The sequence below is a fragment of the Oryx dammah genome, unplaced genomic scaffold, assembly GCF_014754425.2.
Source record: "Oryx dammah isolate SB20612 unplaced genomic scaffold, SCBI_Odam_1.1 HiC_scaffold_5, whole genome shotgun sequence".
Taxonomy (NCBI): Eukaryota; Metazoa; Chordata; class Mammalia; order Artiodactyla; family Bovidae; genus Oryx; species Oryx dammah.
In genome coordinates this window covers 92,171,676-92,242,893 of record NW_024070189.1, presented here as the reverse complement: position 1 = coordinate 92,242,893, position 71,218 = coordinate 92,171,676, and the positions used below count along the sequence as shown (strand labels likewise).

General features: G+C 47.7%; 3 protein-coding genes across 3 annotated transcripts; 2 read left to right on the top strand and 1 right to left on the bottom strand.

Annotated features, from left to right (window-relative positions):
• The first annotated feature begins 32,072 nt into the window (after positions 1 to 32,072).
• NFILZ (NFIL3 like basic leucine zipper) lies at positions 32,073 to 32,930 on the top strand. Its single transcript, XM_040239353.1, has one exon. It carries the CDS (start codon positions 32,073 to 32,075, stop codon positions 32,928 to 32,930), a length of 858 nt encoding a protein of 285 aa, XP_040095287.1.
• Positions 32,931 to 53,914: 20,984 nt separating this feature from the next.
• Positions 53,915 to 57,470, bottom strand: ACTL9 (actin like 9). Its single transcript, XM_040241541.1, has one exon. The coding sequence runs from the start codon at positions 56,567 to 56,569 to the stop codon at positions 55,319 to 55,321; it is 1,251 nt and encodes a 416-aa protein (XP_040097475.1). The 5' UTR covers positions 56,570 to 57,470; the 3' UTR covers positions 53,915 to 55,318.
• Positions 57,471 to 68,214: 10,744 nt separating this feature from the next.
• Positions 68,215 to 69,156, top strand: LOC120864375 (olfactory receptor 2Z1). The gene has a single exon (XM_040241425.1). The coding sequence runs from the start codon at positions 68,215 to 68,217 to the stop codon at positions 69,154 to 69,156; it is 942 nt and encodes a 313-aa protein (XP_040097359.1).
• The last annotated feature ends 2,062 nt before the right edge of the window (positions 69,157 to 71,218 follow it).

The window sequence follows — 71,218 nt, the reverse complement described above, 5'->3', positions numbered from 1 at the left end:
AAATTAACCCCGAATATTCGTTGGAAGGACTGTTGCTGAAGCTGAAGCTCCAATACTTTGGCCACCTGATACGAAGAGCTGACTCACTGGAAAAGACTCTGATGCTGGGAAAGATTGAGGGCAGGAGGAGAAGGGGGTGGCAGAGGATGAGATGGTTGGATAGCAGCCTTGACTCAATGGACATGAATTTGTGCAAACTCTGGGAGATAGTGAAGGACAGGGGAGCCTGGCGTGCTGAAGTCCATGCGGTAGCAAAGAGTTGGACATAGCTTAGAAGCAGAACAACAGTTGCAAAAACACCACCTCAGTCAAGATGCAGAATACGGCCCCATACACAGCCTCTGGCAACCACTGGTCTGAGCTCTGTTACTACAGTTTGCCTTTTCCAGAATACTGTACACACAGAATCATACAATACACAGCCTTTTGAGTCTGGCTTGGTTTCCTTGGCAGAACGCATTGGAGATTCACTGCTGGTCTTGGTGTATCATCATTTCATTCCTTCTTATTTTATTTTAAAGGAAGCTCCTTTAGCTGTTTATTTTTCTAGTGTTTGGTTGCACTGGGCCTTCGTTGCTGCATGCTGGCTTTCTCTAGTTGCGCTGGTCTGGCTTCTCACTGTGGTGGCTTCTCTTGTGGAATACAAGCTCTAGGGCGTGTGCGCTCAGTAATTGTGGGGCGTGGTCCTAGTTGCCCCCACCCTCCCACTCCCCCTAGACCCGTCTCAACCTCCTGCCCCCTTCCTGTGGGATCTTAGTTCCCCCACCAGGGATTGAACCTGTGTCCTCTGCATTGACAGGCGGATTCTTAGCCACTGGACCACCAGGGAAGGCCCACCTCTGGCTTTTTAAACTGTGAGCTCTACCATCCTCAGAGAAGATGACACTGGGCTACAGCCACCTGTCTTCCTTTGCACTGATCCTTGTTTCTTTCTTTGGTGGTGCCTACCTTAACCTGTCATTATGATTTTTGTCTCTTCCATGTTCATTGCACTCCTGTCCCTCCCCTGGAGTGTTATCTTCAAGAGGGCAGAGACTATGATTGCTTCTTCATCCCCTATCCTCGACACCTGGTCTAAAACACAAGAACTCAACAGTTTGATGTATGACCAGGGCACCCAAAGCTGGTGCTCTGTGACACCTGGAGGGAGGGGGCAGGGAATAGGGGTGGAAGGGGAGTTCAGAGGCGAGAGGACACTTGTATGCCTATTGCCAATTCATGTTGATGTATGCAAAAAGCATCACAATATTGTAAAGTAATTACCCACCAATTAAGATTTTTTTAAAAAAGGGAAAATCAAAAAAGAATTCAACATGCATTCATCTAAGGAATGAATGGCTCCAGGGAGTGGGGTGTGGGGACCAGTGGAGGCATCTAGGCCCTCCTCTCTCCTCCAGGGGATCTTTCCGGCCAGGGATCAAATTCATGTCTCTTGCATTGGCTGATGAATTCTTTACCCACTGGAAAGCCCCTCGGCAGAGGGAGAAGCATGTGTAATGGACCTGAGGCAGGAGTTAGCTCTGTGACAAGGGAAGTGCGAGGAGGTGAGGGCAGGGAGGGGACTTGGCAGGTCATGCCAGTCTCTACGGGTAAGGAAGAGGGGCCTGGGCTTTCACCCTGGAAGCATGTGGAAGCAAGTCCCCTGCCTGCTATGGGGATGATGACAGCATTGACTCTAAGGAGTTGTTATAAAAATTATGTGAATTAGAATCTTCCCTGGTGTTCAGTGGTTCAGAATCTCCTGCCATTGCAGGGGACATGGGTTCGAACCCTGGTCTGGGAGGGTTCCACGTGCCGTGGAGCAACTAAGCCAGCAAGCTATGGGCCTGTGTGCTGCAGCTGCTGAAGCTGGTGCACCTGAGCCCATGTGTGTAGGGTCAGTCGTGTCCGACTCTTTTGCAACCGTGTGGACCGTAGCCCACCAGGCTCCTCTGTCTGTGGGATTCTCCAGGCAAGAATACTGGAGTGGGTTGCCATGACCTTCTCCAGGGGATCTTCCCAACCCAGGGACTGAACCCGTGTCTTTTGCATTGCAGGTGGATTCTTTACCCACTGAGCCACATGGGAAGCCCAGAGCCCATGCTCTGCAGCAAGAAAATCCACTGCAATGTGAAGTCTGCACACTGCAAGCAAGAGTAGCCCTCACCCTTCACCCCAACTAGAGAGAGTCCGTGTCCAGCAATGAAGGTCCAGCACAGCCCAAAGTAATAAAATTAAGAAAAAACTAAAATATTAAAGAAAGAATTGCATGAATGAAGGACTTCCCTGATGAGCCAGTGGCAGCTAAGACTCCTTGCTCCCAATGTAGGGGACTCTGAGTCTGATTGCTGGTCAGGGAACTGGATCCCAACTGCTGTAACTAAGACTTTGCATGCCCCAGTGAAGACTGAAGACCCCAGGTGCTGCAACGAAGACCCGGCTCAGTCAAATAAAGAAACATATTTAAAAAAATGGTTCCTTAAAAAAAAAAAAAGAATTGCATAAATTACTAATTGTAAAGAGATAGTGCAGAATCTGATGCATGCGGCCCACATGTGAAACATTAGATTATCGTTATATGTGGTGGACATGTGTGTCTCGGGGTGTGTCTACCCTGCAGCTGAGCTGAATGGCTCCTAGTGAGTTTGTAGTTGTGAAAGAATCTCTCTAAACCTATAAAAAACAAAACAAAAAAAACACACACACCGTACTGGGTGTTTGAAAGCCCTGCTGGGGTTATTGCTCTCTGGCTGGGACCGGCTCTCTTGTATAACAGCTGTTACCCAGATGTCAGCCAGGGTTACTCAGGCCTCAGAGATTTGGTGCCTGCTTCAGTCCCACAACCTGCGGGGAGCCTGCCCGTAGATTTCTGCAAATTCTCAGGGCCTGTGTTCTCCTGCTTGCTTCTTGGCCCGAGTTTCTGCCCCATGGAACCCACCTTCCCAGGGGCCAACACTTTAGGGGAACCAGTTCTGTTTTCATGATTTCTCACAGACCACCCACGTGGGATCTCTGCATACTTACCTGATTGCCTGTGGGTGCCCCACCCCTTCCCCTGCAAGATGGGATGCTCTCCCTGGGATCCTGCCATCCCAAAGACTTTTGCAGGGTTTGAGTTTCTGGTAAGACACTGCTCGGCAAAAATTCCACCGCCCAGAGGAAAAGTCTGCACGCTTCTCGCACCACACAGCTGAGTTTGTGAGCAACTTACAGTGAACTGGGCTGTCATGGCAGAGGGGGAATCTCGCGGAGGACACCTAAGGCCAGCGGCTGTGAACAGCTGTAGGTGCTTTTGATGTCAGGTTGGTGTAAAGATCCTGAGGCAGGTAGGAAGACCAAAGTTGGCTGTCGGAAGTCAAGGCAGGGGCAGATAGGAGCAGGCACAGAACAGAGAGGAGGCTGGTGGAGGTGGGGGTGAGGGTGGGCGGTGAGCAGCTGTGAGAGATAGCAGCTTATTCCGGGGAAACATCAAGCCACCAGAAACATTTACAATGAGTCAGACTCCAGGACTGCTAGCTCAGTTGGTAAAGAATCCACCTGCAATGCAGGAGATCCTGGTTTGATTCCTGGGTCGGGAAGATCTGTTGGAGAAGGGATAGGCTACCCACTCCAGTATTCTTGTGGCTCAGCTGGTAAAGAATCTGCCTGCGAGGCGGGAGACCTGGGTTTGATCCCTGGGTTGGGAAGATCCCCTGGAGAAGGGAAAGGCTATCCACTCCAGTATTCTGGACTGGAGAATTCCGTGGACGGTATAGTCCATGGCGGAGAAGGCAATGGCAACCCACTCCAGTACTCTTGCCTGGAAAATCCCATGGACGGAGAAGCCTGGCAGGTTGCAGTCCGTGGGGTCGAGAAGAGTTGGACACGACTGAGCGACTTCACTTCCACTTTTCACTTCATGCATTGGAGAAGGAAATGGCAACCCACTCCAGTGTGCTTGCCTGGAGAATCCCAGGGACGGGCGAGCCTGGTGGGCTGCCGTCTATGGGGTCGCACAGGGTCGGACATGACTGAGTGACTTTCACTTTACTTCACTTCAGACTCCTGGAAGATTAGGCAAGGGCTGCTTCAGACGGAATCTGCTGTAGGCTCTTTGGTGGTAGCTCTTGTGATCGTCGCTGGGGCTTGCTGGATGGCGCTAGTGGTGAAGAGCCCGCCTGCCAGTGCAGGAGATGTGAGAGCTGTGGACTCCACCCCTGGGTCAGGAAGATCCCCTGGGGGAGGGCATGGCAACCCACTCCGGTATTCCTGCCTGGAGAAGCCCATGGACGGAGGAGCCTGGTGGCCTACAGCGACTCTGCGTGCACCACGGGGTCATCACTAACGGCTCGTTCTGGGTGTGGGTACGGACGTAGGGCTCAGAGGCTAAAGCTGTAGCAACAGAACCTTGCATGGGGCAGGGTGAGAACAAACCCCCTCGCTGAACCCCTGCCCCCATCATGACACAGGGGACAAGCCCAGAACTGGTTAAGGTCCAAGATAAGAATAGAGGGTGTGTTAGAAAGAAGCGTCTACTCAGGGCTGAAATTAAGACCAGGGTCATGCCTGGCCGTGACCACCGCTCAGAGCTGCTGTGTCGTGGGCCAGACCACATTGTCCCTGAGAGTGCCCTCTGTAAGGTTTGCTTGGTTTCTGCACAGTTGTAATTGTAGCATTTGGTATCAACTCGAATAGGAAGCTGACACCTGGAATAAGAATTGAAGAGGATATCATGCGGTGTTTCTGAACCTTCTCTGGATCACAGACGTATTTGGAAATCTAATTGAATTGAAAGACCACCTCCATTCCATTGACCCTCAGCTCCCCCCACCTCCAAATATATTTACTTCAAAATTAAAAAAAATTTTTAATTGGAGTATAGTTGCTTTATTTTTTAGTTTTTAAAATATATATTTTTTAAACACCAAAAACATTTTGTATTGGGATACAACTGATTAACAATATTGTGATAATTTCAGGTGAATAATGAAGAGACTTGGCCATACATATATGGAGTATAGTTGCCTTTCAGTGTTGTGTTAGTTTCCGTGTGTGTGCCCTCAGTCGCATCAGGCATGTCCAACTCTTTGCGACTCTATGAACTGTAGCCCTCCAGGATCCTTTGTCCATGGGATTTTCCAGGCAAGAATATTGGAGTGGGTCGCCACTCTACTCCCAGAGGTGGAGCCCACCTCTCACGTCTCCTGCACTGGCAGGCAGGTACTTTGCCTCTAGTACCACCTGTGAGGTCCATATTAGGTCCCACTATATAGCAAAGTGAATCAACTCTATGCATACATATATCCCCTTGTTTTTGGATTCTCTTCCCATTTTGGTTACTGCAGAGCACTGGGTAGAGTTGCCTGAGCTATGCAGTAGGTTCTCATTAGTTATCTATTTTATACACAGTATCAGCAATGCATGTATGTCAAGCCCAGTCTCCCAACCCATATCACCCCCATTTTTCCCCCTTGGCATCCACATCTGTGTCTCTTGGACAGTTGTATGTCATCATGATTGTTCATTCCAGGTTGGGAACTTTTGATTTTAGTTTGGTTCTCTCATTTTACATGAAATGAACCAGAGGCACAAGAGATAGCAACCTTACTCAGGGTTACACAGAAAGTCTGATAGAGCTCGGTGTGTCAGTCCAATGTAATTATTAATTGCAGAGTCCGCCTGGATGCAAGCCCTGGCTCCATCCCTTATCAGCAAGAGATGTAATTTCCTTAGGCCTTGGTTTTCTCATCTGCAAAATTGAGATAATGATTTGCAAGATAAAGATAATAGTATTTTTCATTTTGAAGTAAATGTACAAATTGATTCCTCAGCCTGTACTTCTAGTTTAAGTGAAGTTTGGGTCAGATAAAGAATTCCTGCCACCTAGTGGTTAAATTGAAGTAAGTAGGGAAAACCACTAAACCATTCAGGTATGACCTAAATCAAATCCCTTATGATTATACAGTGGAAGTGAGAAATAGATTCAAGGGATTAGATCTGATAGACAGAGTGCCTGATGAACTATGGATGGAGGTTCATGATAATTGCACAGGAAACAAGGATCAAAACCATCGCCAAGAAAAAAATGCAAAAAGGCAAAATGGTTGTCTGAGGAGGCCTTACAAATAGCTGTGAATAGAACAGAAGCAAAAGGCAAAGGAGAAAAGGAAAGATATATGCATTTGAATGCAGAGTTCCAAAGAATAGCAAGCCTTCCTCAGTGATCAGTGCAAAGAATTAGAGGAAAACAATAGAATAGGAAAGTCTAGCGATCTCTTCAAGAAAATTAGAGATACCAAGGGAACATTTCATGCAAAGATGGGCACAATAAAGGATAGAAATTGTATAGACCTAATAGAAGCAGAAAATATTAAGAAGAGGTGGCAAGAATACACAGAAGAACTGTACAAAAAGATCTTCATGACCCAGATAATCATGATGGTGTGATCACTCACCTTGAGCCAGACATCCTGGAATGCAAAGTCAAGTGGGCCTTAGGAGGCATCACTATGAACAAAGCTAGTGGAGGTGATGGAATTCCAGCTGAACTATTTCAAGAATGATGATGATGATGCTGTGAAAGTGCTGCACTCAATATGCCAGCAAATTTGGAAAACTCAGCAGTGGCCACAGGACTGGAAAAGGTCAGTTTTCATTCCAATCCCAAAGAAAGGCAATGCCAAAGAATGCTCAAACTACCATACAATTGCACTCATCTCACATGCTAGTAAATCAATGCTCAAAATTCTCCAAGCCAGGCTTCAATAGTATGTGAATCGTGCACTTCCAGATGTTTAAGCTGGTTTTAGAAAAGGCAGAGGAACCAGAGAGATCAAACTGCCAACATCTGCTGGGTTATTGAAAAAGCAAGAGAGTTCCAGAAAAACATCTATTTCTGCTTTATTGACTATGCCAAAGCCTTTGACTGTGTGGATCACCACAAACTGCGGAAAATTCTTAAAGAAAAGGAAATACCAGACCACTCAACCTGCCTCTTGAGAAACCTGTACCCAGGTCAGGAAGCAACAGTTAGAACTGGACATGGAACAACAAACTGGTTCCAAGTAGGGAAACGAGTACGTCAAGGCTGTATATTGTCACCCTGCTTATTTAACTTATATGCAGAGTACATCATGAGAAACGCTGGGCTGGAGGAAGCATAAGCTGGAATCAAGATTGCTGGGAGAAATATCAATAACCTCAGATATGCAGATGACACCACCCTGATGGCAGAAAGCGAAGAGGAGCTAAAGGGCCTCTTGATGAAAATGAAAGAGGAGAGTGAAAAAGTTGGCTTAAAGCTCAACATTCAGAAAACTAAGATCATGGCATCTGGTCCCATCACTTCATGGCAAACAGATGGGGAAACAATGGAAACAGTGACAGACTTTATTTTTGAGGGGGTCCAAAATCACTGCAGATGGTGACTGTAGCCATGAAATTAAACGACACTTACTCCTTGGAAGAAAAGTTATGACTAACCTAGACAGCATATTAAAAAGCAGAGACATTACTTTGGCAACAAAGGTCTGTCTAGTCAAAGTTATGGTTTTTCCACTAGTCATGTATGGATGTGAGAGTTGGACTATAAAGAAAGCTGAGCACTGAAGAATTGATGCTTTTGAACTGGGTGTTGGAGGAGACTCTTGAGAGTCTCTTGGACTGCAAGGAGATCCAACCAGTCCATCCTAAAGGAAATCAGTCCTGAATATTCACTGGAAGGACTGATGTTGAAGCTGAAACTCTAATACTTTGGTCACTTGATGCGAAGAATTGATTCATTTGAAAAGACCCTGGTGCTGGGAAAGATTGAAGGTGGGAGGAGAAGGGGACGACAGAGGATGAGATGGTTGGATGGCATCACTGACTCAATGGACATGAGTTTGATTAAACTCCAGGAGTTGGTGATGGACAGGGAGGCCTGGCATGCTGCAGTCCATGGGGTTGCAGAGAGTCAGACATGACTAAGCGACTGACCTGAATAGAACTGAATGGTTATATGAAGGAAGAAGTAGATTTTCTGGCACTGAAACTTAACCTGTTGACAACACTGAAGTCTTTGTGTGGTCATTATAAGACAGTCAGTGGTTGCACTTTCAGGAGCTTGTGTGTTTCCTTCCAAAGAGAGTCTGTTTGAACATTATATCATTTAGCTTCACTTACTGAACAACAATATTTATAACAATTCATAACTTTGAAAAAAAATTAATACACAAGGAAGACTGCTGTTGTTGTTCAGTTGCTAAGTTGTGTCTGACCCTTTTTGACCCCATGGACTGCAACATGTCAGACTTGCCTGTCCTTCTCTATCTCCCTGCTGCTGCTGCTGCTGCTAAGTCACTTCAGTCATGTCCGACTCTGTGCGACCCCAGAGATGGCAGCCCACTAGGCTCCCCCGTCCTTGGGATTCTCCAGGCAAGAACACTGGAGTGGGTTACCATTTCCTTCTCCAATGCGTGAAAGTGAAAAGTAAAAGTGAAGTCGCTCAGTTGGGTCCGACCCTCAGCGACCCCATGGACTACAGCCTTCCAGGCTCCTCTGTCCATGGGATTTTCCAGGCAAGAGTACTGGAGTGGGGTGCCATTGCCTTCTCCGCTATCTCCCTGAGTTTGCTCAAACCCATGTCCATCGAGTCAATGACGCTATCCAACCATCTTATCCTCTGTCGTCCCCTTCTCCTCCTACCTTCAGTCTTTCCCAGCATCAGGGTCTTTTCTGATGAGTCAGTTCTTCGCATCAGGTGGCCAAAGTATTGGAGCCTCAGCTTCAGCAACAGTCATTCCAATGAATATTCAGGGTTGATTTCCTTTGGGATTGACTGGTTTGATCTCCTTGCTGCTCAAGGGACTCTCAAGAGTCTTCTCCAGTGCCACAGTTTGAAAGCATTAATTCTTTGATGCTCAGCCTTCTTTATGGTTGAATTCTTGCATCTGTACATGACTACAGGAAAACAACATAGCTTGACTATACAGACCTTTGTCAGCAAAGTGATGTCTCTACTTTTTATTATGCTATCTAGGTTTGTCACAGTTTTTCTTCCAAGGATCAAGCAGCTTTTAATTTCATGGTTGCAGTCACCATCCACAGTAATTTTAGAGCCCAAGAAAATAATATCTGTCACTGTTTTCCCCAATCTATTTGCCATGAAGTGATGGGACCAGGTGCCATGATCTTTGTTTTTCGAATATTGAGTTTTAAGCCAGCTTTTTCACTCTCCTTTTTCACCCTTATGAGGAGGCTCTTTAGTTCTTTACTTTTTGCCATTAAAGTGGTATCATCTGCATATCTGAGGGATTCCCTGGTGGCTCAGATGGTAAATAGTCTGTCCACAATGTGGGAGACCTGAGTTTGATCCCTGGGTTGGGAAGATCCCCTGCAGAAGGAAATGGCAATCCACTCCAGTATTCTTGCCTGGAAAATCCCATGGATTGAGGAGCCTGGCGGGCTATAGTCACTACGGTTGCAGAGTTGACACGATTGAGCAACTTCACTTTCACTTTCACTTTCACTTCATCTGCATATCTGAGGTTGTTGATATTTCTCTTGGGCAACCTTGATTCCAGCTTGGGCTTCATCCAGCCTGGTATTTCGCATGATGTACTCTGCATAGAAGTTAAATAAACAAGGTGACAATATACACCCTTGATATACTCCTTTCCCAGTTTTGAACCAGTCTTGTTTCATCTCCAGTTCTAAATGTTGCTTCTTGTTCTGTATATAGGTTTCTCAGGAGACAGGTAAGGTGGTCTGGTATTTCCATCTCTTTTCAGTATGAAAAAGCAAAAAGATATGACACTGAAAGATGAGCCCCCTAGGTTGGTAGGTGTCCAATATACTACTGGGGAAGAGCAAAGAAACAGCTCCTGAATGAGTGAAGAGCCTGAGCCAAAGTGGAAATGATGCCCAGCTGTGGATATGTCTGGTGGTGAAAGTAAAGTCCGATGCTGTAAAGAACAATATTGCATAGGAACCTGGAATGTTAGGTCCATGAATCAACGTAAATTGGATGTGGTCAAGCAAGAGATAGCAAGAGTGAACATCAACACTTTAGGAATCAGTGAACTAAAATGGATGGGAGTAGGCAAATTTAGTACAGATAGCCATTATATCTACTACTGTGGGCAAGAATCCCTTAGAAGAAATGGAACAGCCCTCATTGTCATCTCAAAAACAACAGGATGATCTCTGTTTCCAAGGCAAACCATTCAACATCACAGTAATCCTAGTCTATGCCCCAACCTCTAATGCTGAAGAAGCTAAAGTTAAATAATTCTGTGAAGACCTAAAAGACCTCCTGGAACTAATACCCCAAATAAAAGATGTCCTTTTCATCACAGGAAATGACAACCCACTCCAGTATTCTTGCCTGGAGAATCCCATAGACGGAGGAGCCTGGTAGGCTATACTCCATGGGGTTGCAAAGAGTCAGACATGGCTAAGAGACTTCACTTTTTTAATTTCGCTCACTTTCATCATAGGGGACTGGAATTCAAAAGTAGGAAGTCAAGAGCTACCTGGAGTAACAGGCAAGTTTGGCTTTGGAGTACAGAATGAAGCAGGGCAAAGGCTAACAGAGAACACAGTGGTCATAGCAAACACCCTCTTCCAACAACACAAGAAATGACTCTAAGCATGGACATCGCCAGATGGTCAATACTGAAATAAGACTGATTATATTCTTTGCAGCCAAAGATGGAAAAGCTCTATACAGTCAGCAAGAACAAGACCTGAAGCTGACTGTTGCTCAGATCATCAGCTCGTTTTTGCAAAATTCAGGCTTAAATTGAAGAAAGTAGGGAAAACTACTAGGCCATTCAGGTATGATCTAAATCAAATCCCTTATGATTATACACTGGAAGTGACTAATAGATTCAAGGGACTAGATCTGGTAGACGGTGTGCTTGAAGAACTATGGATGGGGGTTCATAACATTTACAGAAGGTGGTGACCAAAACTACCCCTAAGAAAAAGAAATGCTAGAAGGCAAAGTGGTTGTCTGAGGAGGCCTTACAAATAGCTGAGAAAAGAAGAGAAGTGAAAGGCAGAGGAGAAAGGAAAAGATTTATCCATTTGAATGCAGATTTCCAAAGAATAGCAAGGAGATGTAAAAAAAGCCTTCTTAAGTGACCAATGCAAAGAAAAAGAGGAAAACAATAGAATGGGAAAGACTAGAGACCTCTTCAATAAAATTGGAGGTACCAAGGGCAAAGATGGGCACAATAAAGGACAGGAAGGACCTAACAGAAGCGGAAGAGATTAAGAAGAGGTGGCAAGAATACACAGAAGAACTGAACGGAAAATATCTTAATGACTTGGAAAATTACAAAGGTGTGGACACTCACCTAGAGCCAGACATCCTGGAGTGCAAAGCCAAGTAGGTCTTAGGAAGCATTACTATGAACAAAGCTAGTGGAATTTCAGCTGAGCTTCCTCAAATCCTAAAAGATGCTGCTGCTAAAGTGCTACACCCCATATGCCAGCAAATTTGGGAAAATCAGCAGTGGCCACAGGACTGGAAAATGTCAGTTTTCATTCCAAGGCCTCTGGGCTTGCAATAAACGTCTGTGAAGGAACTCATGAATAAGGGTGCAGTTTCACACTTCTCCCACCAGGCGTCGCTGTTTTCAAATCAAGGCTTGCTCAATTCCACAGCAGAATGATTCTGCCTTACCACGCCGGGTTTGGGGCTCCTACAGAGGGTGGAGAGGGGCTTCACTGGTAGCTCAGATGGTAAACAATGCGTCTGCAATATAAGAGACCCGGGTTCGATCCCTGGGTAGGGAAGATGCCCTGGAGTAGGGCATGGCAACCCACTCCAGTATTCTTGCCTGGAGAATCCCAAGGATGGAGAAACCTGGCGGGCTACAGTCCTTGGGGTGTCAGAGTTGGACGTGACTGAGCGACTAACACACACACGCACACACAGGGAATGCAGAGGAAGCCTCAGATTCTTCGCCCCCTCCAGGTCCCCATCCTGCCTCTTCAGTCTGTTCATGCCCCTCCAGAGGCCACGTACGAGATCTTTCCCACAAGCAATTCTGGGATTGATTCAGAGAGTCAAGCAACTGACTCTCTGAATGTATAGTTGCTGATCCTTACCTCTGAGCCTTTGCTCAGCTATTTCCCCTTCCTGGAATGTTTTTTTATTCTTGCTTATTGATGCTCACTCAGAAAACTCATACTGAAAAGATTAGACCTACTTTCTATCTTTTTAAAAATTAATTAATTAATTAATTGGGGGCTTCCTGGGTGGTTCAGATGGTAAAGAATCTGCCTGCAATGCAGGAGACCCAGGTTCCATCCTTGGGTCAGGAAGATCCCCTGGAGAAGGGAATGGGAACCCATTCTAGTATTTTTGCCTGGAGAATTCCATAGAGAGAGGAGTCTGGTGGGCTACAGTCCATGGGGTCGCAAAGAGTTGGGCATGACTGAGCGACTAAGCACACAATTAATGAATTAGGTTACATCGGGTCCTAGTTGTGGCACCCAGGCTCAGTTGCTCTGTGGCATGTGGGATCTTAGTTCCCCGACCACGGATTGAACCCACATCCCCTGCACTTCAAGGTGGATTCTTAATCACTGGACTACCACCTGGGAAGGCCCCCTCCCACTCCCTTAAAAGAAAAAATTTTTTTTAATGTGGACCATTTTCAATGCAGAACAATACTGCTTCCGTTGTTTATATTCTCTCTCTCTCTCTCTTTTTGGGGCTGTGAGTCATGTGGGATCTTAGCTCCCCAACCAGGCATTGAACCTGCATCCCCTTCATTTGAAGCAATGTGTTACCAACTGGACTGCCAGGGAAGTCTCTAGACCCACTTTCTCCTGGTGTTCCGTGCCTCAGTTTCTTCTGATGGGAAGCCTGGATAGATAAATTACGTCCAAAGGGAGGAATCAGGAGATCTGCAGGCACTGGGGAGCCACAGAAGGTGCTTGAGCAGGAGAGTGTCCCTACGGGTAGATCAAGTGCCCCTTGATCTAACTTAGAAGAGTCTTCAGGGCTGAAAGTGAGAGGCCATAACTTTGCTTAGCCCGATACTCTCCCCAGCCTTGGTGCCCAGCGGCTAGATCAGCGGGTGCCTCTTCCCCATGTGCCCTTCTGGTGGGGCTGTTGCTCCCTGCTGATACCCCTGCCCCCAACCCCAGCCTGAGCCAGCCCACAGCACCTGCTCTCTGGGCAAACACCAGGTGTGTGGGGGAGCACAGCCCTGCAGGGAAAGCCACGAACTACAGGCGGGGGCCGGGTGTCGCCTCTACGGAAGCCCTGGTTGACTCCTCCGCGGAGGAGTCTGAGGCCCCACGCGGCCGATGTGGCTCACGGGAGACTCGCCGCGGATGCTGCGACCCGGAGGTGATCCTCGCAGGCAGGTAGCGGCCTAGCCAGGCTGGTGAACGTCCCGGGACCGGGTTGGTGGCGGGGGCGGGGCCGGGGGGCTCGGGAACCCACACCGGGACCACCTCCCCCTGGCATCTCAGCCCCTCTCTCGACAAGGTCCTTTCTTGCTGAGATTTCTCCCTCTGACAGCTTTCCTACCTGGAGCCGGCACGTCATGTGTCTCTCTCCCCGTCTTAGCACGCTCTCTCTTTCTCTTTCTGGGTCTCTGGATCTGAGGGTCTGTGGCTTTTCGCGTTTCTCTCTGAGTGACCCTGCCCTGCTTGTCTCTCTCTCTGCCTCTGTCCCTTCTGTCCCATCCAATCCCCACTCTCCAGCGGTGGGGGCGGGGAAGAACAGGCTTCCCCCCATCTTAGGGTCCCCTTCCTCTCCCTTCTTAGTTTCTGCCTCCTCTGCCCATGTTGCCCATGATGGGGAGCAAAGGTGGAGGGTGCTGTCCTGGTGAACGGGCTGGGAGGGCTGCCTGGTGCAGGTGGCGCCAGGACCAGGCCCCTTGAGCTGGGTGTGGGGGCATCAGGCTTCAGACCCTGAATGAGGCTGACATTCGTTTTGGGGGCCACTTTGCAGCCGTCTTTCCCCGAAGCCCACCTTTCTCCTCGCTTCTTGCCGCTTCTCCCATCACAGGGCTCCTGACCTCCTGTTGTGTGTCTCTGCTCCTTCGGTGGGTGTTGCCGACGCCCCAAAACCCAGTCTCTGTCCCCCACATGGTGCAACTGCTGATGGCTGACGTCTGGCTAGCTGTAGCCTGGTCAGCTCTAACGGGATGAAAAAACACAGGCTCGGTGCATATCTATAAAGGACCCAAGAACGTGGTCCTTAAGGGAGGCTGCAGCCCCCTGGGGATGGGGGTGGGTGGCCGGGAGACTGGGTGGGGGGGTTGAGGTCTCAGAAGAGGCTGCTTCAGGGACCAGGGAGGGTCTGCTGTTGGGTGGTCTTGTAAGGGGTCTAGCTGTAGGGGAGCGTCAGTTGTGTTTCTGGGACCTGGTGTAAGCGGCTCCAGCTTCAGTGCAGACCTGTGGGTATTTGTGCTCAGGGTTGGTGTGCTGTGGGGTCTGACTAGGTAATAACCGTGGGGAGCCAGTTATTGTAAGGATTTGAGGGTCTCTGGGCTCTGGCCTGTTGGCGATGAGGTTCAGGAGGCCGTGGAGGATGGATATGGGAGGCTTGCAGATATGGGTGGCTGTTTGCTGGGGTCTGTGGAGTGTGGGTGTGTGGAGTGTGGGTTGGTGGCCATCAGCTCTGACTTGCCCTGTCTCTCCTTCCCTCTCTGCTTCCTCTGTCCATCTCTTTCTCCTCTTCTTTCTGTGTCCCACCGCAGTCCACACTGATCCACACACTTGATGATGTGGCTACCACCTGGCCACAGTGGGTGCCTGGGGGCTAATGGTGGACACAGAGTGTGGAGTCACATGTTCATCTGGAGCAAATGGGCTGGAGGTTTATGTCTCAGAGACCTTCTTCCGCCCCGGGGCAAGCTTTGTCCCATAAACTTCATCCATCTTCAGAACTCTTTTCACCATATAAAAGGTCTCCTCCCCCAGCCCCTGTCTCCAGTCCACTTTCCGTCTCTATGAATCTGACTCTTTTAGGCACCTCCTGTAAATGGAATCAGACCATCTGTCCTTCTGTGTCTGTCTTCTTTCACTGAGCATCATGTCCTCAAGGTTTATCCACGTTTTGCAGGTGTTAGAATCTCCTTCCTTTTTCAAGGCTGAATAATATTCCATTGTATGTATGGATCCCATTTCACGCTTTCATTCATCTATCAGTAGACACTTGGGTAGTTCCTACCTTTTAGATATTGTGAATAATGGTGCTATGGGCATGGTGTACAACTATCTCTTCCAGACTCTGCTTTCAATTCTGTTTGATATATACCCGGAGGTGGAATTGCTGGATCATATGGTAATTCTACGTTTAATTTTTTGAGGAACTGCCAGACTGTTTTCCACAATGGCTGCACCATTTTGCATTCCCACCGACAAGGTACAAGGGTTCCAGTTTCTCCACACCCTAGCCAACTTATTATTTTCTGACTTTTGAAAGAAGCCTAATGGGTATGAAGTGGTATCTCATTGTGGTTTCTCCTGTTTTAAATTTTATTGGTGTATAGTTGATTTCCAAAGTTGTGTTAGTTTCAGGACTTCATTGTGGTTTTACTGTGCATTTCCCTAACAATGATTGATGTTGAGAATCTTTTCCTGTGCTTATTGAACATTCATGTATCTTTTTTGGGAGAAATGTCTTTTCAAGCTCTTTGTTCATTTTTTAAATCGAGTGTTGTTGAATCATAGCTCTCTATATATTCTGGATATTAATCCTTCATCAGATATATGATTTGCACATGTTTTTTCCCATTTGTGAGTCGCCTGTTTACTCTGTGGATAGTGTCTTTTGATACACAAAGCTGGCTGCATGTGCATGCTGTTGTATGCTCACGCTAAGCCACTTTAGTTGTGTCTGACTCTGTGCGACGCTAGAGACTGCAGCCTGCCAGGTTCCTCTGTCCATGGGATTCTCCAGGCAAGAATACTGGAGTGGGTTGCCATTTCCTCCTCTAGGGGATCTTCCCGAGCCAGGGATCGAACCTCTGTCTTTTACGTCTAACCTGCATTAGCAGGTGGGTTCTTTATCACTAGCTCCACTGTGATGTGTTCAGCTGTAGCCAACTGTTTGCGACCCCCATGGACTGTAGGCTGCAAGGCTCCTCTGTTCATGGGATGTTTCAGGCAAGAATACTGGAGTGGGTTGCCACTTCCTCCTCCAGGGGATCTTCCTGACCCAGGGATTGAACCTGTGTCTCTTGCATCGGCAGGTAGATTCTTTATCACTTGAGCCACCTGGGAAGCTGGGGCCAGGTGAGCTCTAGCTTGGGGACCTAGGCTTCCCAGGTGGTGCTAGTGGAAAAGAACCCATTGGAGAAGGAAATGGCAACCCACTCCAGTGTTATTGCCTGGAGAACCCCAGGGACGGGGGAGCCTGGTGGGCTGCCGTCTATGGGGTCACACAGAGTCGGACATGACTGAAGTGACTTAGCAGCAGCAGCAGCTAATGCAGAAGACAGTAAGAACCATGGGTTTGATCCCTGGGTTGGGAAGATCCCCTGGAGGAGGGCGCAGCAACCCACTCCAGTATTCTTGCTCAGAGAATCCCATGGACAGAGGAGCCTGGTGGGCTACAGTCCAGAGGGTCGCAGAGTTGGATACAACTGAAGCGACTTAGCACAGCACGGGGTTCCAACCAGACCAGTGCCACTTCTGACCCAATAAAATAGCCCCTGGGACCAGACCTGGTCTTTTTTTAAAATTAACTAGTTAACTTCTGGTTGCCTTGGGCCCTTGTTGCTGTGTGCGGGCTTTCTCTAGTTGTGGCGAGCAAGGGCTGCTCTTCACTGTGGTGTGCAGACTTCTCCTTGTGGCGGCTTCTCTTGTTGTAGAGCACGGGCTCCAGATGCCTGGGCTTCAGTAGTTGTGGCTTCTAACGCACGTGGGATCTTCTCACACCAGGAGTTGAACCTGTGTCCCCTGAGTTGGCAGGTGGATTCTCAACCACTGGACCACCAGGGAAGTCCCAGACCTACCTGGTCTTAATAAATCAGGCTTGGATGTGGGCACCTCCCTTAAAGCAGGGTTTCTCCACACACACTATTGACACTGGTGCTGGAGAGTCTTCTGTCCTGTGTATTACAGTACGTTCAGCATCTCTGGCTTCTACCCTTAGATGCCAGAGACACCCTCCCCTTGTGATGACAACCACAAATGTCTGCAGACATTGACAAACATTCCCTGGGTTTAGAACCACTGTCCTAAAGCAGGAGTGGGAAGCGAGAGGATGCTGTGGGGTTGGGGGTGGGGCAGGCTCTGCAGAAGAGAAGTCAGGAGTCCTGGTACTGCCTCAGGTGATCAAGCCTTGGTCTCCTCACCTGTAGAATGGGAGCCTGGGAGAGATGCCAGGATTCAGTACATGCACTCATTCATTCGCCAAGTTTTTTATCAAGCGCCTACTATGTGCCTGGCCCAGGGGTGGGAAAACACTGGGGAGAAGAAACCCAGACCCTGGTCTCGAAGGAGAAAGAGAGATGTGAGTCAGTGAATTATACAAGTGAACGTAATGAATGCTAAGGGGAAGAAACATCTTGTTTTAGTAGGTGCAGAGCAGGGGCACATGAACTATCCTGGGAGGTCAGCAAGGGCTTCTCAGAGAGGCTGCAATCCTAGGATGAGAACAGGGCAACGAGGAGAACCAAGGAAGAGTGGTCCGGGCCGAAGGGCCGCATGTGCAAAGACCCTGTGATGAGTTGGAGAGGTCAGAAGGCCGGTGTGGTGGGAGCTTAGAGGGGACCAGCTCCCTCTAGACTGCGCAGGGTCCCCTGGGTGGGGCGTGGGAGCTTTGGTCTTGATCTGTTGAGGGTTTTTCACTGGAAAGTGGCATAATCTGATTTGTGTGGTGAAAGAGATTGCTCCAACAGATAGTGACTGTAAAATGCTTAGCACAGGCAGGTTTGGGCACCCAAAGAGGGCCCCTGTTGATGCCAGTGAGGGTTTGGGGAACCCAGAGAAGTCACAGGGTCCAGTCACTGCTTGTGTCAAGGTCCCTAGGGACAGCTCCAGCCTGTCCCTGGCAACCACAGAGTATCCAGCTCTGGGTGGGGGCTGGGAAAGTGGGGTGTCTCTGCTTTAAGGGCAGCTGCAGAGATGGCGGAGGAGCGGTGCCTCTGGCCTGGAGGGCAGGCCTCCCAGGGCTGGAAGCTGCTACTCTCATTACGCTCCCAGGCTTGGCTCAGCAGGGAGACTGAGGCTCTGGGTCTCCACAGACACTGAATCCTGAGCCAGGAGCTGGGTAACAGCCTCAAGGCATCTTGAGACCTCCCATGCCCCACCTCCAGCTGTATGTTAGGCTCCAGAGAGTGGACTCCAGGGTCCAGATCACCTATGACCTGCTGTGTGACCCTGGGCAAGACGCTGTACCTCTCTGAGCCTCTGTGGAAAAAAAGGGAGAACCTGACTTCCAGGGAAGCTATGAGAATGAAACACGATTGTTCACGTTGGTTCATTCACTCAATAAATAGCTATATGAGTAGTTATTTGGCACATACTGCATGCCAGGTGCTGTTGTGGGGACAGAGAAGGGTGCCCAGGGGCTGGCATTCTAGAAACCGAGAGACACTAAGCAAATAAGTCAGTAATGAAAAAGTAAGGGAGATACTTCCTGGGTGATCCAGTGGCTGAGACCCCATGCTTCCAAGGCAAGATGCAGGGGATTCAGATTTGATCCCTGGTTGGGGAACTAAGATCCCACATACTGCATGGCAGGCCAAAAAAAAAAAAAAGTAATAATAAGGGAGTGATAAAAGACCTTGATGCTGGGAAAGATTGAAGGCAGTAGAAGGGGATGACAGAGGATGAGATGGTTGGAAGGCATCACCGACTCAGTGGACAAGAGTCTGAGCAAGCTCTGGGAGATGAAGGACAGGGAAGCCTGGTGTGCTGCAGTCCATGGGGTTGCAAAGAGTTGCACATGACTGAGTGAGTGAACAACAACAAAAAGTTCATCCAAGAAATGCAAAGCAAGAGGGAAAATGAATGGGGGTGTGGGGGGCAGTTTAGCCTGGGGGGTCAGGGCAGATCTCGCTGAGGAACGGAGACCTATTAGGAGGTGAGGGAGGGGCCACGTGTGTATCTGGAGGATCAGCATTTCAGGCAGAGGGAACAGCCTGTGCAAAGGCCCTGAGGCAGAACCAGGCCTGGTGTGTTGGGGGAACAAGTGAGGATGCCTGTGCGGCTAGAGCAGGGTGAGCCAGGGGAGCCAGAGCTACTAGGCTCAGTGTAGGTGTGTGTAGGCCCCGGTGGGCCTGGATGGGGTCTGGCCACCTGCAGAGTCATTTGCAGACTTGGCTGCCTGGAAGAGAGACTGGAGTCTCCTCCTGGCAGGAGACTTGAGTGGGACCAGGGGCGGGCTGGGTCCTGGTGTTGGTTGGACATGGTGTGAGTGGTGACTGAGGCCAGGTGCCCTCAGCCCCTCCCAGTGACACCACCTCTGGGCTGGGGAGGGCGCCTCGAGCTTCTGCCCGGCAGCCAGGCCCCAGCCTGCCAGGCACTGAGAAGCTGGGGTTCCTCTTGTTTTGGGCGTTGTTCTGGTTTGGGCTGGAGAGATGGGGAGGCAGAGCCTGAGGGAATTGTCTGGCCAGGGGTGGAATGCTTTAGGTACTGGAGATGGATTTTTTTCCATGTGACTTGCAGGAGGTGAATTTCCATTGGGCTGTCACTCACAGGCAGCCAACATGCCCTTGGATCAGACCACCCCTCCCCGTGGGCCCTGGGTGCCTCCCTGAAGCTCTTGGCATTGACAAGCAACACCCACTACCGTTTGGGACAAAGTGTGTACCTGGATTACTTACCAACCAGGCACCAACCTTGTACCCGTTTGACAGGTTAAAAGACAGGCTTGGCGAAGACCAGGAATTTGTGTCAAGTCAGGATATGTGCCGTGCCACCTCAAGGATCGAACCCATGGCCTGGCTCCTGACACCCCTCCCCCTCCTCCCCGCCCCTTTCCTGCCAGTTCTTGGCTCCGGGGACTCCAGCTGGGCTTGTGGGCTGGGCACAGAGGTACCAACGGCTTCCGGCCACTCCCTGCGCCCCGGGAGGGCAGAGGGGAGGGCTGGCCGCAGACCAGAGTGCCTTGCATTTTTCGCCTTGAAATCTGAGTTCCCGCACAGGGTTCTCAGTTTTAGAGGTAGGTTTCGCCGGAGCTTCTGTGAAGTAGGGTTCTCTCAGAGCGAGAGTGCGCGGCCCGCTATTCGGCGCCTTGAACCGTGTGAGGATGTAGCCTCTTGCGACTCTTCGGTGGAATGGGTTGGGCTGAGCTAGGGCCGTGGGAACAGCCCCTGTGAGTCCTCTCTCTTCCCTGGGTCACCTTCTGAGTCAGAGGAGAGTCACATGAACAGATTGGGGAGGAAGGCACCCCCGGGGCCCTGAATCTGGGCAGGGAAGGGTGGAGACGTCAGAGAGAGGGACTGAGAGAAGCAGTTTCTGACCCCCTCAATTTCGTAGCTCTTGTGACAGGCAGCTCATTATCACTCGAGATAGCCTCTGCTGGAATTTTTAGAAAAATTTCTCCCTCTCTGTGGTCCTTTCTCTGCCTTCCGGGACTACACAGAGCACACCGCTTCTCCAAATATTTCACTCCTCCTGCATTTACTGAACGTCTGTTCTGGAGATTGGATTTTCCCTGGTGGCTCAGTGGTAAAGAATCTGCCTGCCAGTGCTGGAGATACAGGTTCAATCCCTGGGTAGGGAAGCTCCCTGGAGAAAGAAATGGCAACCCACTCCAGTATTCTTGCCTGGGAAATCCCATGAACAGAGGAGCATGGTGGGCTACAGTCCATGGGTTCACAAAAGAGTCAGACACAACTTGGCAACTGAAGGACGGCAAATTCTGGAGATTGGTGGTTATGGGGAGGCAGACTCAAGAGTGATCCCTGTGGAGGTGATGGTGAAAGCCCCGGGTACAGGGAGCCAGAAGATGCTCCTGGTCTAGATAAGAGGGATCAGTCTTGTGGGCTTACTGTATGAGGCAACATCTAGGCTCAGTTCTGAAGGATGAATAAGATTTGGCCAGGGAATTGGTGAGGGAAGAGAAAGGATGTTTCAGGCAGAAGAAACAGCATGTAGAGATGAGAGAACATCTTTTCAGTAAATGAAAGAGGTTCTAACTGGCTGGAATGGTGTATTTGAGGAGGGATATTGGGGCTACTGAGGGCAAAATAGGGAGATGCTTGAAGCAGTGATCCAGGTGGGAAGAAAGGGGCACTTTTATTCCTCAGACAGGGTTTAAGCCTAACTGTGTTTCATATTGCCTAATTGTTTTGCCAGGAAGCAATTGACACCTCCACCTTCTAGATATAGAAGTGCCCATCTCACCGCATCCTTGCTAGCATTGGGTTTTATCGTTTTTTAACATCTTTGCCAATTTCAGTTGGAAAAAAACAGTATCTCATTGTGTAAATGAAAACAAATGAGTATTCCTCTTATAAAGGATGGGGGCAAACCATTTTTCTAGAGGTGCATCACCCACATGAATGCCACCTCTTGCCGTTAAGTGTTAAGAAGCCTTACACCCACTGGAGAGTTTGTGGTCATTTGTAGCTCCCCACTTAGCACGGAACAAGGGGAAAGCTTGTGGGCTCCTTTTGGCCACATGGGTGGGGAATTTATGGGCTTACTCTCTCTTCTTTGATTCATCTTTTTTCCCCTCATCTTTAAAATTTTCCTTTCAAACTTTTTTTTCTCTCTCCTGTCTTGGTGGTTGAGACCCCAAATGACTGTAGTTTGTTCTTACCTGGGATGTCTTTGGGCTCAAGGAAGGAGTTTGCTCAGCTCCAGGAAGGTGTTCTGTGTGAGACCATCTGGACAGGCCAGGTGTCTTGTACACACAACTTACTATTTAATTCTCAAAACATCTGCACGTGATAGGGTCCCTTGAACCCATTTTTATTGTTGTTGTTCAGTTGCTAAGTCCTGTTCAACTCTTTGAGACCCCAAGGACTGCAGGATGCCAGCCTTCCCTGTCCCACACCATCTCCTGGAGTTTCCTCAAATTCATGTCCATTGAGTCGATGATGCCATCCAACCATCTCACTCTCTGTTACCCTCTTCTGTGCTCAATTTCCCCCAGCATCAGGGTCTTTTCCAATGAGTCAGCTCGTCGCCATCAGGTAGCCAAAGTACTGGAGCTTCAGCTTCAACATCAGTCCTTCCAATGAATGTTCAGGGTTGATTTCCTTTAGGATTGACTGGTTTGATCTCCTTGCAGTCCACGGGACTCTCAAGAGTCTTCTTCAGCACCACAATTTGAAAAAATCAATGCTTTGGTGACCAGCCTTCTTTATGGTCCAACTTGCACATCTGTACGTGACTACTGGAAAAATAATAGCTTTGACTAGATGGATCTTTGTTGGCGAAGTGAACCCATTTTATGGATGAGGAATCAGAGGCTCAGAGACCAGCATCCCATGGCCAATACTGACTATTCCTCTTCTGACATTAAGATTCTGTTTAATTAAATTCTAATTTGGGAGGAGAGGGCTGTTAGTCAGAGAATGGAAGCCCTGCTTCTCATCAGGAAGGAACTTTGAAGTTCAGCTCAGTTGCAACCTTATAATACAGGGAAAGGAAAGAATAACAGACGAGAGAGAGGGGAGCCATAGAACACTCTTGGAGAGTCGTAGATGGCCTCAGGGCTCAGGTCCTGAGCTAGACTCCAGTTCTGGGCTTTTCAAAGCTGAGCTCTGAGTACTAGTTACATTTTGGCCACTAAAATTCCATCTGACCTTGGTAAGTCTGTTCCCCAAATCTGGATCTCGGTTTCTGCTTCTACTGGGCAACCCATGTCTTGAGTTTTTTTTTTTTTTTTTCCTTACTAACTATATTTTTCATAGCTGAGCAATTCATTCTTTTAAAATATCTACTTCCTTTTGTTTTATAACCTCCTGTTTTGGTCTTATGGTTAGTATTCCCTCCTTTATCTTTTTGAATCACTTTATCTATTCATGTAAAACTCTTTGAAGATTGCACTGATTATCTCTATTTCTGCAGATGTAAATTCTTCCAGTTGGGGAGTTTGTGGCAACTTCATGAAGTGGTTGTGAATTCCTCATATCTTCAGGATCTCTTCCCCCATCCTCTGAGTCTTCTGAGAATGTGGGTCTTTGACATCATATATTAGGGGGCCCTACATTTCTGTGGGTGGGGGCACCCTTGTCACTGGGCATCTCTGCTTTGATCTCTGGTTCACGTTGGCGCTTCTCTGTCCAAGTGTTTGGAGGAGGAACAAGGGGGGTCTCTGTGGGTACTTGGTCTGCCATCTTGAATGGAAGTCCAGTGTCATCATCTATAAACTGAAACCATTGTGTTGGATGGACCGTAAGTTTATCCATTCCATATATAATAGTTTGCGTCTGCTAATCCCAAACTCTCAATCCTTCCTTCCCCCACCTCCTCCTCCTTGGCAACCACAGAGTCTGTCCTCTAGGTCGGTGAGTCTGTTTCCATTTTGTGTGGGTGTTTTCAACACAGGTAACCATTAGGGTCTGGCTGCAGAAGCTTAGTGGGAGAGGATTCTGACCCTACCACCACCATCAAATAAAACCCAGCCCTGTGGCTCATTTTGTAATGTTCTGTACTGGCTCTTCACATGTATGATCTCATTCTTTATAGAACCAATGAAGCAGGTACCACCATTACCTTCATTTTAAATGAGGCATTGGAAGCTCAGAGGGGTGACAGGACTTGCCCCCACACACTCAGCTGGGAGGGAAAATCTGAACCCAGGCACAACTGGCTGAAGCTCTTTACTCTGTCCATCTGTGCATCATTCTGACAGCCTGGATGTTCATCTCAGCCCTGCCCATTGCCAGCTATTCGGTACCTGGACCCCTTTTTCTTCTGTGGACGCTGACCTCTATGCTTCAGAGGTGCTAACCAAACTCAAAACTCTGTCCTCAGTGGAAGAAGTAGGGGAAAAGCCGGGAGGATTCAGCTGATCTGTTAAAGTGTGGGCTCTCGTGTCTGTTGACTGACTCAGGTAAGTCACTGAGTCTCTCAGCGGTTTTTCATCTGCCAAATGAGGATAATAACTGAGCGTTTCTCTTTGAGTGCTGGTGAGTGCAGAGTAAGACATTGCATATGCCTGGCATGCATAGGCCAGTAGGTGCTCAGTGAATATTACCACTTTCCTTAGAGACTGGAATAGGAATAGAGGAATGTGAATGTCAATTCATCAAATCCTCAGGGGCCAGAGAGAGAAGTTTCTCGATCACTCACACAGAGAACACATTCTAACGGGAAAAACGTCTAGTGAAGGTGGATTTTGTTCTGTACCAGGAAGACCTCCGCCTCCTCCTCATTCTCCCCTTCCTCCTTCCCCTCCCCTTCCTCCTCTTTCTTCTTCCCCTTCTCCTTCTTTATCTTCTTTTTTTAAAACAAAATTTATTGAAGTATAATTGATTTACCATGTTGTGTTTAATTTATGGTGCTGGTTTACTCGCTCAGTCATGTCCAACTCTTGCGAACCCATGCACTATAGCCTGCCAGGCTCTTTTGTCCATGGGATTTTCCAGGCAAGAATACTGGAGTGTGTTGCCATTTCCTTCTCCAGTGTTTAATTTATGCTCTACAGCAAAATGACTCAATTATACACATAAATTTTTTTTCATATTCTTTTCCATTATGATTTTTTTTACAGGCTACTGAATATAGTTCCCTGTGGTATACAGTGAAAAGTGAAAGTGATAGTCACTCAGTCATGTCTGACTCTATGCAACCCCCATGGACGATAGTGCACCAGGCTTTTCTGTCCATGGAATTCTCCAGGCAAGAATACTGGAGTGGACTGCCTTGCCTTCCTCCAGGGGACCTTCCTGACTCAGGAATTGAACCCAGGTTTCCTGCATTGCAGGCAGACTCTTTACCATCTGAGCCACCAGGCAAGCACAGTAGGATCTTAAAAAAAAATTTTTTTTTAAATTTATCTATTTTTATTTTTGGCTGTGCTGAGTCTTTGTTGCTGCATGGGCTTTTATCTAGTTGAGGCAAGCAGGGGCTACTCTCTGCTGCTGCTGCTGCTGCTAAGCCGCTTCAGTCCTGTCCCACTCTGTGTGACCCCAGAGATGGCAGTTCACCAGGCTCCGCCGTCCCTGGGATTCTCCAGGCAAAAACACTGGAGTGGGTTGCAAATTTCCTTCTCCAATGCATGAAAGTGAAAAGTGAAAGTGAAGTCGCTCAGTCGTGTCTGACTCTTAGTGACCCCATGGACTGCAGCCTGCTAGGCTCCTCCGTCCGTGGGATTTTCCAGGCAAGAGTGCTTGAGTGGGGCGCCATTGCCTTCTCCAGGGGCTACTCTCTAGTTCTGGTGTAAAGGCTTCTCATTGCTGTGGCTTCTCTTGTTGCAGTGCACACTCTATGGTGCATGGGCTCAGTAGCTGTGGCTCCCAGAGTCTAGAGCACAGGCTCAGTAGCTGTGGAGCATGGGTGCTTTGGAGCATGGGTGCTTTGCAGCATGTGGCATCTTCCCATACCTGGGATTGAACCCATGTTTACCACTGAACCACGAGGGAAGCCCCTAGAGCAGGATCTGTTTATCCATCCCATATATAGTAATTTGCAACTGGTAATCCCAAATTCTCAATCCTTCCCTCCCCCACCCCCTCTGCCTTGGCAACCACAAGTCTGCTCTCTGTGTCTGTGAGTCTGTTTCCATTTTGTAGAGAAGGGTCCTATCTTAGATTCCACATAGCAGTGACACCATATGGCATTTGTCAGAAAGACCTTCTTGACTATGAGAAGTCACCCAGCCTCGCAGCGGCTGACTTTAGTGAATGAGTTCCCCGTCACTTGGGGGAACTGAGAAGAGCCTTGACTGCCACCAGTCAGACAGTCAGTGGAGGGTGATGGGGCTGGGGTGGAGCTGTGCTGGGCCGTCTCTGAGGGAGATTTTCCGGTTTCCTCTTCCCCTCACTGGCCGATTCATGGGAAGTGTCCCCTGACTTGCCCGCCCCCACCAGCGCCTCCTCCACGACCACAGGAAGGCCCAGCCCAGCGCTCGCTGTGTATTCTCTAAATAAACTCAGGCAGCTGAGCTATCTACTGCCCCATCTCCCTCTGGGTTCCTGTGGAGGTGTTGGGGTGGTGGTTAGGGGGGCCTCTGGCCAAGCCACAGAGAGGAGGGGACTCAGGCAGGGAGCCGCACAGTGAGGCTGAACCCTGTCGGCCTCGTGGGCTTAGCGTGAGAGCCTCCGGTTCCTCCTCTAACTGACCACCAGCCCACGCACTGCCTCCTTCCCTGGGCATCCGCTGGCTTTGACTTGGGCTTAGATGACCCTTAGGCTGTCTTCCTCTCTTTCCAGCCCAGCTGACCCCCATCCTCTGTCCCAGAGCCAGAATAGTGCTCTCCAGACGCTGGTCCCAGGGAGACACCCGTCATCTCCTGGCTTTGTGAGGGCAGGGAGACTGTTCAGTTTTCCTCTGCCGGCCCAGTAACCACCTTAGAACCTGGCACAGTGTTGTATCAGTGTATGAATAAATATATATCCCAAGGTGTTTTGTGAAGTTAATATTTCATGGGCAAATACATTTGAGAACTTCCAAGTCAAACACCAGTTAAACCTTTTTGCAGGACTCATCAGAGCCTTTAATGATTCCCATGTGTTTGTGATTTTCATATAAGAACAAGGAATGCAATATTTTTCAAATATATTTGTATCTCTTGTTTTTGGCAGAACACTGTTGCCACTGGGATTCTTTTTTTAAAAAAATAATTTTACTTATTTTTGGCTGTGCTGTATCTTGGTTGCTGCATGGGGTTTGCTCTAGTTGTGGTGAGTGGAGTCTACTGTCTAGTTACTGTGCTTGGTCTTCTCATTTCAGTGGCTTCTCTTGTTGCAGAGTACGGGCTCTAGGGTGAGTGGGCTTAGTAGCTGCATCTCAGCTCCCAGACTCTATAGCACAGGCTCAATAGTTATGGTGCATGGGCTCAGTTGCTCTGGGACATGTGGGATCTTCTTGGACCAGAGATTGAACCCGTTGTCTCCTGCATTGGCAGGCTGATTCTTTACCACTGAGCCATCAGGGAAGCTGGGCCACTGGGATTCTTGAGAATAAACTTCTGCAAAATGTGGGTCTAGGATTATGGTCAGAATTCCTAGGAGTGTTGTTATTTGACTGTTTATGCCTCCATGCTTTTTCAAACATGGCCAAGAGCACAGAATAAAAGACTAACTTCAAACAATAACATTAGAGGAGAAAAACTGCATTCCCAACTCAAGAAAGCCACTACAGTTCATCTCAAAACCCAGTGCTGAGTTTCCTGGTGGCCAAAGCAAGGAGGCTGATGAAGTGGGTTTCACAGTTTTAGACTGGCGGTTCAGCAGGAGGGCCAAACATTCTCTATGTGTGAACAAGATTCTGTTTTTATTCATTTATGTGTCTATTCACTCATTCAACAAATGTTTATTTACCCACTACTATCTATGAGCCCAATGTCAGGCACAGGAATACAATGGTAGACCAAAAAAAGAAAAAGGCACATGCTGTCCTCATGGAGGTTATTCAGTGGTTTTTTGGAACAAAATTGTCAGCCTTTAATGTCCACTTTTCCCTTGAGCCCATCCTGAGTCAGAACTCTCATACCTTGCCCTGGTTTTCCTCTCATCCTGTTTTGCATCAGAATCACAGAAGGTGATGACATCCTAGGTGCAGGGAAGCCAGGGGTTCAGTAGAGACCAGATCTTTGTATCAGAATGTTCAGGAAAACCGACATGGGAGAATGAGCTATGGTAAAAGAGGTGGTTCCCCATCCGTGGGGGGTCCCGGGGCGTCTTTTCTGAGCTCCACTCCAGGGGCTGGGAATCTAATGACTCTGCTTCTTCTGTCTGCTCCTTGTGCCTAGTCCCGTAGCTGTGTTTTACACTCCATGAACTGTGGCCCACAAGGCTCCTCAGTCCATGGGAGTCTCCAGGCAAGAATATTGGAGAGGGTTACCATTTCCTCTTCCAGGGGATCTTCCTGGCCCAGGAATCGAACTCATGTCTCCTGCACTGCAGGTGGATTCTTTACTGCTGAGCTACCAGGGAAGTCCCCATCTGCTCCTCTTCTTTAATATTTTTTTTTGCATTTGATTGCATCTGGTCTCTATGGTGACATGTAGGACCTTTGTTGAGTCATGTGGGATCTCCAGTTGTGGCACTTGGGCTCCAGAACGTGTGGGCTCAGTAGTTGCTCCAGGGGATGTGGGGATCTTAGTTCCCTGACCGAGGATCCAACCTGCATCCCCTGCATTGCAAGGTAGATTCTAAACCACTGGACCACTAGGGAAGTCCCCTGCTCCTATTCTTAACATCCTGGTTCTTCAACACTAGTCATGTGGGAAGTTCTTATCAATTGCTTTCTTATTAGTTGGATGGATGGGTGGACTCATGAAGGGATATATGGATGAATGAATGGATTTGTGGAAGGATGACTGGCACATAGGAAGGATGTGTTAGATGGATGCGAGAATGGAGGAACAGAAGGCTGGTGAATGGGACCAGTAAATGAATATATGGATGGAAAGACGCCTAGCCCTTAGTAAAGGCACAAAATTATTATTATTACAATATTCTTAGGGTGGTAAAATACACATATCATAAAATTTATCACCTTAACCATTTTTAAGCACACAGTTCAGTGGTATTAAATATGTCCACATGACATGGATTGTGCAGCCATCACCACCATCCATCTTCATAACTTCTCATCTTCTAAAACTGAAATTCAATATCCATTAAACACTAACTCATGTCTTTCCCTCAGCCCCAGCAACGACCACGTTTTATCAATACTTTCTGTCTTTGTGGCTTTGACTACTCAGGGCTTCCCTGGTGGCTCAGATGGTAAAGAATCGGCCTGCCGTGAAAGAGACCCAAGTTCAATCCGTAGGTTGGGAAGATCCCCTGGAGGAGGGCATGGGGCCCCACAGCAGTGTTCTTGCCTGGAGAATCCCATGGACAGAGGAGCCTGATGGGCTACCGTTCTTGACTACCTTAAGTCCCTCCAATAAGTGGAACCATACGAAAGGAGAATTTATTTTTTAGTCAGTGGGTTATTTCAGTGAGCATGCCTTTAAATTGCATCCACATTGAAGCATGTGTCAGAATTTTCTTCCTTTTTCTACACAAATTCTTTTTATTGTAGTATAGTTGATTTGCAACGTTGTGTCAGTTTCAGGTGTACAACTAAGTACACTGGTTACACATACGTGTGTGTGCGAAGTCACTGGAGTCGTGTCCTACTCTTTGTGACCTTACGGACTGTAGCCCTCCAGGCTCCTCTGTCTACGGGATTCTCCAGGCAAAAATACTGGAGTGGGTTGCCAATCCACTCCTAGGGATGGATAATACATCTCTTACGTCTCCTGCGTTAGCAGGCATGTACCACTGGCATCACCCGAGAAGCCTTATACACTGGGTATATACCCCAAAGAGTTGAAAGCAGGGTCTCCTTTTAAGAATTTCCTTCCTTTTAAGGGCTGGACAATATTCTGCTGTATGGATGGACTGCCCATCCGTTCATCTGTTGATGGACACTTGGGTTGCTTCCCCCGTTTGGCTATTATGAATGATGCTGCTATGAACACGGGTGTACAAATGTTTCTTTGAGACCCTGCTTTCAGTTCTTTTAGGTATATACCCGGTGGGCTTCCCAGGTGGTGCTAGTGGTAAAGAACCCACCTGCCAATGTAGGAGATGGAAGAGACGAGGGTGGTTCGATCCCTGGGGTTGGGAAGATCCCCTGGAGAAGGGTATGGTAACCCACTCCAGTATTCTTGCCTGGAGAATCCCATGGACTGAGGAGCCTGGTGGGCTACAGTCCACAGGGTCACAAGGAGTCAGACACGACTGAAGTGATTTAGCAGGTATAGCCAGAAGTGTGGAGAAGGCAATGGCACCCCACTCCAGTACTCTTGCCTGGAAAATCCCATAGACGGAGGAGCCTGGAAGGCTGCAGTCCATGGGGTGTCGAAGAGTCAGACATGACTGAGCGACTTCACTTTCACTTTTCACTTTCATGCACTGGAGAAGGAAATGGCAACCCACTCCAGTGTTCTTGCCTGGAGAATCCCAGGGACGGGGGAGCCTGGTGGGCTGCTGTCTCTGGGGTCGCACAGAGTCGGACACGACTGAAGCGACTTAGCAGCAGCAGCAGCAGCAGCCAGAAGTGGAATTGCTGGATCATGTGGTAATTCTATTTTTAATTTTTTTTTGAGGAACCATCATACTGTTTTCCACAATGGCTACACCATTTTACATTCCCAGAAGCAGCTCATAAAAGTTCCTGTTTCTCCACATCCTGCCCAACCCTTGCTACTTTCTGCTGTTTTGATAGTAGTCATCTGAGGAGGTGTGAGGTGGTATCTCATTGTGGTTTTGATTTTCATTTCCCTAATGATTAGTGATACTGTGTATCTTTTCATGTGCTTTTTGACCATTTATATAGCTTTTTTGGAGAAGTGTCTGCTCAAGTCCTTTGTTCATTTTTGAATTGAGTTGTTTGGTGTTTGTTGTTGTTGAGTTTTAGGAGTTTCCTATATACTCTGGATACAAATACCTATGTAACCTGCAAATTATATCAGCTTTATGATTTGCAAATATTTTCTCCTATTCTGTGGGTTGCCTTTTTATTCTGTGGATAGTGTGCTTTGTTGTGCAAAATTTAAACATTTTCTTGAGGTCCAATTTGTCTAATTTTTATTTTTCCTGGAGGCACAATGTTATTTTAAAGATAAAGCTAACAGTGAACGAACTGACAGATGGATGAGCAAGTGGGCAGAGAATAGACAGAGGATTGTACCATCAAATGGGGGATGGATGGGTGTCCTTCACCATGTCCTGGAGTTTGCTCAAATTCATATCCATGGAGATGGAATTCATGTCCATGGAGTCAGTGATGCTATCTAACCATCTCATCCTCTACCACCTCCTTCTTCTTTTGCCTTCAATCTGTCCTAGCATTAGGGTCTTTTTCAATGAGTCGGCTCTTCTCATCAGGTGGCCCAAGTATTGGAGCTCCAGGCTCAGAATATTCAGGACTGATTTCCTTCAGGATTGACTGGTTTGATCTCCCTGCAGTCCACGGGACTCTCATCTTCTCCAGCACCACAATTCGAAAGCATCCATTCTTTGGCACTCAGTCTTCTTTATGGTCCAGCTCTCACATCTGTACATGACTACTGGGAAAACCATAGCTCTGACTATACAGACTTTTGCAGGCAAAGTGATTTCTCTGCTTTTTAACACGTTGTGAAGTTTTGTCATAGCTTTCCTTACAAGGAGCAAGCATTTTTAAATTTCATAACTGCAGTCACCATCCACAGTGATTTTGGAGCCCAAGAAAATAATAATCCATCACTGTTTCCACTCCCCCCTCTTCTATTTGCCATGAAGTGATGGGACCGGGATGGATGGATAAATAGATGGTGGTTGGTAGATGAAGGGATGAATGGATGGAATGGGAGTTGGCTAGGTAGGTCGGTGAAGGGTGTATGACGGAGTGGGCGAATAGAAGACCTTATGAATATGTATAAGTAGGGTGGATGGGCAGGTGGAAACCTCTGGCTGCAGATGGAGATCTTGGTGTACAACCTTGGCACTTTTCAGGTGAGTAGTGGCTTATCTTCTGACCCCACCTTAGCTCAGTTTAACTCCACCGACACATATTCTCTTTTTCTAGGTTTGGCTTTCCTCCGGTGTCTCTCTGGGTCTCCAAGAATCCTACCCTGGAGCTCAGATTGAACTGAGCCCTTGGCTTGTGTGCTGACCTCCTCAGTGGTAAGACCTCCTCAGTGGTAAGAACTCCTGGGAAAGAGCCTCTGTCTTCCTGAGGATATGGTACCCAACCTACTCTCTCTGACTCCAGTGGCTTCCTTTTAAGCCAGAAATCCATCCTCTCTCTGGCAGCCTCACCCACTTCTCTCTCAGACATCAAACCATCCCATCAGCTCTCCACTCTTTCTGCTACACTTCTTTCTGCCCCCACCCAGCTCTCTAGCCCAGTTTCCACTCTTTCCTGGGCCCCTCCCCTGGGGATGGTGGAGATACAGGATAAATTAGAGGGAGGAGTTATTCAGGGCAGTTTCCTGCTTCCAGTCCAAGAATTCGTCTTTCCTCCCCCAGGGCTCCCAGGCGACCATGGATGTGGGTCTCTTGGTCCTCCCGGATGTACCCCAGGGTCACCGCAAAACTCTGCCGGGAGCGCGGGTCCGAGGTCGGGCCGTGCGCCGGCAGCGGGAGTTTATGCCGGAAGAGAAGAAGGACACGGTTTACTGGGAGAAGCGCAGGAAGAACAACGAGGCGGCCAAGAGATCCCGCGAGAAGCGCCGTCTCAATGACGCGGCCCTAGAGGGCCGGCTGGCCGCCCTGCTTGAGGAGAACGCTTTGCTTAGGGCTGAGCTGCGGGCGCTCAAGCATCGCTTTGGCCTCCTGCCCGCCACGGGGGGTACCCGGACCCTGCCTACTCTGCTATGGGATTCTCCCTGGCCTGGGGACTCCAGTCCCAGGGCTGATCAGACCCTGACTCTACCTGGCTCCCACGGTTGCCTCTTGAGACCATGTTCCTTGGACGCTGGGGTTCCAGGATGCTGGCGCTGCCTAGTGGCTCACAGGTGGACTAGCCTGGCCACTCCCCCCAGGGCCCTCCAGGACCCTGCCTCAAAAAGAGTGGACATGGCCTTGCAGGCGGCCCTGCCTGCTGCCTTCTTCAGCTGTCACCTCCTGGATAGGCATGGGGGCCCCAGACCAGAGCTCAGGTCCTGCTGGGGGCTGTGGTCACCCATACCCACTGCGTGCCGGGCCTCAGGGTCCTCCGACGTGTTGCTGACACCCGGTGTGGATCCCATGGGGTTGCCTCCCAGAGTGGCCTGCCCGGTCCCTGAGAGCCATCCCCGGGAGGATCTGGCTCAGGCCTCCCTGCCCCACAAATTGCGAATCAAGTCCCGAGCTTCCAGCAGAGTACCTTGCGGCTGGGAGGGTGGCGGGACCCCCATCTGAAAGCTTCCCCTGGGCAAGGCCAGGCCTGCAAGGCTGTAGTGGGGACTGATCATGGGTTTGTCTGGGAGTATGAGTGGCCTGGCTTTGACCCAGCTCCAAAAACTGGGCAAGGCTGGGGGTAGAATCCACTTTTTAGTGTCCAGACCAGATTTTTAAGAAGAGAGTCTGTGGGATCTTGGGTCATACCATGGTTCCTATTCTGCCTGAAATGTTTTTGGTAGTCACTTTTTCTTCCTCTTTCCATTTATCCATCCATCCATCCATCCATCTATCTATCCTTCTGTCTGCCCTCCCATCCATTCATCCATTCACCGATCCTTGCACGTGTCCATCTGTCCACTCATCCATCCACCCATCTATGCATTTGTCCATCATCCATCCACCCACCCATCCATCCTACCTTTCATTCATGCATCAACCTATCCATATACCCACCCACCCATGCATCTATCCACCCATCTATGCATTTGTCCATCTGTCTATCCATCCATCTTTCCTTCCTTCCATCCATCCATCTTTCCTTCCTTTCATCCTTCTATCTGTCTATTCATTCATCTAAACACTCAGCCATCTAATCGCATCAACTCACCCACCCATTCTCCCTTTCTCCCTCCCTTCCTTCCATCTATCCATCCTTAGATCTATTGATCCGTCCACCCAACCACTTTACTCTGAATCTACACACCTATCCATTCATCCATTCATCTACCTACCTTTATGTCTATCCATTCATCAATTCTTTTATATATTAATCACTCATTCATATGCTCAGTTGATCATTCATTCATTCTCTCACTCACTTATTTACAATTCATAGTGCCCAGCTTAGTAACAAGCATGAGAACACCTTCCTGGCTTTGGGGTTCCTATTCTAGGGGGATGGTGGGGACTAGGAACAGACATACTGAGGGCCATACTGAAGGAGGAGGTAAAATTTTAGGATGTCTGACCCCTCACTTCTTGCCGGGCCGGGTGTGTGTACTTACCATGTGGTGTGGAGGTCAGACTTACTCAGTTCAGGTGGCTTCCTCTGTGCACTGAGTCACAGCCCGAGCCTCCAGAACAGACCCTCAGTGTCTAAGGGTGTGTATGTTAGTCTTCTCTCTCTCTTTGGCTGCTTGTACCCTAGAAGACCTCTCAGCCCCAGAACACATCCTGGGCTTGGAGACTTACATCTCCCAAGAAGATCCTGAGGAAGCAGGAAGGAGGGCTGCCTGGAGGTGGCAGCTCTAGCTTGTTCCCTTCTTAGCCAGAGCCCACTATTGGAAAAAGTTAGACTGGGGGTGCAGAGAAGTTGGCTCTCAACACAGAGATGCCACATAGTTGTGGCTGATCATGCACAGAGGCCTTAAATGCAGGTTTGGCCCTAGAAATGTTAAAAAATGCTAACAAGCAGACAGAAGAAGGAAGTTGGGGCATAGCATACCATCTCTGGGAGATGTGGGTAGCTTGGTGCTTCCTCTTGGTGAGTCCACTCACCTGGTGTGTCTGAAATGTCTGAGCCCAGCTCATTCACACACACCCCATGTACTCAGGGGAATGGGGGTTGGTGGCCCTTGGATCATTCAAGTCCTTTTTAACCTTCCAGCTCCAGTTTTAAAAGCCCAGAGAAGGATCTGCCTAAAACAGGTCATAGAATTTCAACATCAGGAGGGGCTCTGAGAATCTAGTGATGAGTGGTTATCTAGTCTCTACCTGAATTCCTCTAGGGACAGAGAACTCAGTCCCTTCAAAGCCCCATTACCATTCCTTTTCTAGAGCCAGAACCCACTGCTTGCAAACTTCTACCTCTGATCCTATTCTTACCACAGGAGACCACTCAGACCCCTTCCCCAACCCCTCCCTCTACTTGGAGGTGGCCTGTGGAGCCTCTGGTTCCTCTTCTCCAAAGTAGAGACCACCACACCTACCTCAGATGGTTTGAGAAGATTAAATCTCATTTACTACTGTGCAGCACGTCATACACAAGTGTTCAACAGATGTTAACTCCTCTCTCTTCTTTTCCTTTTTAGAAAGCACTCACGCTCCCAACCCCAGACTAGTGCTGTCTTCAGGGGAAATGTCCTCTCATTCTTCAAAATTGTTTCCCTTCACCCTGACCTGGCTCTTTACTATTTTTTTGTCAATGTCATTTATATATGATTGCTCTTGGGACTGAATATGAATCGTTTCTTCATTCATCAAATACATATATATTTTTCAATAAAATTTTTTTTGATCTCCTACTGTGTGTCAAACAGGAACTGGATGAGGGAAGAAGTATTCCACACTGAAGTGTTTGCAAGTGGAAACTTGCACAAATGTCTAAACTGTTCACCCAAGACATGTCGGTTACTCATTTGATGGGCTCTGGGGCCATAGGTGTGGCCTCTGCCCTCGGACAGCCAGTGGGCAGCTGCAGCCTTCCATGTGGCTCCCTGGGAGTTGCTGCTGTAAGAACTATCCAGTGCCATGTTCCACTCTGGGGCATCCACGGGCCCCTTGGGTCATGTCTGCAACAACATGATTGAATCGGGGACCAGATTTTAGGACACTGTGCAACCACATGTTATGTTTCTTCTTCCACCCATCCTTGTAGGCTGGGGAGATTTCTTTGGCTATCAGTGCATGAGATTCCCTTCCTGCTTCGGGTGTGCCTGTCTCATACTGAATGTGCAACAGATGTTGAATGAAAGTTTCTGCCCACCTGGTTGGTAACTGCTGGGGGCAGAGATAAAATGAGCTGAAAATGTTGCTGAGGCCATGTTTCTCAGCTTTGTCTGCAAGGGTTCACAGATACATCTTGGCGGAACCCTGTGCTACCTGGATCTTTGACACTCAAGTCATGATCCGTGAGCTAGGATCATTAGGATCACTGGGAGCTTGTTAGAAATGCAGAGTCCCAGGCTCCTCCCTGAACTGCTGAGTCAGAAGCTGTGTTTTAACAAGATTCCCAGGAGATCCGTATGCACATTGAAGTTTGAGAGGCAGTGACCCAAAGCAGAGGTTGGCAAAATCTTCCTGTACAGAGCAGCCACAGAGTGAATATTTTTGACTTTGTGGAATGGCCGCTGTTGCATCTACTCCATCTTTTCATTGTAGCATGAAAGCAGCCATAGACAGTATGTAAATAAGTGGACAATGCTGTGTTCCAATAAAACTTTATTTCCCTAAACAGGTGTAGCCAGAATTGGCCCAAGGGCCATAGTTTACTGTTGGTATATACCCAGGAGAGAAATTGCAGACCTGCATGGTGTTTGTCTTCAACCTTGACACTGTCAAAGTGTTCCACTGAGTGGTATTACCAATTCACACTCTTGCATACAGAGGATGTCCGTGTTGTGCCGACATATGATGATTTTTATGAAGTGTTTGGTTTTTGGCAATCTGGTGAGTGTAAAATGAATTTAACCTGCATTCATCTGCTGAACATCTTTGCCAAAATCTGTTGGCCACTTGGGTTTCCTCTTCTATGACTTGCCTGTTCTGCTGGGATATTTACATTTTTCTTGTTGATTTCTCAGAGCTCTTTAGATATTCCAGATATACATCCTCTGTCACATAAGAACATCACAGCATTCTTGCCTGACTCATCTTTTCATCTTTTTTCTGGCAGATTTTGTTGAAGACAAGTTCTAAAATCAAATGTTGCCAAAAGTATCCTTTTCTATTACAGTTGTACATTTCTGTCTTGTTTAAGAATTCTTCCATGCCTCAAGGTCATGAAGATAGTCTCCTAAATGTTCCCATAAATATTTACAAGTTTTGCTTAACCCATCTCTTTGTGTATGTGTGTGTGTCATTTTGTGGTGGGTTGTGGTTTAGTCCCTAAGTCATGTCCGACTCTTGCAACCTCATGGACTGTAGCCTGCCAGGCTCCTCTAGCTATGGGATTTCCCAGGCAAGAATACTGGAGTGGCTTGCCAACCCCTTCTCCAGGAGATCTTGCCGACCCAGGGATCCAACCCTAGGTCTCCTGCCTTTCAGGCAGATTCTTTACCGCCTGAGCCACCAGGGAAGCCCTTCGTCCTCACAGAGAATGTAACTAATTTTGTTTCCCTTTCTGCTTTGGCCACCAGGGGGCTTGGGGCTAAACTTAACAGCTCAGTCATCATAACGGTTCATTCATTCATTCACTTAGAAAATTCCTTTACTCATTTAGGAAATATTTACTGATCAGATACCATGTTCCAGGCACTGAGGAAAGCGCAATGAACAATCTTGACTCTGTAGTGCCAGCAGCCTAGTGAGGGAGACATATAAAAGAAATAAGCAAGAAAAAATGTATCATAGAGTCCGTGGTGATAAATGTCATGGAGAACAAAGAGGTAAGGGGATTGGGAGAGGTAGCATTGGGTGAGTTATAAAAATTGAAATTTAGAGATCAGGAAAGGCCCTGCTGAGAAGGTGACATTTGAACAGAGAGTTGAGGGAGCTATATATGTACTGGGGGAAGACACCCTCCTTCCGCGAAAAGAACTGTCTGTGCCAAGGTCTGGAGATGGGACCATGCCGGGTGAGTTGGTGAAACAGAGGAAGCTCATGCAGCTGAGGCTGTGATGGAGGGGGAGAGTGGGAGGAGGTGGGGACAGGGAGTGATGGGGGGCAGGTCACGCAGGGCCTGTGGGTCGAGGTGAGGACTCTGGTTTCCTCTCTGAGTGAGATGGGGGTGCCGGGGAGTTTCTGAGTGTATTTCTGCTATAACTGTCCTTCTTTCCCACCCCACTCCATCCTGTGGTGTATGAGACTGACTGAAAATAAATAAAGCCACCACACAAGCACAGGAGAGCTGGCTGACCACAGCCTTGCTGTGCCTCATCTTCCCACGGGTGGCCACAGGCCGTCCCCCTCAGCACCCCCGCCAAATTGCTCATCTATCCCTGTTTCCAACCCTCTCTGAGCTGTGAGGGGATGAAGCAGGTAAAGCTGCTCCATGAGGACGATTCATGGAAGGAAAATTCATGTGGTTTTCTTTTCTGCTTTGTAAAACTGCCTTCCGCAAAAACCCATTTAGGGCAAGTGTGAGAGGGTGGGCTTTCAGGTGTGTGTGTGTTGGTGTGGGGGGAGGGATGGAATGCCAGAAAGATGAAGGACCTGCTGAGGCTGGGGGGAAAGGTCAGCATGGTAGTGAGCAGGAATAGCTGAGGTGGAGGGGGCTCAGGTAAATTGGAGGGGCTGGAGATAAGCTGGAGATAATTGGCCCCAGCTGGCAACAGTGGGAGGCTGGCTCTGCAAGACCAAAGGCTGGAGGAGGCAGAGATTTACACCTACCCGACAGCGGCTGTGACCCCCTGGAGTCAGCCACCCAGGACAAGTGGGCTCATCTCTTGGCTGCCTGTTCTGAGCTGGTTCCTGTGCACTGGATTTTGTTTCATCTTCTACAAAAGGCTTCATTATTATATCCTCGTGAACAGACAGAGAAACTGAAGCTTGGGGCAGTTAAATGTATGCTGCCTAAGCTCAAACAGCCAGCAGCGAATGGGCCATTTCACTCTCCTCATCACTGCACTGGTATCATGGCCAACTTTCTCCTCCTTGAAATCCCAGGTCTCTGTCCTTTCTATTCCTTCTCCCTATAATGCTTTATTTACCTTCAGTCTTTAAATGACTCTCTCTTGGTTCAAACATTACTTTTTTGAAAAAAAATTTTATTTATTTATCTATTTATTTAGGCTTGTCCAGGTCTTGGTTGCAGCATGTGAGATCTTTAGTTGGAGCAGGCAAACTCTTAGTTATGGCATGGGAGATCTAGTTCCCTGACTAGGAATTGAACCTCCACGCCCTGCTTTGGGGGTGCAGTGTCTCAGCCACTAGACCACCAGGGAAGTCCCAAACACTGCTCTCTTAGGAAAGACTATCCCTCAACACCCACTGTAAAGTAGCAGATATTAATATTTATGTCAATCCTACACACAGTAAGTTTTCCATAAATATCTGTTGAATGAATAAGCAAGTTGGATAGGAACAGTTGATCCTTCTAGTAGCAACTTTGATTGCAGTTAAATCCTGTGTCAGCAGTGAGAAATTGAATATTTTATGCCATATCAGTAAACAAGGATGTCACAGTTTATCAGCGATTGCAGTCCTCCAAGGGGAGCCAGTGAGCACTAAGAGCACTCAGGAAGGAGAAGAATACCTACAATCTAGCAGCCATCCCTGGGTTGGGAAGATCCCCTGGAGAAGCAAATGGCTACCCACTCCAGTATTCTCGCCTGGAGAATTCCATGGACAGAGGAGCATGGTGGGCTATAGCCCATGGGGTCGCAGAGAGCTGGACATGACTGAGCAACTAACATGTTCAGCAGCCATCAGTGACTGCAGCCACTCCCTACAGTGAGGACCAAGGGAGCTCAAGACGTGAAAACAAAGGATACTGGCCCCGGAGAGCTGAGCTGCCTAAGAAAGGAATAATTTCAGTGACCCCAGGCTCTTGCATCTTCCCATACATAGAAAAGTGCTAAATTCCTTAACTTGGGATATCTGGCTTTCTTTAATTAACAATTATCTTTTGATGTTCAGACTACTTATCTTTTAATGCAAAACTTTAAAATAACCTGTCTCCTCCCCTGCCTCCTTGAAGGAGCAGTTCTCTCAGGGTCATATGAGATGCTGTCTCCCAGGTTTAAAGTCTTAAAAATTTCCACTGAATAAAACATAACTCTCAACTTTTAGGTTGTGAATAGTTTTTAAGTTGACACCAGGTAGACTGTCTCCACCTGGACGATGAAGGTGCTGTGGGGAAGGGGACCCCATCTGTTGTTTCCCCTGGGGGAGCTCAGTATCTAGGACAGGACCTCTCAAGCAGTAGGTGGATGATTAAATACTGTTGTACTGAATCTGAGGATTGAAGAGGAAGTTGAGGCTACTTTACCGGGCAGAGAGAGACAGGAAAGGACAGAGTCACACGGGTCATTCATTCAGTCACTGACAACTTTCCAGAGAGGATGAAACCCATCCTTGTCCTTTAGAGCCTGTGCCTTTGGGGAGAAGGACCATCGAGAGAACCAGAAGGTCAAGATTATGTCAGATGCTGCTGAGGACTGTGGGCCGAGGTGTCTGGGGATGGGGGATGTCAGGAAGGCCCCTTGGAGGAGGTGACATTTGATCTGAGATCTAGAAAGCATAAGTGTAAGAAGCCAGTCCCTGAAGGCCTCGTGTTGTATGATTCCATTATATGAAATGTTCAAAATAGACCAATCCACAGAGGCAGATAGTGGTTGATGGTTGGTTGTCAGAGGCTGGGGGATGGGGAGGGGGGAGTCAGGAGTGATGACTTCTTGAGCAGAGGGTTTCCTTTGGAGGTGATGAAAATGTTTTGGACTGAGATAGAGGTGGTGGTGAATGCATTAAATTCCTCAAAATCATTCACTTTAAAATGTTAATTTTTCTTGTTTTGTGAATTCCACCTCAAGTTAAAAAACAAAAATGCCGTCGAGTCTGCCCTGCACAGAGGACTGATGGTCAGTTGAGGGATGGAAAGAAAGAAATTGGCCAGAGAACTGGGTTCAACCTGCAGGGGGTATGTGGAAGGAAGGATATGGCCCCGGGTCTGGTCCCCACCTGTACACGCTGCCCTCAAGGAGATGGGGGTGGGGGCGATCTCCGGTGGCCTCAGCCTGCAGCGGCTCGAAGTGGGGTTTCGGTTCTGGCTGGAGACTGAAGTCCGGCTGCAGACTGAAGTCCGGCTGCAGCAGTGAGAGCACTGAATCCAAACCACTAGACCCGCGGGGACCACTGGCCGGTGACCAGGCACCTGGCCTGTCAGCTGTGCAGGAGTGAATTTCCACACAGAGACAGAAAGTAGTGAAACAAGTGAAGTGCTTGTAGGAGGAAAAAGGAGCACGTGTGGATAGACACACGGGTGGGCTCGGAGAGAGAGTCGCGCCCTCCTGGTAGTTTGAATCACTTTTATGGGGCATGTCTTCCGGGTTTCCTCTGGCTCTCGTCTTGCTTTTTCTGAGCCCGTATCGAGGGTATCGCAGGGTCCTCCTGTGTGCGCATCTCTTAGCCAAGATGGATTGCAGCAAAGAGGCCTATCAGTAGGCTGACATCACTCCATTTCTGACCTCCAAGGAGCCTTTCTGCACTTGTGTCATCAGGAAGGACTCCTTGACTTCCAGAATGAGACATCTGTGGTCTCTGGCTCTTATCTGGGCAAGGCTCAACTCTGCTCTAGCTTCTGCTGTTTTGGAGTTTCTGTTCATAGGGGACGATCTCCAGCTGCTCAGCTTGGGGGCCTATCTATCTTGGGTTTTGTGGTGTGCCTGGGTGACTGGGGGTGAAACGCCTGGGTCTACCTGAGTTGACTCACTGAGCAGGCATGTGCGCGTGCGTGGTGTGCACACACACACACACACACACACACACACACACACTCACACACTCTGGCCTGGGTGTGCGTATGTGACATGACATGCATGTATACCTGTGTGCTGGGGCCTCCGTGGAGACATGAACCACACATGCACACGCAGGCTAACGCCTAGTGTAAAGGGGGCCCCACAAGTCTCCTCACTATGTGGGGGTGAGGTGGAGGGATGGAGGAGAGAGGAGGCCCTTTTCATAAGGTCTGAGCTGGGCCTCCCCACCCCCATCACCCTTCTCTCAGGCACCCACTCTACCTGTGGTTGCGCAGGCCCAGGGGGCAGCCCCGGCGTCCCCTCCCCCCATCCTACTGTAAATTCTGAGAAACCCTGTCCGCGGTTTGGTGCGGCCCCTCCCCCGCCCTCTAGCAGGGCTGTCCTGGCCACTGTCTTCCTGTCTTGGGGCCTAGGTGGGGGGCTGTAAAGGAGGGTCAGGGGGAATGGCTGGGAACCACGCCATCTTAGCCCCGGGGTCCCAGGCTGAGAGGAGGCGGCTCTGGACTGCTTCAGGGATCTTGACATCCCCTCCCGGGGCCCTAGTCTTTTCTGTGGAACGGAGATAATATCAATTAGTCCCAACCTCAGAGAGACAAGTGGAGGCGGTGACTCACATTGGGCGGTAAGCGCAGCAGTCTGGCAGGTAGGAAGGGCTAGAGGCTATTATTATCCACTTCCTGCCCCTAGCTCCGCCCCACTTCCCCAACACCTCCAGCTTCCTCACGGAAGCTTGGTGGTCTGCTGCCTAGAATGTCTCTCTCCTGTCTCCCTGGTGAAACCTAGGAATCATTCACATTTCAGATTCTCCGGAAATAAGGGAGAGCAGTGGGACCAGCCGGATCCGGGAGACAGGGAACCTGGGTTCGAATCCGGCTCTGGCAAGGGCACACTGGGCAGCCAGTTTTCCTTGTGCGCTCTGATGCTCTGTGGTTCTAAGCCTCCTTGATGAACAACCTTGGTGGGCACTCCTACCCAGTACTCTCCTGCCTCAAGGTTTCTCTTATCTTCTGATTCTAAGCCACCTTCCTGGGCTGTACTTGCCACAAACAGTGGAACCCCTGAAATTTGACTTGCTGGAGGTTTGGAGACCTCCAGAGACTTGCCTCTAATTCTCGTACTTCTGCCTACTCGCCCTCCAAAATGCAGCTTAAATCTGTCCACTCTCCAGCCAGATCTACAGCTTGAGCATTTTCATGGTTTCCCTGAATCCATTTGGTTGTCCCAAGGGTGCCACGACCCTGCTCTCAAGCCTTCCATGGGGCCCTATTGCTCCTAGAAGAAAAAAATCTGAAGTCTTCCCTGCAGCTGTCAGTAAAAAAAAAACAACTCTGGACTCAGTAAGTTAGTTAGTGCTAGTCGCTCAGTTGTGTCCGACTCTTTGCGACCCTATGGACTATAGCCCACCGTGTTCCTCTGTCCATGGGATTCTTCAGGCAAGAATACTGTTGGGGATTGCCATTTCCTTCTCCTGGGGATCTTTTTGAACCACGGACTGAACCCGGGTCTCCTGCACTGTGGACAGATTCTTTACTGTCTGAGGCACCAGGGAAGCCCAGACTTAGTAGGGAGAGCCTTTATTCAAAAGGATTATGGCAAGGGGAGTGGAGAAAGATGACGCCCCGGGGAGAAGGCTCTGACTGTGGAGTCTGCAAGCCTCCCAAGAGTGAGGCCAGAGGGTGCTCTTTTCATGTAGACAACGAACAAGGCAGAGAGGACCAGTTGTAGGGAGGGGATGAGAGAGTGGCAGGATGAAATACCAGATGAGAGGATGCTTTGCGCTGGAGCCAGCCTGTTCTCAGTGGGTTATCTGTTGGTGGTTAAGTTCAGGGACCTGAAGGAAGGAGAGGAGTTAATCAAAGTTTGGTTGGCAAGCATTTTGTTCTAGTTGGTCAGTGGAGACACCCAGTCCAGCTACTCACTTAGGAGGCAAAGAATGGGAATTATCTTTATCTATTTATCTGTATATCATCTTTCTATCAATCTACAGTTTCATCTCTCTTTATCTGCTATATATATATATATATATATATATATTTATCTGTCTATCTCTACACAGCTATAAGAGCTTCTCTGGTGGCTCAGAGGGTGAAGAATCTGCCTGCAACGTAGGAGATCCATTTTTGATTCTTGGGTTGGGAAGATCCCCTGGAGAAGGGAATGGTAACTCACTCCAGTATTCTTGCTTGGAGAATTACATGAACAGAGGAGCCTGGCAGGCTACAGTCCATGGGGCCATAGAGAGTTGGACATGACTGAGCAACTAACATTTTCACTTCACTTTTCATATAGCTATAAATATATAGATAATATCTATATAATATAGATATCTATAGATCTTAGAGATATCTAGCTGCTGCTGCTGCTAAGTCACTTCAGTCGTGTCCGACTCTGTGCAACCACAGAGATGGCAGCCCACCAGGCTCCCCCGTCCTTGGGATTCTCCAGGCAAGAACACTGGAGTGGGTTGCCATTTCCTTCTCCAATGCATGAAAGTGAAAAGTGAAAGTGAAGTCGCTCAGTCATGTCCGACTCCTAGCGACCCCATGGACTGCAGCCTACCAGGCTCCTCTGTCCATGGGATTTGCCAGGCAAGAGTACTGGAGTGGGTTGCTATTGCCTTCTCTGAGAGATATCTAGAGATCTGTCTAAAGCTTACTATAGATATCTATATATACCTATACATTCTAGCCAGGCTCCTCTGTTAATGGGAATTCCCAGGCAAGAATACTGGATTGGGTTGCCATTTCCTTCTTCAGAGGATCTTCCTGACCCAAGAATCAAACTCGAGTCTTCTGCATTGCTGACATCTCCTGCATTGCAGGCAGATACTCTCCTGACGGAGCCACCAGGGAAGCCCATATCCATAATATATCTACATATTACATATCTATACTATATATTTGGAGAAGGCAGTGGCACCCCACTCCAGTACTCTTGCCTGGAAAATCCCATGGACGGAGGAGCCTGGTAGGCTGCAGTCTATGGGGTCACTAAGAGTCGGAAATGACTGAACGACTTCACTTTCACTTTTCACTTTCATGCATTGGAGAAGGAAATGGCAACCCACTCCAGTGTGCTTGCCTGGAGAATCCCAGGGACGGGGGAGCCTGGTGGGCTGCCGTCTATGGGGTCGCACAGAGCTGGACATGACTGAAGCGACTTTGCCGCAGCAGACTATATGTTGGGCTTCCCTGGGGGTTCACATGATAAAGAATCTGCCTGCAATGTGGGACACCCAGGTTCAATCCCTGGGTCGAGAAGATTCCATGGAGAAGGGAATGGCTACACACTTCAGAATTCTTGCCTGAAAAACCCCAAGGACAGAGGAGTCTGGTGGACTACAGTTCATGGGGTTGGAAAGAGTCAGACACGACTGAGTGACTAACACTTTCACTTTCGCTTCATACTACATTTGTATATCTATATCTGTTTAGATGTCTATCCACTTTGATATGGTATCTGTCTGTAGATCTACCTATAGCTCTAGATAAATATCTGTAGCCTGGAATATCTATTTATTATAAGGAGGTGGCTTGTGTGATTACAAAGATGAGCAAATCTCAAGATCTACAGGCTCAAACTGAGATCAATAGGAGGAAGTGAGGTTTCAGGTCAAGTCCCCAGGCCAGAAAACAGATGGTCTTTCAGGCAGATGGAATTCTGTCTTAGTAGGAAGACCATCAGCTATCTGGTCTAGTCAGCCTTCAACTGATTGGACAAGGCCCAGCCTCACCAGGAAGGGCAATCTGCTTTACCCAGTCTACAGATTTAAATGTTAGTTCATGCACAAACACCCTCCCAGATGCACCCACAATAATGTTTGACCAAGTATCTGGGCTCTGCGGCCCAGTCAAGTTGAGACATAAAATTAACCATCAGAGCATGTTATCTGTGGGACTCCTCTAAGTCAAATGGGAGGGTGGTTCCTTAGAGTAACCGTGAAAGGTGGAACATGAGAGGTTGGGGAGGGGATTCTTAATTTTCAGCATTTTCCAAGATCATAGAGCTTTGGTAAAATTTATTAAAAAAAATATTTTACATGTTTTGGAGTATGTTCTATTCCACATACAGCCAAGTATGTTTTTTAAGATTATTTTTATTGAAGTATTGTTGATTTACAATGTGTGAATATTGTTTTTAAAAATGTTTTTAATTTAATTTTGACTGTGCTGAGTGCCCAGGCTTCTCTCTAGTTCCCTCACAGTGTGTGGGCTTAGTTGCCCTGCAGCATGTGGGATCTTAGTTCCTTGACCAGGGATCGAACCCATGTCCCCTGCATTGGAAGGAATATTGTCAACCACTGTACCATCAGTGCAGTTTAACATTGTTAATATTGAAGTCTCAGGCAAATTTAATATTGTTGTGCTTCATAAGGGCCTGCATGACCTGCCCTCACCCCTCTCTTGCTCCCTCTCTCCCAATCCATTGTGATCTCCAAACCCGTCAAGCTGGTCCTTGTGGGTCCCTCAGTCTGGAATGCTCTTCCCTCATCTTCTTGGTTCCTCTCCTATCACCCATCCTGTCACCCTGTTTAATCTTCTTTTTTTCTTATTAATTTATATATATTTAGTTGGTTGTGGCGAGTCTTAGTTGCGGCATGGGGGATCTACTTTCCTGACCAGGGATTGAACCTGGGCCCCATGCATTGATAGTGTGGAATCTTACCTGCTGGCCCACCAGGGAGGTCCTACATCACCTTGTTTAATTTTCTTCAGGGCATTTTCTACCATGTGTCTTATTTCTTTCCATGTTTATTATCTGTTCCTTCCACTGGGCAGAAAGCTCTCAAACTGTCGAGTAAGTGTTGGCTGAGGACCTACTATGAATCAGTGTCCAGACCTCCCAGAGTCACAGTTCACTGGGGGAGGCTGAAGTGAGTTGTGTCACCTATGCAGACAGACATAATGTATAATCCTGATACATGTTAGGCTGAAGCCTGGTGCTTGGTGGACCTGACCTGCCTGGGTGCTCACAAAGGGCTTCCCAGAGCTGAGATCTGAAGCAGGGGCATAGCATTAACTCGGGAAAGACAGGAGAAAATAAAGTGCTCTGGGTGGAGGGAACAGCTTGTGCAAAGGTCCTGAGGTGGAGGGAAAGTCCCCCTGACCTTGAACCCTGTCACCTGGCCCAGTACCCCCTCCACCTCCCCACCCCCATCTGGCAGCCATGTCTGTCCATGGAAAGTTTCAAGAGACCCCAGGTAATAGGGGTGAGAATACATGTGTGATTGTGTGAACAGTCCTGCTAAAACCAGAATTTAATTACACTGTGCTTGGGTGGGGTGGGTGTTGGCTGTGTCCCTCTTCTCCTGGGGCAGTGAGCTGGACGGAGGCCAAGAAGCAGCTGCAGGTGTCCCACCGTGGGTAGGGGTGGTGGTGTCAATGATTTCCTGGTTTCCATGGGAAGCATGCCCTGTTCCCAGGGTCTCCAGGAGCCTGATCTTCCAGTCTCTCCTTCTTGGGCCAGCTTCATGCACACTGTCTCAGTGCCTTACCGCCTCCCCTGTCTTCATCTACACAGCTGAGATTAGGGCGAGGCGAGTGAGGCATTCTGCCCGACAGCTCAGTAATCAAAGTGAATAAACCTTGAAATATGCTTCACATATGACATTGTGTAAATTTAAGGTGTACCACGTGCTAATTGGAGATATTGCTACATTGTAACATGATTGCCATTGTAGTAATATTTATACCTCTGTCACTATTCCTGGGGCTTCCCAGGCAGCGCTAGTGGTAAAGAACCTGTCTGCCAATGCAAGAGACTTAAGAGATGTGGGTTCGATCCCTGGGTCGGGAAGATCCCCTGGAGGAGGGCATGGCAACCCACTCCAATATTCTTGCCTGGAGAATCCCATGGGCAGAGGAGCCTGATGGGCTACAATCCATGGGGTCCAAAGAGTTGGACACGACTGAAGTGACTTAGCACGTATGCATATCACTGTCATTATTACCTCTGTTTCATTATTATTTCTCTTTAGTTGTTAGAATAATAAAGTTCCAGTCTCAGCAAATCTGATGATTACAGTATTGTTGTCTATATGCTCTAGACTGTGCATTAAATCTCTAGGGCTTATCAAGTAAATAATATTTCAGTGCAATGTTTTTTATTGTTTGTTTTGGGGTTTTTTTTTGGTCACACCATGTGGCAGGTGGGATCTTAGTTCTTTGACCAGGGATTGAACCCACGCCCCCTGCAGTGGAAGCAGAGTCCTGTCAGGGAAGTCCCAATGCAATGATTTTAATTGAGAGTGTTTTCTGTGCCATACAATTCACCCGTTGGAAGTGTATAGTTCGGAGGCAGTTAGTATATTCACGAGGTTGTATAGCCATCACCCCTGTCTCCTCCAGAATTGTTTCATCATCCCAGAAAGAAACCCTATACCCATAAACATCACTCTGTATCCCTCTCTACCCTCAGCTCCTGGCATCAATGCATGTAAAAAAATCAACATTAATGCAAAAAATTCCATGATAAACAAAGTGTCAAATTTTAAGATACAATTTTTCAGTTGTTCAGACTTGTTCAGTCAGTAAGTTGTGTCTGACTCTTTGCAACCCCAGGAACTTTAGCCTGCCAGGCTCCTCTGTCCGTGGGATTATCCTGGCAGGAAGATCGAAGTGGGTTGCCATTTCCTCCTCTAGTGAATCTTCCAGACTTGGGGATCAAATCCAGGTCTCCTGTGGCCCCTTCTCTGGCACATGAAGTGCTAAGTCACTTCAGTTGTGTCTCCTCTGTTCATGGGATTCTCCAGGCAAGAGTACTATAGTTGGTTGCCATACCCTCCTCCAGGGGATCTTCCTGGCCCAGGGATCGAACCTGCATCTCTTATGTCTCCTGCATTGGCAGACGGGTTCTTTACCACTGAGCCACCTGAGCAGCTTGATATTATCCTCAAAGGAGTGAAAAGTGGTTTGGGGATATGTGCACAGACATACATAGACTGTATATGTTTAGATATGGTAGATACATACTGGTTCTGTGGCATTAACATTTTATACAGGGCAATTAAAAAATGTCTAAAAATGATTGCTCCTCAACGTGTAATAATGAAATAAAGTTTGAGAACCTCTGATCTTGTAGCAGCCACTACTCAGATTTTTTTCTGAGAACTTCCAGAGATATTCTAGGCATTTTCAAGCAAATATATACATTTCCATTTATTCATTTTTTAAAAAAGGATTGATTGATTTATGGCTGCACTGGGTCTCTGTTCTGCACGTGGTCTTTCTCTAGCTGTGGCGAGTGGGGGCTCCTCTTCACTGGGGTGCGCAGCCTTCTCGTGGCAATGGCGTCTCTGGTACAGCACAGGCTCTCAGCGCTCGAGCTTCAGTAGTGGTGGTACATGGGCTCGGTAGTTGAGGCTCATGGACTCTAGAGTGCTACCTTAGTTGTTCTGAGGCATGTGGGAATCTTCCCGGACCCGGGATTGAACCTGTGATGCCTGCATTGGCAGGTGGATTCTTATCTACTGGACCACCAGGAAAGCCCCTCCTTTATTTATTTTTCTAGCATAAATGGTCACAAACCATCCTGTGGCCTTCTCTTTTTTTTTTCACTTAGAGTATATCTTGGTGAACACTCCATGTCTTGCTTTTTTAGAGTTGTGCCTGGAAAATCCCATGGGTGGAGGAGCCTGGTGGGCTGCAGTCCATGGAGTCACAAAGAGTCAGACACGACTTCACTTTTTCACTTTTCACTTTCATGCATTGGAGAAGGAAATGGTAACCCACTCCAGTGTTCTTGCCTGGAGAATCCCAGGGACAGCGGAGCCTAGTGGGCTGCCGTCTATGGGGTTGCACAGAGTCAGACACGACTGAAGCGACTTAGCAGCAGCAGCAGTATTCCTCTACATTTGAATGAAATTTATGTTCTCATGGATGTGTTCTCATGGATGCTCACATAATGTTGGCAACACATGATGTTTCCAATATTTTGCCACAATAAAGTGCTACCGTGTATGATGGACAAGTGCATTTGCGTCATTTCACATACAAGTGATTGTATCGGAAGGAGAAATTCCTAGAAATGTGATAACTGGCTGGGAAGGGGTGTGCATTTGTCATTTAGGTAGATATTACCCCTTGTTCTGCATAGAGTTTGTACCAGTTTCCTTCTTCATCATCAGAATAAGAGAGTGCCAGTTTCCTCAGAGCCTCACCAACATGAGGTGTTATCAAACCTTTTGATCTTTGCCAGTCTGATGGGTTAAACATCGTATTGTGGTGTAGTTTTAATGTTCACTTCCCTTATGAAGTTGAGAATCTTCTCTTGTGACAATCTTCTCATTGTTTCTCTTCCTCTGTGAGCTCAAAGTTCATATCCTTTGTTAACATTTTTATGGACTGTTGTAATATTTTTCTTATTGTTTCTAAGAGTTCTTTATATATTAAGGACATTGTCCCTTTGTGTTATGTTCCTTTGTTTATTGCTTGTCATTTGCCTTTTAAGATTTTGTTATTTTTGAATTGTCATTTGTCTTAACATTGTTCAGGGTGATTTTTACCAGATTTTTTTTTTTGTTTTTTGGTGTTTACATGAGATAGCTGTTTTAGTTATTCCTTTTATGGCGTCAGAGCTTTGTGTTATACTGATAAGGCGGACCTTCCTTTGATAAGATAGGAGGTGGAAAGCAGCATTCTGAGTAGAGGGGTTAGCAGGTGCAAAGATCCTGAGGTATGTAAGTCAGGGTTCTCCAGAGAAACAGAACCAATAGGAAGTGTGCATAGAGAGGGAATATCATTTTAAGGAATTGACCCGTGTGGTTGTGGAGGCTGACAAATCCAAAATCTGCATGATGGGCCAGCAGGCTAAGGGCCCTGGAAGAGCTGCAGCTTGATCTGCAGGCAGTCTGCTGAAGAATTCCTCCTTTCTTGGGGGCAGTCAGCCTTTGTTTCCTTAGACCTTCAACTGATTAGATGAGACTCACTCACATTATTGGGGGGGCAGGTAATCTGTTTTATTCAAAGTCTACTGATTTAAATGATAATCTTATCTAAAAAAAAAAAAAAAAACACCTTCCCAGCAACATCTAGACTGGTCTTTGAAAACTTCCGGGCACCCATGGCCTCACCAAGTTGACACATAAAATAAGCCATCACAAATCTACCCATTGTCAACCTGACACGCACACAAACTCCTTAAACCATACTTAATCTGCAAAGAAAGACAATAACAAGATGATACCTCCACCTAATATGATAAAATTGTCCTGCAAATGACTGAAAACACACTAACCCTTGCCTCAGAACAGGAGATAAAGTCCTTGAGTGATGTTTACCCTTCTCTTTGATATCCTAGTTTAAATACTATGATGTAGGGGCTTCCCTGGTGGCTCAGTGGTAAAGAATTCGCCTGCCAAGACAGGAGACGTCGGTTCAATCCCTGGTCTGGAAATATCCCACATGACGTGCGGAAACTAAGCCCGTGGACCACTACTACTGCGCCTGTGCTCTAGAGCCTGAGAACTGCAACTCCTGAAGCCCGCATGCCCTAGAGCCCCTCCACAGCAAGAGAAGCCACCGCAGCGAGCAGCCTGTGTACCACCGCTACAGAGTAGCCCCTCTACACCGCTAGAGAACAGTTCGTGCATAGCGACGAAGACACAGCGCAGCCAAAACCAAATAAACAATTAAAAAATACTACGATGTGAAGTTATGATACTTAAACACTGTGTTATAAAGTCAACACATCTTCCGCAGCTCCTGTATTGCAGGTTCTTTGTCATCTGAGCCACCTGGGAAGCAATTATATGTGTAAATTTGACCTATCCACACTTATTCATAACAAAACAGGGGAGAAATTCTCATGACAGTTATAGTCATTTCTTGTGTAACTTGTCACGTGGTTGTAGCAGATATCTATAACTACCTTCTGAGCCACCCTTGGTACCAAATTTCTCTTAGTCTCCTGGGGTTGCCATAACAAAACACTTAACAGATTATGTGGCCTAAATCTCAGACATTTATTTTCTCACAATTCTGGAGGCTAGGAATTCAAGACGGAGACGTTGGCAGGGCTGGTTTCTTCTGAGGCCTCTCTCCTTGGTTTATAGATGGCCGTCTTCTCGTTATGTCCTCACAGGCTGTTTTCTCCAAGTGGTATAATAATTTCTCCCTCTTTATAAGGACTCTAGCCATATTGGACTAAGGCCCACCTTAATGGCTTTATCTTAATTATATCTTTTTAAAAAAATCTTAATTATATCTTTAAAGGTCACATCTCCAAACACAGTCATATTCTGGGGTGCTGGGGTCAGGGTTCCAACATATGAATTTGCCGGTGGGGTGGTGCTGGCAGTGTCACTGTGCAGGCCATGGCAGTACCACCTCTGAGGAACAAAAATGTGACTGGCATAGTAACGACGAAGATGTGCTCAGTAATGTCTGACTCTTGGCAGCCCCGTGGACTGTAGCCCGCCAGGCTCCTCTGTCCATGGGATTCTCCAGGCAAGAAGACTAGAGCGGGTTTCCTCCTCCAGGGGAGCATCCTGACCCAGGGATAGAACCCATGTCTCTTGCATTGGCAGGTGGGTTCTTTACCACTAGTGCCAACTGGGAAACCCAGAAGGAGAAGGTGGTGGGAAGGCAAGCCAAGGAAAAGTTGGGAGAGGTTGGCAGAGGGTTCAGAGCTGTCATGAGAACTTGGCTTTTTGTTTTTCACCAGAGTGTTTTAAGTTGCATTTTGCAAAAATCCTCTGCAAGTTCTTCTGGAAGGTGAGAGGGGTGATCGAAGTGCCAGCAAGGAGGCTCCCCTGGTCTTCCAAGTGAGCAATGAAGGGAACTGGGCTGGGGTGTGAAGGAAGGAAGTGGGTGGTTTTAAAGCCACAAGAAGGAAAGGACTGGAACTTTCCTGGTGGTCCAGTGGTTAGGAATCCACCTACTAATGCAGGGGACATGGGCTTGATCCCTGGTTGGGGAAGATCCCATATGCCTTGGAGCAACAGAGCCCGTGTGCTGCAAGTACTGAGCCCACGCTGTAAAGCCTGTGCTGCACAACAAGAGAAGTCACTGCAGTGAGAAGCCCGTGCACTGCAACTTGAGAGTAGCCCCAGCTCGCTGCACCTGGGGAAAGCCCACGTGGAGCAACAAAGACCCATAAATACACAAATTACTTAAAAAAAAAAAAAAAAAGAAGGGAAGGATTTGTGAGTCAGTGTGTGGAACAGATATCAGCCAGTGGGAAATTGATGGAAAGTGATCAACCCACTTTCTCTGGTAGGACCTTCCAAGGAGGGTTTGGTAGGCTGAGACTGCATTTCTTGTTCACTGTGGTTTCCTTAGATTTGAGTAGAATGCCAGACATGTAGTGGGTGGCCAGTGAACGTTTCTGGACTGGATGCATGAATGACTTAAAACCAGAAGTGGGAAAATTTGATGATGTTGGGTTTGGGAGAGAGTAGACTCCACGGGTGTTCATGCACCTGAGGTGGGGGGAACTCAGAGTCTCTGTAGCCCTCAGTGCTCTGGGTTGAGGGTGGCACGCAGAGCGCAGAGGTTTACCTAAGACCCTTGGGAGGAACTGTGATTTCTAACAGATTTGAAGTAGTGAGCTCCCCATTCCCAGGAGTATGCAAGTGGGAGAGGCACATTTCCAGGGGGTTGTAGAGCAAATCTCTGTCCCAGGGAAGGTTTGGAGCTGGGAGAAGCTTAGTCTGGTCTAAATGAGAGTCCTTTGCGTTTCCCAGCAGCCCAAGGGTCGTGGGGATTTCTGCATCATCAGTTTCTGTGGTTTCTGAGACTCAGCCTGCCCCACATCCCTTCTCTGTGTGTGTGTGCCTGGCAGTGCCCTGATATTGTGGTGGGGGTGGGGCTAGGGTGCCAGGTTTGCTTCGGTCACTGTGGTTCTAAATTCCGTGCTGCGCTCCCCAGTAGCCTTGTGTTTGGAGAGGCTGCCCCCTGGTGGGAAGAATGAGCAGTTTCCCTCACCGCTTCTAACCTCTTGGGAGTTCCCAGTGGTAGTGGCTAAGACTTTGCCTGTAGTCCCAAAGTGGCGGGCCACAGGTTCGATCCCTGGTCAGGGAATTAGGTCCCACACGCTGCAACTAAGACCCGGTGCAGCCAAATAAATAAAAAAAAATTTTTTAACTGTTAAAAAAAAAAAAAAAGAAGTAGTGCTAGGCAATGAGTCAGAGGGCCATATCCAGTTTGCAAATAAAAATCCAAAACAAAGAGACTCACAGAAAGACTCAGGGAGAGACAAAGACAGGCAGTGATGCTCAGTAAGTAGTGCTTGGTTAAAGGAATGAATGAAGGATCCCTTGGAACCAACGTAAACATGGAGAAATCTCTGGCAGCTCAGGCTTAATTCTGTTGACACACTGGGAGGATGTGTCCAGGGGTCCTGATAGTCACCAGGCTGGATGGCATAAAGGCAAAGGGTCTTGCCTCCAGCAGGGGCCCAGGTGTCCTGGATGAGGGTGGCAGGGTGGAGTGGAGGGGACTGAGGGCACCCTGTGGGGAGAATGTCTGGCCCCTCCCCAGCAGGTGGGGTACGAGAGACCACCTAGGATGTCCTCAGGCAGGTCCCCGAGAAAGTCCCTGGAGTGGCATAGTAGGAATAGGTTGAAAGAGGTTTGGGGAGATGGAGTTAACTTGGAATGAATTACTAGTGAAATGGAAGGAATGGGAATGGACAGCCCAGGATGATACGCCCCTGCAGACTTGTATGGGGGTGGCAGGAGGGAGTCAGGGTCCAGGGGGAGCCCCCACCCCCACCCCGAGCATCTGCCTCAGGGTTACATTGTCCTGGGCAGCTCTTGTGAATGTCACTGGCCATTGGTGTCTCAATTAAAGGGATGGGACCTCGGGGGGGGGTGGTCCTGTGGGTGAGTTCTGGGGTGTCTGAGAAACCCAGGGTGGGTGTTCTGGGGCTCACCATAGGGCAGCCCTGGAAAAGTGTCTTTGGGGAGGCAGTTGGAGACTCAGAACACAAGGGTCAGCCTAGGGTGTTAGTGGGATCATCACAGGATGGTCCTGGAGACCGGAGCTTTCCTGGGATCATCCCAGGGGCTGAAGAATGGGATCCGGAAGTACACTGAGAAACCATGTGGGAGGGTTTCTGGGGAGTTGCAGAGAAAGGGGGAGGGCTGAGAGCAGAGGGCACCATCCTTGGGGTGAGGGGGGGCTGGGGTGGTCTCAGAGCATGGTGTCCTTTGGGAGTACAGATGGGGTGGGGTTGTGGGAGCATCTGGATGAAAGAAGTTTGGGAAAACAGATCATGCAGGGTGGGCAGAGGTGGAACTTAGGGGATGAGCTTTGAACATGGGATCCTTTAGTGAGTCACTGTAGGGAGAGACCCTGAGGGTCAGAATTGGGATCTTTGTAATGGGTGTGGGGGCTCAGAACTTGGGGGGATGTTCAGGACATCAGGGTGTCCGAAAATTTTGGATAATGAGAACTGAGAGACCAATGAGAGGATGGATTTGAGGTGCCCAGAACCAGATATGTCTTTGTGGATGGGCCTGGGAAGTAGACCCCAACCTGAGTGTTGTAGGAGACTAGGATCACGGAAGCTGGGTTTCCCAGAGTTAAGACATGATGGTATGTGTGTGTGCAGTGTGGACTGATTGTGGGGGAGGGGGTTCTCCAAGTCAGAATTGGGGTGTCTCATGGGGCTTCCCTGGTGGCTGAGACCAGAATCTCAGCCTGCAATGTGGGAGACACGTGTTCGATCCCTGGGTCAGGAAGATCCCCTGGAGAAGGAAATGGTTATTCACTCCACTATTCTTGCCTGAAGAATCCCATGGACAGAGAAGAGTCTGGAAGGATACAGTCCATAGGGTCACAAAGAATCGGACACGACTGAGCGATTAAAAATTTTCGCTTTCATGGGAGGTGAGTGCAGGCAGGGCAGAACCAGAGATATCTTGAAAGGCAGACCACCAGGAGTGGGGGAAGGTAAGTCTGTGGCTTGGGAACCAGGTGCCTCGGGATGGATCCAGCAGTGGACCTGGGCGAAGGCAGGACAGAACCAGCTTGGGTAGCAGAAACTTTACTGCTCAGGACTGCCTCCCCGCCACCCCACCTCGCGCAGACGCACCCCCGCCCCCGGTCAGTAGCATTTGCGGTACACGATGTAGGGCCCCTGTTCCTCGTATTGCTCCCGCAGGACCCAGCAGGACTGGAAGGTGCGCAGCGAGGCCAGGATGGAGCCCCCGATCCACACAGAGAAATTTCTGCTTGGCTGGGCCATCACCACCACGTGTGCCTCTGGTGGCAGATTGCGGAGCAGTTCCGTTTGGAAGCGCGCCTTGAACCCGGTGAAGAGCGAAGAGCCCCCGCACAGGAGCACGTTCTGGGCCAAGTCGGTCCGCAGCTCCGCGGCCACCTTGGAGAGGCTCTGTTGGGCCATGGTGGGGACGCCCATGGGGGACAGCCCTGGGATCTCCGGGGGACTGAACAGCAACTCGGGGCATTGGAACAGCTCTTTGCCCAGCGTGACCGTCCGTCCGTCTGGCAGCTTCAGGGTCTGGCGGCATTCCAGCTCTGGCCGGGCCTGTTCCTTCAGGAAGTCCGGGGCCACGTAGCAATATCTGTGCTTGATGTTCTCCACTGGGTCCAGGTCCTGCTGCCCCAGGGGTAGCCCGGAGCCTAGCAGCATCTCCGCCAGGAAGGCGGTCAGGTGGGTGCCCGCCAGATCCAGGCGCTCCGTGGCGTGGGGCAGGTTGTAGCCTTGGAAGACTGGCACGGTGTAGGTGACTCCATGGCCCGTGTCCACCACCAACCCGCTGACCCGCCCGTGTGCGTAGACCGACAGCACTGATTGAGAAGCCACGTACATGGCCGGGGAGCTCAGCGACTCAAAAGCCACCTCCACCAGCTTCTCGCGGTTGGTGGAGGGGCTGAAGGGCGGGTCAGAGAACAGCAGCGGGTGGTCGCGGGTGGCCACGCGGAGGTCATGCTCCAGCATGTGGCGCCAGATGAGCTCGGCCGCATCCCAGTCCACCACAATGCCGCTGTGCACGGGTTGCACCAGTGTCAGCTCTGGGCGTTTGCGGGCTGCTTCGCCGATGAAGGTTTCCATCACCGGCTGCCCTGAGGTGGCCGGTTTCTGGGGCTGGCAGCCGACAATGGTGGCCACGGTGTAGGTGGGCCGGGCCTGCCCGGCGAAGCCCACCTTACACGTACCTGTGCCCATGTCGATGACCACCGCCCCGGTCTTTGGGGGCAGTCTGTCGCCCACCATGCTGGGGGGTTCCTGAGGGAGGGTGCTGTTTGCCAGGATTGAGCTGAGGTTCAGGTGAGGCTTGGGGATCTCCGGGGAAGCTTGGGGTCCCGAGGGGTTGCCCTGATTTGGATCCATGGCTGTGAGTAGTTGCCTGGGCTGCTTGGCAAAGCTGACTACTTTCCTCTGGGGTGCGGGTGGGGGTGGGGGTGGGAGTGGAGAGGCTGGGCCTGGGGCAAGCACAGGCAGAGAGAGGGAGAAGGGGCTGGGCCGGGGGTCTGTGACATCATTCTGTTGCTCACAATTCAGAAGTGGGGGGTGGGGGTAAGGGTGGACCCTTCCTTTCTGCAGAAAACCCCCAGTGTATTCATCTATTCTGAATTCTCCCTACCCTCACCCACCCACCCCAGTGCCGAATTTGGAGAAGGAATAAGCTAGAAGGCATCCAAAGAGGAACCTCTGACCCAGCGCCCTGATTCAGTAAGACCCAGAAATCCTTCTCTTGGTGCCTTGTCTTGAAGTTATTTATAGTGTGGTCTCTAAGAGCTGCTCACAGTTCTCCTTAGAATATTAAAATATCGATCCTTAGAATATTAATCAGAAAGTGGTTGGCGTTAGGGTGACTTTTTGATTTCTTTAAGTACTTTAAAGTACATATCTATTTATTTAGCTGTGTTGGGTCTTTCATTGCAGCATGTGGAATCTAGTTCCCTGACCAGGGATTGAACCTGGGCCCTGGGCATTGGGAACGTAGAGCCTTAGCCACTGCACCACCAGGGAAGTCCCAGCTTTTTGTTTTTCCAGGGGAAACAGAAACCAGCCTGGGATGGGAGGCAAAGAGAGACACAGACAACCCATATACTAGGTTCTTTGACATTTCTGCTCTTCCTGCTGCCTGAAACAGCCTCCCTTTCCATTCCTGCAGGGCAGGAATTTGCTCTTCAATTCACAGCAGGAAAACGCCTCCTCCTGTAAGTCTTCCTTGATTCCCTCTCCCTCTCTTTCCTGCCTGGTGGTGGTAGGAGCTGTCTGCCTTCACTGCAGGGACTTTATCTGCTTTCTCTTGGTGGAAGGGAGTGACTGGGGAATACAGAAGGGAGCTTTCAGGATAGATAGGGCTTCCCAGGTGGCACAACAGTAAAGAATCCACCTGCCAATGCAGGACTGTGAGTTTGATCCCTCGGTTAGCAAGATCCCCTGAAGTAGGAAATGGCAACCCATTTAGAATACTAAAGTATTCTTCCCTGGATAATCCTATGGACAGAGGAGCTTGGCAGGCTACCTTCCATGGGGTCACAAAGAGTTAGACACAACTAAATGAGTGAAAAACATCAACAATAAAATAGATCCAGATGGCTCAGTGGTAAAGAATTTCCCTATCAATGCAGGAGACACAGGAGACATACATTCACTCTCTGGGTTGAGAAGATCCCCTGGAGGAGGGCATGGCAACCCACTCCAGTATCCTTGCCTGGAGAACCCCATGGACAGAGGAGCCTGGCGGGCTACAGTCCATAGGGTTGCATAGAGTTGAACATGACTGAAGTGACTTAGCACTCATGCTGGTGTTTCACCTCAAAAAAGAAATGATAATTATGCAAGATAGTAGATGGTGGTAAGGTGAAGTCGGTGAAGTCGCTCAGTCGTGTCCGACTCTTTACGACTCTGTGGACTGTAACCTACTAGGCTTCTCCGTCCATGGGATTCTCCAGGCAAGAATACTGGAGTGGATTGCCATTTCCTTCTCCAGGGGATCTTCTCGACCCAGGGATCGAACCCGGGTCTCCCGCATTGGAGGCAGACGCTTTAACCTCTGAGCCACCAGGGAAGAATTTTGCAATATGTAATGGTATCAAATCAATCAGTTCAGTTCAGTTCAGTCTCTCAGTCGTGTCCGACTCTTTGCGACCCCATGAATTGCAGCTCGCCAGGCCTCCCTGTCCATCACCAACTCCCGCAGTTCAGCCAGACTCACGTCCATCGGGTCAGTGATGCCATCCAGCCATCTCATCCTCTGCTGTCCCCTTCTCCTCCTGCCCCCAATCCCTCCCAGCATCAGAGTCTTTTCCAATGAGTCAACTCTTCGTATGAGGTGGCCAAAGTACTGGAGTTTCAGCTTTAGCATCCTACTGGGCAAACAAATCAATACATACACGTAAACTGACAGTGTTATATGTCAATTATATCTCAGTAAAGCTGGGGGAAAAAGCACCTCCCATCTCCCCCCTCACCCCCCACCTCCACTGTGGATCTCAAACCCATTGCTTCTTGGGGGAGAACATCTGGAATTGTAATTATTCTCCCAATTTTGGGTCATCTATCCAGGTGTATGGGTCTTGACTATACCACATCTTTGCCCTTCCTACCCATTTCATTGTGGTTCCTTCTTTTTTTTAAAAAAAATTATTATGATGATATTGGCTTTTTTTTTTTTTTTGGCCATGTGGCACACGGGATCTTAGTTCCCTGACCAGGGATGGAATCCACATCCCCTGTGTCAAAAGTGTGGAATCTTAACCACTGTACCACCAGGGAATTCCCCTGTGGTTCCTTCTTTATATCTTTAGATGTAGAAGATCTTCTCTGTTAGTCTTCAGGCCTTCCTCATCTACAGCTGCTCTGTAAATAGTTGCAATCTTAATATGCCTTTGGGAAGAGGCAAACTCAGGTCTTCCTACTCTGTCATCTCGGTCACTCCCCCACCCATCCATCTTTGATGCACATCAGTGTGGTAGGTGCTGAGAATCCGAGACCCACCAGCCACTTCTCCACATTTCATCTTCTCTTTCCAACCTCCTGTCTGCATCAATAAATATTGATGTGTCCATGTGCCTTGGGTACCAGCTACACAGAAATGGCTAATAATGGGTACCTTACCAGCATGTGTCTATGGTCTTTGACAGTTTTACTCAAATTGTGGTTCATGAACTGTTACCGTTTCTTAAAGAGAAAGGAACTCTAGAAGAAACCATAAATCAATATCACTAAACTTTCATTCAACTGATATTTCTTACACAGCAAGCATTTCTCAATGAAGGAAGCAGTGTACTATATAACTTTCTGGTGCAAGCTCTTTATCTCCATGCGGACTGTCACCACTGCTTTGAGTACTGGTCTAGAGTTTGAAAAGATCCTTTCATGAGGAATGTCAAATCCAGTTCGTAAAATTTGGTTGTACCTTGTGCTGAATCGTGAAGCTTTAAAAGACTTAGGTAGAAAGCAATGAGATCAATGCTAAAGTATGCCGTGGAGTAAGGTGGTGTGACACGCTGCCTGGGATCCTTTTCTGTGACACAAAACTTCCCAGCATTGTTGGAAGTCTAGATGTTGGTCAAAACCCAATTTGGTGATGTATTCTCTGCTCTTTCTATTTCTCTTTTCTTTTAATGTTAGTATGTTGAAAGTAAGCTAGATAATTCTCTAATAAATACCTGTATTATTTATTTGTATATAGTAAGAGGCTTATTTTGTTAACAAATCCTTTGAACCTGAGATAAACTGAAAACTTTTGGCAAAACATTGCTTCAAATGTTTAATATGATTCATTATTTGTATATATTGCAAAATACTCACCACAATGAATCTAATTCACATCTGTCCCCATACATAGTTACACATTTTTTTCCCTTCATGATGAGAACTTTTAAGAGACACTCTCTTAGGGACTTCCATGGTGGTCCAGTGGCTAAGACTGTGCTCCCAATGCAGGGCAGCTAGATCCCTGGTCGGGGAGCTAGATCCCACATGCCACAATAAGACCCAGCACAGCCAAATAAATTAAAAAAAATTAAAAGATCTACTCTCTAAGCAACTTTGAAACATGCAATACAATATTATTAACCATAGTCACCGCTCTGTACATTGCACCCCCCTGACTTGTTTATTTTATTACTGGAAGAATGAACCTTTTGCCCTTTCAGCTTTGTTTCAAGCAGCACTCTTGGTAATGTTGTAGGAAGGAGGACCCCTTCCAGGGCCCGAAACTGGGCTCTTGTCTAACACTTGGAAATGAATTGTCCGAGGAGACACATGTGCTGACAAAGCAAGAGATTTTATTGGAAAAGGGCGCCCGGGCAGAGAACAGTAGGGTAAGGGAACGCTTTTATGGTGATGGGATTAGTTTCCGGGGTGTCTTCAGCCAATCATTCTGTCTCAGAGTCCTTTCTGGTGGTGTACGCCTTGTTCAGCCAAGATGGATGCCAATGAGAAGGATTCTGGGAGGTGCTTGGACATGTGGTGTCTCCTTTTGACATTCCCTGAACTCTTCCAGTTGGCGGTGGCTTATTAGTTCTGTGTTCCTTACCAGGACCTCCTGTCGTAAAACAACTTGTGCAAATGGTTACTATGGTGCCTGGCCAGGGAGGGCGGTTTCAGTGTGTGTCCCCTAACAGTAACTCACTCTGTCTTGGCCGCTCCTGTGAATTCTTGCAGTGAGCATCCGTGATCCGGGTAGCCTGGCTCTCTGATCTCTGTCCTCACCCTAAGCTCTGGCCATGGGCACACAATAAACTCTCAACACTAGAAACATCTGTGTCTAGACCATTGTATCTCCTGAGTCTTAAAGGCCTCTCAAGAATGGAGTTTAGAGGAAGGAATTTCCTGACCCAGGAAAACTGTCTCCTGACTGTTCCCCTACCATCATTGTCTCATTATTTAATGCAGAGGAAATATCCTGGACTTCAGAATTTCTTTTTTTTCTTTTGAGCATGGGGCCCATTGGCGGTAATGCATTGCCACACCCCTTCCTCCTAATTAGATGCTCAAAGAAGGGCTTGGATATCTGTCACATGCAAAGATCCACATCAGTGATGCCCATCCTGCCTTTGGTTGAGATGAGTGAATGTTTTTCCATTATCCTCCAGGGACAATCCAAACAGCCAGGCTTCTTGGCTTCTGCTGCAACTCATTCTCCCTCTAGCAGAAAGACCCAGAGGGATTGCTGAGGCAACAGTGCTCTCTGGAGCCTCAGCTCCTAGATGATGACATCTAAGTCTGCAGAGACAGGGGAAACCCTGGTGAAACCCATGGCACTGGAATCCAGGGAGGTTTTATCAGGGACAGTCCTGGAAGAAGGGTGTTGATATGCAAATGGGGTGTTGAGAAAGGTCTTCAGTCTACACACAGACCTTGGTAAGTGGGGCAGAGGACTTGGGACTCAGCCAGCCTTCTGGGGGTCTTGGGGATGCAGGCCTGATTTAGAAGTTAGGCATTAATGGTGGGATGGAGCCAAAGAACTGACTAAGTTTTCCATGGATATACTGGCTTGAGTCAATATAGGTATTTGAATGGAAAGATGGGTTCTTGTCTATTTCTTTGATATTCGCCAACTGGAAGGCAGCTATCTTATTATATTGAATACTTATTAATTCCCTGTCTGTCTTTGTTGTTATGAACCCAAGAAGGTCAGTCCTCCAGACAGCAGAAAGTCATCTTTATTGATGTGCAATCCATGTTGAATGTCAACCCATGCTGACCTTCTAGAGAAGCTCTCAGAAGCTGCCAAGCACTGGTACCTGACCATGGTCTCGGAGCCAGTGCCAGGACAACTTATCTGGCATGGGTTGGGGGCACCTTTAGCTCACTTTCTGAGGACTGGCCATTCACAAGGGTGCTTTCTCTGAGGGATTCTCAGTTCTGAGCTCCTGGGCAGAAGAGTGGAGTCTTTTCTTTAAGAAAGAGGCAGCATGCAGAGTCGAGAGTGCTCAGAATTTGGACTCCTTTAGATAGATTCCAAATCCTAGCCTGCTTTCTTAACAGCTGTGTGACATTAGTTAAGTCACTCACCCTCTCTCAACCCATTTGTCAATAACATTAGTTCCAACACAATAATGTTTCCCTCACAGAATGTGTTCATTCACCTACTGTTTATTGAACAAGATCTGTTGTGGATCATTGAGCAGGGGTAATTGAATGTGAAGATTAAATCAGCAATGTCAGTGACAGGGTTTTGATTATTAAGGGGATGAAGAGTCCAGGTCTTATCTGGTCATGGTGGAGAGATGTGAGAGTTTTAAGAGCAACCAGAAAGTGGATAATGCCAGTCCCTTTCCCCAGGTCACTCAGCATCAGCAGAGGGCCCCCCAGATGCAAATTTTGGCATCATGCAGGGAAATGGGGAAAGGAAGGGGAAATATACAGTTTGGAAACTTGCCAAAGGGGATCCTCTTCGACCCAAATGAGAAGCATTGTTATGAGCCACAGTAAGATAATCCAGCCCAGATTTGAGTGAATCCTGGCTAGCTGTGCCCAGCTCTTGGAGGATGTTGGAAATTTTTTTTCCAAGAGAGATTTTGTAGGAGAACGAGTTTATCAAAAGCTTAGGACACAAGGGAATCATAATCAGAGTCTCTAGCCTCCAAAGAACTTCAGGCTAGAGATTCCCAAAACCCAGAGGTTTAGAAACCATCTCTTTAAAGATGCATCAACAGTGGGAACACCTGGGAATCCTGGAAGGAAGGGTAAGTTTGTAGGCACACAGGACTGAGTGTGTGAGTGTGTATAACAAATTTGAAATGTATAACTACAGTGCTTGGGAGGAGTGTGTAGAATGCAAAGGGGAAAATGGGAACTTTGGAATCAGATCCTTATTTTGTTCAAGTCTTGATTCGGTTACTTCTTGCTGGACAAGTCACCAGACTTCTCTGAATATCTGCTTCTCATCTAAAAAATACAAAAAACAGTAAGACCTATAGTCAGTGTTTCTTTTTTTATTGTTATAAAATCTGTGTTGTTGTTGTTCAGTTGCTCAATTTTGTCCGATTCTTTGAGGCCCTATGGACTGCAGCACACCAGGCTTCCTTCTCTGTCTTTCACAGTCTTCTGGAGTTAGCTCCAATTCACACCCATTGAGTCCATGATGCTATCTAATCATCTCATCCTCTGTTGTCCCCTCCTCCTCCTGCCTTTAATCTTTCCCAGCATCAGGATTTTTCCAATATATAATTTTAATACATTAAAATTACCATTTAGACCACTGTAGTGTACTGTTAATGGCATGAAGTATATTCAAATTTTTGTGTAACCACCCACACTATCCCTCACCAGGACTTGAAGGTTGAAGTATTGTTTTTGTTCAGTTGCTAAGCCATGTCTCTTGCTTTCCTCTATTTCTTCACATTGATCCCTGAGGAAGGTTTCCTTCTCTCCTTGCTATTCTTTGGAACTCTGCATTCAAATGGGTATATCTTTCCTTTTCTCCTTTGCTTTTCACTTCTCTTCTTTTCACAGCTATTTGTAAGGCCTCCTCAGGCAACCATTTTGCTTTTTTGCGTTTATTTTTCTTGGGGATGATCTTGATTCCTGTCTCCTGTACAATGTCATGAACCTCTGTCCATAGTTCATCAGGCACTCTGTCTATCAGATCTAGTCCCTTAAATCTATTTCTCAGTTCCACTGTATAGTCATAAGGGATTTGATTTAGGTCATATCTGAATGATCTAGTGGTTTCCCCCACTTTCTTCAATTTCAGTCTGAATTTGGCAATAAGGAGTTCATGATCTGAGCCACAGTCAGCTCCCAGTCTTGTTTTTGCCGACTGTATAGAGCTTCTCCATCTTTGGCTGCAAAGAACATAATCAATCTGATTTCGGTGTTGACCATCTGGTGATGTCCATGTGTAGAGTCTTCTCTTGTGTTGCTGGAAGAGGGTGTTTGCTATGACCAGTGCGTTCTCTTGGCAGAACTCTATTAGCTTTTGCCCTGCTTCATTCTGTACTCCAAGGCCAAATTTGCCTGTTACTCCAGGTGTTTCTTGACTTCCTACTTTTGCATTCCAGTCCCCTATAATGAAAAGGACATCTTTTTTGGGTATTAGTTCTATAAGGTCTTGTAGGTCTTCATAGAACCATTCAACTTCAGCTTCTTCAATGTTACTGGTTGGGGCATAGACTTGGATCACTGTGATATTGAATGGTTTGCTTTGGAAATGAACAGAGATCATTCTGTCATTTTTGAGATTGCATCCAAGTACTGCATTTCAGACTCTTTTGTTGACTATGATGGTTACTCTATTTCTTCTAAGAGATTCCTGCTCACAGTAGTAGATATAATGGTCATCTGAGTTAAATTCACCCATTCCAGTCCATCTTAGTTAGCTGATTCCTAGAATGTCAATGTTCACTCTTGCCATTTTCAATTTACCTTGATTCATGGACCTAACATTCCAGGTTCCTATGCAATATTGCTCTTTACAGCATCAAACCTTGCTTCTATCACCAGGCCCATCCACAACTGGGTATTGTTTTTGCTTTGGCTCCATCCCTTCATTCTTTCTGAAGTTATTTCTCCACTGGTCTCCAGTAGCATATTGGGCACATACCGACCTGGGGAGTTCATCTTTCAGTGTCCTATCTTTTTGCCTTTTCATACTATTCATGGGGTTCTCAAGGTAGGAATACTGAAGTGGTTTGCCATTCCCTTTTCCAGTGGACCACATTCTGTCAGACCTCTCCACCATGACCTGACCATCCTGGGTGGCCCCACATGGCATGGCTTTGTTTCACTGAGTTAGACAAGTCTGTGGTCCATGTGATCAGATTGGCTAGTTGTCTGTGATTGTGGTTTCAGTCTGTCTGCCTTCTCATGCCCTCTCTCAGCACCAACCATCTTACTTGGGTTTCTCTTACCTTGGACGTGGGGTATCTCTTCACGGCTGCTCCAGCAAAGCACAAGAAAATTAGAGATACCAAGGGAACATTTCATGTAAACATGAGCTCAATAAAGGACAGAAATGGTAGGGACCTAACAGAAGTAGAAGATATTAAGAAGAAGTGGCAAGAATACACAGAAGAACTGTACAAAAAAGATCTTAACAACCCAGATAATCAACATGGTGTGATCACTCACCTAGAACCAGACATCCTGGAATGTGAAGTCAAGTGGGCCTTAGGAGGCATCACTATGAACAAAGCTAGTGGAGGTGATGGAATTCCAGGTGAGCTATTTCAACTCCTGAAAGATAATGCTGTGAAAGTGCTGCATTCAATATGTCAGCAAATATGGAAAACTCAGCAGTGGCCACAGGACGGGAAAAGGTCGGTTTTCATTCCAATCCCAAAGAAAGGCAATGCCAAAGAATGCTCAAACTACCATACAATTGCACTCATCTCACATGCTAGTAAATTAATGCTCAAAATTCTCCAAGCCAGGCTTTAATAGTATGTGAATCGTGCACTTCCAGGTGTTTAAGCTGGTTTTAGAAAAGGCAGAGGAACCAGAGAGATCAAACTGCCAACATCTGCTGGGTTATTGAAAAAGCAAGAGAGTTCCAGAAAAACATCTATTTCTGCTTTATTGACTATGCCAAAGCCTTTGACTGTGTGGATCACCACAAACTGTGGAAAATTCTGAAAGAGATGGGAATATCAGACCACCTAACCTGCCTCTTGAGAAACCTGTATACAGGTCAGGAAGCAACAGTTAGAACTGGACATGGAACAACAGACTGGTTCCAAATAGGAAAAGGAATACATCAAGGCTGTATATTGTCACCCTGCTTATTTAACTTCTATGCAGAGTACATCATGAGGAATGCTGGGCTGGAGGAAGCACAAGCTGGAATCAAGATTGCTGGGAGAAATATCAATAACCTCAGATATGCAGATGACACCACCCTTACGGCAGAAAGTGAAGAGGAACTAAAAAGCCTCTTGATGAAAGTGAAAGAGGAGAGTGAAAAAGTTGGCTTAAAGCTCAAAATTCAGAAAACTAAGATCATGGCATCTGGTCCCATCACTTTTGGCAATTGGCAAATAGATGGGGAAACAGTGGAAACAGTGACTGACTTTATTTTTCTGGGCTCCAAAATCACTGCAGATGGTGATTGCAGCCATGAAATTAAAAGACACTTACTCCTTGAAAGGAAAGTTATGACCAACCTAGACAGCATATTAAAAAGCAGAGACATTACTTTGCTGACTAAGGTCCATCTAGTCAAGGCTATGGTTTTTCCAGTGATCATGTATGGATGTGAGAGTTGGACTATGAAGAAAGCTGAGCACCGGAGAATTGATGCTTTTGAACTGTGGTGTTGGAGAAGACTCTTGAGAGTCCCTTGGACTGCAAGGAGATCCAACCAGTCCATCCTAAAGGAGATCAGTCCTGGGTGTTCTTTGAAAGGACTGATGCTGAAGCTGAAACTCCAATACTTTGGGCACCTGATGTGGAGAGCTGACTCATTTGAAAAGACTCTGATGCTGGGAGGGGTTGGGGGCAAGAGGAGAATGGACGACAGCGGATGAGATGGTTGGATGGCATCACTGACTCAATGGACATGGGTTTGGGTGGACTCTGGGAGTTGGTGATGGACAGGGAGGCCTGGCGTGCTGCAGTTCATGGGGTCACAGAGTCGGAAACGACTGAGCAACTGAACTGAACTTGACTGAAGCCATGTCTGACTCTTTGTGACCCCATGCACTGCAGCACTCCAGGCTCCCCGTCCTTCACTGTCTCCCAGAGTTTGATCAGATTCACGTCCATTGAGTCAGTAATGCTATCTAACCATCTCATCCTCTGCCACCCTCTTTTCCTTTTGCCTTTGATCTTTCCCAGCATCAGAGTCTTTTCCAATGAGTCGGCTCTTCGAATCAGCTGGCCAAAGTATTGGAATATTGAAGCGTTAACTGTGAAATAACCAGATAGCCACTATACAGTTAGTGCTCAGTTGGTGTCAGCTCCTCTCAAGATGAGCATAGTGAGTGAACAGAGCAAGACTAGGTTCATTTTGACTCTTAAATAGCCCTTGACACGAGTGTGCAGTAAAAACTATTTTACCAGCTGGGAAACTTGGTGACTAAGGTAATCGATTGGTTCCACATTGGCAGAAAATTGTTAAGAATTAGTTTTTAAGTTTTTCTTTATGAAGCTGTGGAAATAGTGAGATATTCCCAGGATTTATTTAATACAATTTTAGACTGGATTACCAGGGAAGTCCCCAGACTATCAATTTGATCCCAGTGCTTGCTCATCAGATTTCTCTTTGATCCAGATTCTCATCCAGGCCCCTGGACCCAGATCTTTCTCTGTTTTCTTGGTTTGTTGATTCAACTCCATCTATTTACCAGTCCTTTTGGAATATCACTTCTGCTTTGGCCCCAGCATCACTGGGATGAGGGGTATTGAATTGTTCTACTGGGGTTGTGTTCCTGTCTTTGACTTGGATGGTGAAATTGGGACTGCAAGAGTCAGTGGGAACCCAACTTTGTAAAACAAATATGTGTGTGTGTGTGTGTGTCACTCAGTCATGTCCAACTCTTTTTGATTCCACGGACCATAGCCCACCAGGCTCCTCAGTCCATGAATGCTCCAGCCTAGAATACTGGAGAGGGTTGCCATTCCTTCTTAGGGAATCTTTCCAACCCAGGAGTTGAACCCAGGTCTTCTACATGTCTCCTGCGAGGCAGGCAGATTCTTTTACTGCTGAAAGCAACTATGCTCCAATAAAAATTAATGTTTAAAAAAGGGGAAAAACTAAATATTGCTATTATTAAAAAAAAAAGAGTAGATGGGTAGCTTTTGACCAGCGTGTGGCCAAGTGTCTCATTCAGAGGTTCCAGTTACGGTTTTCCTATCCCATACCTGTGGCAGACATCACTAATCAATCATGGCTTTTTTTACTTATTAATCTTAGCTGTGACCTCATAGCTCTTCTCAAGATGGCACTCCAGGCAGCCTTTACCAATCAATAGCCATTGGCACGTGGGATGAGACGTATATACCGGCCCCCACTTGGGCTTCTTGCCATGGGTCTCCAGTTCTTCTTGCAGCAAAGGTATGTTGTGTAAAATATGACAGGTGTGAATCAGTCAGTGGCCTCTGACTTCATTCTGGTGGGCCTCTTCAGCCGCTCAGGGTCACCTCAGCTACTGTTCTTCCTGGTGGCTGTCTTGTTTATCATGGGGCTTCTGGGCAACACCACTCTGCTCTTCCTGATCTGCGTGAACTCCCGGCTCCACACACCGATGTATTTTCTGCTCAGTCAGCTCTCCCTGTTTGATGTTGGCTTTCCCCTGGTCACCATCCCCAAGATGGCCTCAGACTTTCTGCAAGGAGAAGACTCCATCTCCTTTGGGGGTTGTGCAGCTCAGATATTCTTCCTCACGCTGATGGGTGTGGCTGAGGGCATCCTGTTGGCCCTCATGTCCTATGACCGTTATGTGGCTGTGTGCCACCCGCTGCAGTATTCTCTGCTCATGAGGTGCCAGGTGTGCCTGCTCATGGTGATCTCCTCCTGGCTAGCGGGTGTGCTCAATGCCTGCATCCAGACCTCCATCACTCTGCACTTCCCCTACTGTGCCTCGCACACCGTGGACCATTTCTTTTGTGAGGTGCCCGCGCTGCTGAAGCTCTCCTGTGCGGACACGTCCGCCTATGAACTGGCGCTGTCCACCTCCGGAGTGCTGATCCTGGTGCTTCCCCTTTCCCTCACTGTCATCTCCTACGGCCACGTGTTGGGGGCTGTTCTACGTATGCGCTCAGAGGAGGCCCGCCACAAAGCCTTCACCACCTGCTCTTCACATATCACAGCAGTGGGACTCTTCTATGGCGCAGCCGTGTTCATGTACATGGTCCCGGGTGCCTACCACAGCCCACACCAGGACAACATGGTCTCCCTGTTTTACAGCCTTATCACCCCCACACTCAACCCCCTCATATACAGCCTGAGGAACCGGGAAGTGTGGATGGCTTTGGTCAAAGTTCTCCGCAGAGCTGGGCTCAGGGCAAAGTGATAATCACAGAGGGAGCTGCGGCATGATCTTAGTGGTCCTCCATTCCACCCGTCTCACCGAAGTACCAATTTATGGTGCAGCTACTAAGACCTTAGATCCAAGGCTAAGTGTCTGCTCAGCTTCTTCCCATCCTTTGAGGAGTTGGGTTCATGTTTTCTCCCATGGACTTGTGGAAAGCAATAGTAGCAGTCCTGTATTAAAAAGAAATATACTTTTAGTGGATTCTTGCCCTATTTTTAGCATTATTTACATGAATGGAAGGGGGACTTCCCTGGTGGCTCAGATGGTAAAGAAATTGCCTGCAATTCAGGAGACTCAGGTTTCATCCCTGGGTCGGGAAGACCCCCTGGAGAAGAGAATGGTTACACACTCCAGTATTCTTGCCTGCAGACTTCCATGGACAGAGAAGCCTGGCAGGCTACAGTTCATGGGGTCACAAAGAGTCTGACATGACTGAGTGACTAACACACATGCATGAATGGAAGACCCTACTTTGTAAACTTGAGACTTCCTTGTTATTGAATTGATAATTATATAGTAATAATTAACATTTTGACCAATTGATCTACTGAGTAAATGTTATTTTGCCCTCATGACAGCTTTTGAGATGTAATGACTAGCATATGTTATGTGTAAGGAAAAAGACTCAAAAAGGGAAAAATAAGTCATCAGTGGTCACACTTCCAGAAAGTGGCACAGCTGGGGCTTGAACCCATGATGTTCTGATGCCAAACTATTGTGCCATAAGTGTGTGTGTGCCATAGGTGTGTGTGTATGTGTGTTTGTATAAAGATGGAAAACCATGCATATTTCCTTAAAAAGTGAAATATGGAGTGTTTCATTTGGAAGGTTAAAAAGAAACTCCATCTCTGCTCTTAAGTCCAGCCTTGAAAACAGTTGTAAACAAGAGCAACTGAAACAAAAAAAGCCAAAGTGTGAATATTGAACATAAATCATTAGTCTGCTTCACATTCAAACTTTATTTTGTCCCTGGTTAGAGAACTAAAACAAGTGCTTGATTTTTAAAAATAGATTAAAAACTATATATTTCCTAAAGAAATAATATTTGCTTTTCCTTTCTTCCTGCTTTCCTTGATATTCTTTTGTTCTTTTAAAAAGTTTTTTCATTTTAAAAATTAAGTTAAATACTTTTCATGAGTTAAAAAATGCTTTTGGTGAAATATTTCTTCTCAATTAATGTAATATGTATTTTCCAGTGATTTCAATATGATAATTCTATGTATTTTGAGGGGGCATTTTTTTCAGAGTGTTTAAGAAGCATTAAAAGACTTGTTGGTGAAAACTGGTTTCTTGTTTTAATAGACTTTATTTATTCTTTTGATGTGGACCATCTTTAAAGTCTTTACTGAATTTGTTACAATACTGCTTCTGTTCTATGCTTTGCTTTTTTAGGCCATGAGGCATGTGGGATCTTAGCTTCCCAACCAGGGATCGAATCTGAGCCCCTGCATTGGAAAGCAAAGTCTTAACCACTGGATTGCCAGGGAAGTCCATTAATGTATTTTTTTTTAATTACTTTCAATTGGAGGATAATTGCTTTACAATATTGTACTGGTTTCTGCCCTACATCAACATGATTAGTCATAGGTATAAACACGTCCTCTCCCTCTGGAAGGCCCCTCCCATCTCCTACCCCATCCCACCCCTCTAGGTAGTCACAGAGCCCTGGGTTGAACTCCCTGCAGCACACAGAAAATTCCCACTGGCTATCTATTTTGTGTATGGTAATGCATATGTTTCCATGCTCCTCTCTCAATTTTTCCCACCCTCTCCTTCCCCCACTGTGTTCACAAGCCTGTTCTCTATGTCTGAGACTCCATTGCTGCCCCGCAAATGGATTCATCACTACCATCTTTCTAGATTCCATATATATGCATACTTTTAAAATTGAACTATAGATCACGTATAATAATATGTTAGTTTTAGGTGTACAATATAGTGATCCAACCATCAAATACACTGCAAAGTGATCACCGTGAGAAGTTCAGTAAGTTCTCTCACTCTCCAAAATTATTAGTGTTATTGACTGTATCTCTTGTGC

What these genes read in the sequence shown, in the direction of transcription:
- NFILZ (XM_040239353.1), top strand. Translation starts at nt 32,073, where the DNA reads ATGGATGTGGGTCTCTTGGTCCTCCCGGATGTACCCCAGGGTCACCGC.
- ACTL9 (XM_040241541.1), bottom strand. Translation starts at nt 56,569, where the DNA reads ATGGATCCAAATCAGGGCAACCCCTCGGGACCCCAAGCTTCCCCGGAG.
- LOC120864375 (XM_040241425.1), top strand. Translation starts at nt 68,215, where the DNA reads ATGACAGGTGTGAATCAGTCAGTGGCCTCTGACTTCATTCTGGTGGGC.